The sequence below is a fragment of the Ursus americanus genome, chromosome 11, assembly GCF_024610735.1.
Source record: "Ursus americanus isolate L20-20 chromosome 11, mUrsAme1.1.p, whole genome shotgun sequence".
NCBI classification, from domain to species: Eukaryota; Metazoa; Chordata; class Mammalia; order Carnivora; family Ursidae; genus Ursus; species Ursus americanus.
In genome coordinates, this window is record NC_142137.1 from 73,998,754 (window position 1) to 74,069,980 (window position 71,227).

Below are 71,227 nucleotides of genomic sequence, written 5' to 3' on the forward strand. Positions count from 1 at the left end.
GAAGCAGGATAAGCAGACTGTTGGGCAGGGGCGGGTGGGGGGCAGCGCTGGGCAAAGGAAATGACCTGCTGTGGTCGGCCAGTCCCCAAGAGAAGTGACAAGGGGACAGGCCCCACGTTTCATGCTCGCTCAGGCGTGGGGACAAGCAGGGTTCGGGGGTCTACAGGAAGGCGAGAGGGCTGACTAGCGTCTGTGCAGGCAACGGAGGGTGAGCCCTGAGCGGCCGTGAGCGCCCAGTGAGCTCAGGGAGGAGGCAGAGACCCTCCGAGGGCCTGGCCATGCCAGCTGGTCCGGTCCTGGCTTGTAGGAAACTCTGGGTCCCTTTGCTGTAAAACCTTTGGTATTTTCCGAGACTCGATTCACAGCAGCATACTACAGGATGACCAGTACCTTTCTGACTCCAGAACTCTTTTTTCCTTTTTTTCCCTGTTTTTTTAATCACTTGCACCTAAAAATGAGTTCCCAAGCGAATCGTTTGCTACGTCTAAGGACAGGGCACTCAGATCTGTCCTCTGCCGGCTCATAAAGATCCCGTGTCCAACTTTAGGGATTTTACGGCCCCAAATCACACCCCAGCAGCTCCTCTTTGTCGAGAGCCTGCCCTCCACGAGCGCCTTTCTCCTCGCTTCACAGAGCCCGACCCCGTATTTCTCGGGACACGCTGAGGCAAGAGCCACACGGCCGTGATCTGACAGAGGAAGGACCTGTGGCGTCCCCACAGGGTCAGGAACCTATCTCTGTGTGCACAGATTTTGGGGGAAATCCAGGCATGGGGGCTCCAGGGGCTGCCCTAACCGCAGGCTCAGGTTCCCGTTCCCAAACCCGTCTACGCCTTCCCAGGCAGTTTGCAAAGTGTCCTTGCTCACAGGAAATAATCAGGCAAAGGAGTGAGAAGGTGTGAGCACAAGCCATTACCACAAGTGGAGAAGCATCTCGAAGGTGCTGTGAGCAGCACCGGGGCCCAGGTCTCCGGCCTCGCCTTAGCCCCACCTCGGGGGTGACTCCGCTTCCAAGGAGCCGTGGGATTATTTTACGCCCGCAGGATATGCACGGTTAACCTTCTGCATTTGGGCAAATAGGCGTTACTTTTAAGTAGGAAGTGGCAGTTCAGCAATTTGCTTTTGGCCAATTCTGGTCTCTCACTGCTTTTTTCTTAACGACTCTTAGCAATTGCACCTTGTTAGAAGAATCGCAGTGGTGACGTGAAACATCACTGGGAGGGGCGTAGCGGGACAACTGCCGTCGGATCACAGCATTTCTAAGGTGAGCGCGGCCAAGCCCCTCGCTTCTTTCACAAGCATCTTCATTTCTTTGTTACCCTCGCCTGAAGGGCATCAGGAATTCCACAACACTGGCCTGGTGAGTGTGTTGCACTTGATACAACCATCCTGCTTTTGCAAAGACACTGTCCTTCTGGCTTTAGGAACCAGACCGTGCTTTCAAAAATCTCACTTTTCCTCCAACTGTGCAGTGAGAGAATTTATCCTAATTGCCTTGCACTAGAGGGTGGGGGATGGTTTGGGCATGGCTTCTTCACACAGTTAAGTATCTGCAGGACAGTGGTCTTGAGCGAAGTGCAGTCATTTATTTAACTAAGTACACGAAAAGTTTGAAGAGCTAAGAAATGTTTTGAAACCAATGCAAAATGTGATCTGTGCAATGGGAGAGAGTGAGTGGGCATTTTGGGTAGCTGGGGATTGAGTGGGAAGGAGCTTGTAAGGTGTTGTTTAAGAGAAATTGATGGGGTGGAAATTTTTATGAGACTCAGGGCAACACAGAGAAAGCTCTGATAATGGCTGCAAATGCCGGAATGATCAGGAAGTCAGTGTCTCATGACCACAGAAGAATACGTAATGATCTTTAAAAGAGTCTGCCGTAGATTCCCCTGAAGCTTATGCTGTAGCAGAAACAGAGATTGTGGAGGTCAGCACTGCAAAGAGATAAATGCAAGGTCTGCATTAAAACTATTCTTGAAATGATTAAAAGTATGATTTCTGCAAACAAAAAAGAAAATATAAAAGTGAGCTTCCAAATAAGCGAAAAAAACAAAAGAAAAAAAAAAACTACAAACCTATATACAAATCACTGGAAAAAACCTTCTGGCTTCTTTCTTAACCACTCTTATTCGAAAGCAGAAGGAAGCCAGCCTAGAGTTTCGGCTTGGCCGATGTTTCTCTAAAAAAGGATAAAACATTGTGTGCCCATGATTCAAATGAACTGAGAAAGCATACATTATTGAATACCTACGGTTGCAGCATGAGAGATCCTGATATCAATCAAAAGGTTTTAAAATATTTATTATCTAAGATCTTGTGAGAATTTACAGTCCTTCAGGAAGACCCTGTGGAGACAAAGTGAATTAGAATGCTAAGAGTGAACAGTCCTCTAGTGTTCCATCTGAAAAATGGGTGTAGTGTCTACCTCAAAGGGTTTTTGTCAGAAGAGATAATAGATGTAAAGTAGTGATCCTGGTGTCCAGTATGCAATTATACCTTTATTCATAGCACACCCCCACAGTGCTGTCACACGTGCATGCATATATACACATATGTGCACACACAAACACACAAACATGCATGCGAACAACACACACACAACATGCATACTCACAACATGTAAACATACGCATGCACATGCATGCACACATACACATGCATACACACAACACGTACATACATGCCTGTACAAACGTCACCTGTTTACACTCATACACTTGCACACACGTGTACACACACACACACACTCTTTTTTTTTTAAAGATTTTATTTATTTATTTGACAGAGACAGAGACAGCCAGCGAGAGAGGGAACACAAGCAGGGGGAGTGGGAGAGGAAGAAGCAGGCTCATAGCGGAGGAGCCTGATGTGGGACTCGATCCCAGAACGCCGGGATCACGCCCTGAGCCGAAGGCAGACGCTTAACCACTGTGCCACCCAGGCACCCCCCCACTCTTATTTAGTTCTTGTTCTGTATCCTGTGGGCCGTCATTATTTATGAAAGTAAGCACAGATTTAAAATCCGCTTTCATTTAATTTTTAACTGTTAAACTTGTTATAAACTAAGTTAAAATTTTAGTAGTTTTCCTTGCTGATAATATTTTGATGTCTTATAAATGTTTTCTCCACATTTAGTTTTCTTGGGTAGAGTCTGCCCTTGGCCGAAGGACAGGCAGCGGAGGTCAGTGTGTTGGCCGCCCCTTCTGCTTTTCCAGCACCTCGTCTCTTCTCTAGGGGCTCCTACTTCCCATTTGCGGCCCCTCTGCCTGCCGCCACCCACTCCTGGTGCTGACAGAGCGTGACCGGCCTTGAGCGCGTGTCAGTTAGCTAGTCCCACCTAGGACCCTTGCTGTTGAGACCTTGAATGTTTCCCACCTGCCCCTGGTCAGGTGACTGAAGAACATCCAAAGCCCTCAGAGTTCAAAGAACAGAGGTGCGGCGCGATTTCTGTGCCCTCGAGTGGGGGGCTGGCACCCTTTCCTTGGCTTGCTGAGCTGGCTCTGGTTTTTAGGGCATGTGTTCTCAGATTAAAAAAAAAAGATTTATTTGTTTATTTATTTGAGGGAGAGTGGGGGGAAGGGGAAGGGAGAGAGAGAGAGAGAGATTCTCAAGCAGACTCTGTGCTTGGAGCTTGACATGGGGCTCAATCCCAGGACCCTGAGATCATGACGCGAGCAAAAACCAAGAGTTGGACGCTCAGCCCGCTGAGCCCCTCGGGTGCCCCTGTTCATTTCATTTTGGAATGACTCAGCTGCTAGGTTCTGACACTCTTTTGCATGTGGCGTCTAACAAAAATTGTAGAGAAAGTCACACTATCTTATTGCAGTAAAAATGTAAGTGAACATTTTAAACACTATCTTTAAACTGTTACTCTAAGTAACAATGAATTTTTCTTAAAGTAACACTTTCTTTTTATGTGTAGTAACAGAATTTTGAAATGTTAAGACTGAAAAGCAGGGACCAAATGATCATTGACCACATGCATACATGTAATCTTGGGGCTTAGAACATTTGCTTTTCATTTAGAAGGGGAATGTATTCATATGGCTTCAAACTTCAAGTGCAAAAGTCTCATGAGATTTGACTTATTGTTATGTGCCTCCAAGGCATGAAGAGGAGCCCCACGGAGGCACATCTTTTAATGAAAGTTCACTTCTGAGCATGCCCACCACGAGAAGGAAGTCACTCAGGAGTTATTTCGAGGCTCTGATTCTGAGGGCGAGTGGGTCTGGGAAGTTGTGATTACTCAAGCAAGCAGGGCTCTGAAGAGCCATTGATAAGAAACTGCTGTGTCGGAATCCAAGCGGAGGATGTGGTTAGTGGCACTTCCCAAATTTATTTAACCACAGAGCCATCTCCGTCCCACCTCCCTCCCTTCTTTCCACCCAGAGCCTTCCCGGGAACCACTTTCAAACACTGGTCTATTCCAGTGATCTGGTCAGTTGATGCTGGAATTCCCTTGGGAGAAGTAGTTCCCACACATGAATATGTGTGAGAGTAATGTGGACAGTGTGTGGACCCCAAGAGCTGAGGGGTCAAAGCAGACATCCACAGGACCTATAATTCTGTCTGACATCAAATTTTTCTAACGATACAGAAGACACAGGCGAGCACCAGGCGTGTTCCTGGAGAAGCCCCAGACCATTAGACACAGCTCATTGCAAACAGGTTTTAGTAACGAATTAACACAAAGTGTTGTAGAGAGAGTGCGTGAAAACATTGTCACAAAGGTCCCCAGTTCATACTCACTCATCATGCAGATAAAAGATCCCTGGGTGCCTAATTCCCGACCTCCCATGGACAGTGCTCCTAGTTCATAAAATTCAGTTTATATGCAGTCAGAAATGTAGGTATACAGGTATAGTCTACTTAGAAGAATGTTTAGATGTTTGGCTAGGGACCCCCAGATTTCTGTCCCATGGCAAATACATTAGCATATTTCCAAGGAAGGCTGGTCTGGGTGCACGGTCCCTGGAGCCCCAGCTTGAAGGCGGGAGGTGCAGCCTACTGGTAAGCCTTCCTTTCCAAAGGTCTCTATCGCCAGAAATTCTGATTCAGGGGGTCCGATCCACCTCCTAGTCACCTCATTTTTGGTAAAGACTCACCCACCTGTGCTTGACTGAAGAGCATCTCCTGAGGGAGCCCGTGCCATTCTTGCCAAACGGTCTGACTACCCTTCTGATGTTAGGTCACAGTCTGTCTGTGTAAGCTCTGCTCATGGGAGTGTAAGCTGGACCCTCTTTCACCCAACATTTGAGCACTGTTTTAGATTTCTACTGCCGTCATAACAAAGTGAACAGCTTCAACCATGCAGACCGAGTACCTTATGGCCCTGTGGGGCCCAAGTCCCGGGCAGGTCTGACCAGGCTGGAATGCAGCTGTTGGCAGGGCTGCATTCCTCTCGGAGTTTCTAAAAAAGGATCTGTCTCCTTGCTCAAATTGTGGCCAGAATTCAGCTCTTTGTGGCTGTAGGACTGAGATCCCCTTCTTCATGTTGGCTGTCAGTGGGGGCCAGTCCCAGCTCGCAGAGACTACCCACATGCCTGGTCTTCAAAGCAACGATGGACTGAGTCCTTCCATGCTTCGAATCTCTTCTCTTCCCTCTTCCATCTCCGCTGGGAAGGATCCCCACTTTTAAGGACTCACAGGTACCTGGGACCCACCTGGATAATCCAGGGTCATCCCCCATCTCTAGGTTCAAACGCTTAGTCCCTCTCGGCATGGAAAGTCAGTCATGTTTCCCCAGGTTCTGTGGACTAGGGCATGGGGGTCCCTGGGGCCCTGCTTCCGCTGACTGCACGCACGGACCCTGTCTATCAGATCAGTGTGTCTGTTAGTGAGTGTGCAAGCCGTACATGACCGAGGTGGGGAAGTACGAGGTAGAGGAAGGTAGCCTTCCCTTAGACGCTGGGTTAGCCGATCGTGCACCGGCTCGACGGGTTCAATCGTCTCAGCGAAATTACCATCAAATAAAACTCTGAACATTGATCCTGCTGCCAAGCTTTCGTTTTCTATCCGTGTAACTGACTATTCAAATCCAGGCACAGAACCTCCTCTTTTCCCCACTGAATTTTACCCTATAACATTCAACCCTTGTTGGATTCTGTCTAGAGCTTTTTCACACTGAGTCTGTCACCCAATATAATAATTCTAGTTTTAGGCATCTTGTCATCTTGTCAGACCCGATGAGCTCACCTCCTCTGTTTTTGCCTCTCACATTCATAAAAATCGCGGGTAGCCCAGAGCTGAGGACAGAGCCCAGGATGGTGCCAGCAAGGGTCTTACTGGGCAGTCACCCAACTCGTAAACCACCTAATTGTCTTTCACCTTGATCATACTTCCACATCTTGCGGACTGAGAAATTTCAGCTTTAATCCTAGATGTGCAATGTCTGCACGGCCTCCCTGCTCTGCAGGCTGGTGAGATGACAAGCAGGCTTGGAGCGTTGGCCCGCCCACCCCGGCGGAGCGCTCAGCGCCTCCATCCCGGCTCCCCCGTGCCCTTCCTAACTCACATCAGCGTCCCGCCTGGCATCCGCACCCGGGCGTTGACCTCTCTGCAAACGAGCTTTGAGCGTTCTTACGCAGCCTGTCCTCCGGTGGGACTCCACGGGCATCAGTCACTGGATCTGGGCCTCCTGCTTCCCACGTCTCGCTCGGTGCCACGCCAGAGGGCCGGACGTGAGACCCCAGGGGCCGAGGCGGGGAGAGCCTGTGAGGTGCTGGTGATCGTGGGTCCCTGAGGCAGCAACAGTCGGCACTTTGCCCCAGGCAGCTGCGTACCAGGCCAGAAGGCTCTTCACTGCAAAGCCAGGTTGAACAGAGTAGTCTTTCTAAGCGTGTCATCATGATTTCCCCTCAGAGGCCTCGAAACTTCCTGTCAAGGACAATTCAGAACAGTTTGTCCCACAGATTCTCTTCATACTAACTGGTTTTGGAGAAGTGTTCGTATTCCCAGCTGTGGAGAGACAGTGACAGGAAATACTCGAATTGCAAAGATGCACAAATTACATTTTAAGAATCAGTTGAGCCCAGTGCCTTTGTATGTGATCTAATGACTTCAAACTAAGACCTGGCAAGAATGGTGGTGATAACGAGGATACGCTAGACAGAGAGAGAGAGAGAGAGAGAGAGAGAGAGAGAGGGAGAGGGAGAGGAGAAATGGGCTTTAAAAATAAGGTGGGGCAAGCCTTCCGTGTCCAGAAGCTTCGAGACTGTGGGTTTGTTGGCTCAGCGAAGAACGGACGCATCCCCCGCGGCTCCCGCCAACCCCTGTAGATAAGTACATCCCCCCTCCGTTCAGTGAGGAAGGTCTTCAAAAATGTCTTCATGACTTTACCATCTCAATGTTTGTAACAAAGAAGTTCAGAACTTGTTGTTTCTCCAAAAAGGCAACATTTGCTGCCCAAGATCCGAGGTGACATACTTGCACAGAACATGCGTAGGCTTCCTTCTGGGCTGTGGTGGCCCAGATGCCAATCTGTCACCAATACAATTTCCGTAACACAATTCGCTTGATTTTTGTGGTGACAATGGTGGTCTGGGGCAGGCTGAATCATTTCCAATCACGGTGAGTGACTGGAATCCATGTAAACTTGACAACAGTATTTTTTATTGAGAACCGATTCTTAACCACAACAGCACTGAATTCACCGCTGTCCAGATTTGTAGATTGTTCTTACCGAGCAGGTGCAAACACCATGTGCCCCCAACCTGGCCTGAGCACCCTGTCCCCCCCGGGGCCGCCCACCCAGCTCCTCCGGCGGACACCTGCTCCTAAGCCTCTCTGGATGCTGGCCTTCTCTTCGCCAAGAGCTGGTCCCTTGTCCTGCCAGGGTCCCTCCAGGTCCCTGGGCCTCCCAGGGTTGCTGCTAGTGTTGCAGGGTTTTACAATGATCGGTTTACTTGACGGCTGCCCGGAGCTGGAGCGGACGTGACTCATCTTTGTATCCCCAGTGTCATCCTCCACAGATAGTTCATACACGTTTGTTGAACAGAATTAAATTAGAATTCAGAAGACATTATAGGTCATGGTGTGGTTAAAGAAACCATTTTTCTGAAGCGGGGTTCCAGCTGGGGTTCCAGCTGGGCACTGAGTCCACAGTGCATGGGGACATCCCCTTTTCACAGCTGCTCTGCCACCAGCTCCCTCATTAGCCACCAGCCTCCACGTGATCTGAATGTTGACGTGTCCCACCGCACCAACCCCACCTCACCTGGAAGCCCATATGGCCCCTCTTGGCTTGGTATGCGGTCCGTCCCCTCAGTAATTCACACAGCCAGGCCACAGCTCCTCCGAGCACTCTTTGCCAGTCTCTGCAGCAGCCCTGTGGCCCTCATGCGTGTCTGTCCCTCTCCCCTCACCTGCCCTCCTTTGCCCCATCAGTGCTTTCCCTCCTTCAGGGGCTGTCTCAAGTCCTGCCCTCCTCACAGACCGGCCACAACCCCCTCCGTCCTCGGGGAGGACTCCGACCGATGGCACTTCTTGTCTTAACCACGGGACCTGTGTGCAGTATTTTATTAGCTCTCTCGGGGTATCATTTACATATGACGAATGTCGCCAACTCGAAGTATCTTATTCAGTGGGTGTTGACACATGACACCATTATCACAATCCTGATAGGGAACGTTTCTGTCACCACGGAAAGGTCCCTATGCCCCTTTAGCCAATCTCCTGTCGTCCCTGACCTACGACAATCACGGACTTGATGTGCACCTCTCTTGTTTTGCCTTTTCTAGAATTGCATGTAAATGGAATAATGCCATGCCTAGTCCTACATGTCTGGATTCTTCACCCAGCGAGATGCCTGGGCGATCCGCCCCCACCCCCCTGCCCGCCCGGGGCACACATCAGGACTTTGTTCCTTTTGGTTGCTGGGCAGTGTTCTGTGATACAGAGATGGCATAATTTACTTATCTGTTCACCTGCTGATGGAAGCTTAGGTTCTTTCCCATCCAGGGCTGTTACATATAAGTCTGCCGTGAACATTCAAGAACTCGTCTTTCATTTTCATTTCTCTTGGCTAAATATGTAAGAGTTAGTTGCCGGTTCATATGCTAAGTGCATGTTTAATGTCTGTGACACTGCCTGTGGTCTTCTCCAAGTGGCCACGTGACTTTGCATTCCCCCGGCCAGGGTGCGAGCGCTTGGCCAGCTCCCACGTTTCCGTCCACGCCTCCTGTCCTGTCTGCCTCCAACTTTCAGCCATGGAGTGGGTGAGAAACGGTATCTCATTGCACTTTTAATTTGCATTTCCCTAATGACTAATCACTCGAACAAGTTTTCTGTGTGTAATTGCCACCCATGTATTTCCTTTGGTGAACTCGCTTCACATTTTTTGCCTGTTTCCTATCGAGTTGTGTCTTCCTGATGTTCAGTTGTAAGAGTTCCTCGTATATTCTGCCTACGATCCATGATCAGATACAAGTTTACAAAATTTTTTTCCCATTCCATGGTCTGTTTTTACTTTTCTTAAGTGTCTTTCAAAAAGCAGAAGTTTTGAATTCTGATCAATTACAAAATTGTTTTTAATGATTTTATTTATTTATTTGACACAGAGAAAGAGAGCATGAGCACAAGCAGGTGGAGAGGCAGAGGGAGGGGGAGAAGCAGGCTCCCTGCTGAGCAGGGAGCCCGACGAGGGACTTGATTCCAGGACCCTGAGATCAGGACCTGAGCCGAAGGCAGACACTTAACCGACTGAGCCACCCAGGTGCACCCAGGCGCCCCTAAATTCTGATCAATTACAATTTATCAATTGTTTATTTAATTTTTTTACAGTTCATGCCTTTTGCAATTTAGATAAGAAATCTCTACCATTCCCAAGGGCACAAAGATTTTCTCTTCTGTTTTCCTCGGATGTTTTATGATTTTGGCTCTCACATTTAGATCTATAATTTATTTTGAGTTATTTTTTTTTTGTTTGTAGTGTGAGGTAAAAGAAACAATCAACTTCTTATCCATGAAATTCCAGTTGTCCCAGAACCATTTATTGAAAAGACTGTTTTTTTTTTCCCCCTTGAATTACCTTGGCACCTTTGTTAAGAATCAGCTGGCTATTGATGTGTGGGTCTGTTCCTAGACTCTACTCTGGTCCGTTGATTTCTGTATCTCTCCCGTTACCAATACCATCTGGTCATGAATCCTGTGGCTTCATAGCGAATCAGGTAGCATGAATCTTACAATTCTGTTTTCTTTTCCAGAGTGGTTTTGGCTCTTCTAAATCCCTTGAATTTCTATATAAATTTCAGGATCAGCCTGTTTCTTCCAAAAACGCTGCCACCATTTTGATTTGGGTCGTGTTGTAACGATAGGTCAGTTTGGAGAGAATGAGCATCTTAATATTGGATCGTTTAATCCCGAACCTGGCACACCTGTCCTTTAACTTCGATCTGAATTTCTCTCAGCAATGTTTTATAGTTTTCAACATGGAAATCTTGTATCGATTTTTAAGATGTAGTCGTAAGTATTTTATTTCATGTTCTTTGATGCTATTATAATTTTTTTCCAGTGTCCATTGCCAAATGTTCCAAATATTGCTCGGGCGTAGAACCCCGACCGATTTGTCTCTGTTAATCCTCATCGGTGCAGTTTGCATTTTATGTGTTCTGTATGTCATCTCTAGAACATTCGTTGGGGTCTCGTTTATGTTTTCTGTCATTTTCTTCCCTGTATGTAGCTTACTTCTGCCTTCCCGAGTGTCTGGCACGTCCTGATACTTGTAACCAGGGCATCTTTTGCTGTCATCCCTGTCATTCTTGTTTCTCCGTGTCGATTATGGGTCATACTTTCCTGTTTCTTCCAACGTCTGTGTCATGGCAGTGTGGCTGTAGCAGATTTCCACAGACAGGGGAGCTTGAACGGGACACATGTGTTTCTCACAGTTCTGGGGCCTGGGAGTCCAAGATCCAAGTGCCAGCCGAGACAGTGTCCGGTGAGGACCGCCTGGTTCGCCGTCTCTTGTCCTCAGGAGGCAGGGAGCGGACAGAGAGGAAGCTAGCTCTCCGGGTCTCTTCTTGTGAGAACACTGATGCCGTTCACCAGGGGAGGCACCACCTTTAAATGCCCCCACCTTGAGGATTAGGCTTCAGCATATGAATTTTGGGGAGACTCAAGCATTCAGCCTCCAGTAGTCTAGAAATTTTTGTTTTGATGCCTGACATGAATTTTACGTGGCTGAAAGTTCGATTTCGTTGAATGCCTCTAAATGATTTGGGGCTTTGTTCTGGAATGTAGTTATGTTATTGGAATCTGATGGGTCATCTGAGATGTTCTTTCAAGCTTTGCTGTGGCAGGCCCGGAGTAGACGTAATGTAGGATTGTTGGTGGTGTTGTTCTGAGGATGCCGTCCAATGCCCTTGACTTAGAAGGAGCTGCTACGCCTTCTGAGGGAAGGACTGTTTCCAGCCTGTGAGGGCTCTGAGGATTTCCCTGTCTCTCCTTTCTCACACTGTTTTTGCATTGCTTCCTGTCAAGGACACCCCTCTGTAGCTCTCCTTTCTCTGGGTGGAGTTCCCTCCTCTCCCGTACCTCATCTTGCCCTGACCTCCGAGAACCCCGATCCTATGTCCTCAGCGAGGTCTGCATTCCCTGCTCAGGTTGTCCCCATGCTCTGCTCTTGGAAACTGCTTCCGTGTAAGCTGGGGGTTTCCCCAGGATCAGGTCATAGCTCATTTCACCTGTTCTCTTCTGGTCAGGGACCATAATCTTGTGACAGCTGTTGCCCAACATATGAAAACTGCTATTCACTGTATTACACAGGTTTTCTTGCTGGTTTAATGCACTAGGACACTCTGGGTTTCTGTGACTCATCACTGCTGGAACCATGGAGCTGGTAGTCCTGTTTTGCTTGATGTGTTTCATCTGATAATCTGATTGATAAGTGTATCTCCCCGTATATGCTTTTGCAACACCAAGGCTTTATGTTGTGGTGTTTCTGCACGCCCTCAAGCCCTCCCTCAGTGAGGAGGCACAGCTGCACGTCCCTGCAAAAGCACACAGGTGACCACCCCACCCCTACCCCCATCGTGTCCAGAGCAGGGGCTGAGAGGTGGCATCAACTTGCTCTCCGAATGATGGCGCCAGGCATGAGGGAGGGCACGGGGCTGGGGCCACCCGACCCATGACTGTGTTAGTAACACAATAAGAGTCAAGTGCTGAGAAGTAGGTTCAAAAAATCCTCAGGGGGAGCTTTGTGTTATATTGACTTCCTCCCCAAAATGCTGGGTATCAATATCGCCCGCGTAGGTGAGGACTTACGTGGCACAGCAAGATCGAGTCTCTGTCTGTGCACCTGAAGCTTGTGATTCTGTTGCTCCTCCCTCTTCTGGACCTTGCCAGGTCCTGTGGGAGGGGGTAGGGTGGAGGAGGAGAAAGAATGCACATGGAACATGATTGTCAGAATTCTAGGCCACGGATTTTTTTGTGGGAGGGGAGGGACAGATGATCGAGCAGGATGAGAACACCAAATAACAAGGAATGAATGAATATGAGAATAAGAGAACTCTCCTTCCTTCCCTGTGTGGGTTTGTTCCCAATGCCAGCTTTCAGAGTCCTTCCCTCTGAGACCCCAGCTCCGTCCTGACTCATCTCCCGGCGAACTTCTTGAGCCTGGCCCCATGCGTCATCCCCCTGGGCATTCCCGGCACATCACCCGCTCCAGGCATCTTGGTTGGTAACAGTCACCCTGAACCGGCAGCACTGCTGCCGTGCACTCAGTATTCGCTGTTGCTTTCCACCTGCTCACCTTCTCTGCCATCCCTTTGCTGCCCCACACCCGTTCTCCAAGGACCAAGGGGGTCTGTCCACGGAGACATCCTGAACCACGCCAGCCTTGACTTTTCTTCCCGCAGTCTGGTTTCTGAGTATTACGATGTGTCTGTCCCCGCAGATTGGTGCTTGTTAACTCAAGTGCACGCTGGTGATATCTGTGTCTTGTAAGAAATACTTATATACGTTCCTACTGCCTTTCAAGCCAGAGAATATTATTCAGCCGATCTTGAGAGTGACGCTCACATTCAAACGTTAAAAAATTCTACAAGAGATTCTCACATGCCCAGCTGGGTGAAAAACACTGAATCATACTGTAAACTATCTATAGACGAGGACTGTAAATTATAAGTATTCTTGACACAACCTACCTTCCTTGGATTTTTTTTCAATGGAATCTTGTTGAGTGTTATTAAATTGAAATTTGCACTAAGATTTCGGTGCACATCAGAATCTGTGGTTTTGTTGGTATCTCCCCTCTTTATACCGTAGATCAGGGATTGACAAATTATAGCCATGGCAACCAAGTCTGGCCAAGCCCACTCACGTGTGAAGTTGTCCACGGTTGCCCTCAAGCCACTAGGGCAGAGTCTAGTCGTGGGGTCAGAGACTATAGGACCTGCAGAGCATAAAATATTTACTGTCTGGTCCTTTGCAGAAAGAGGCTGCTGACCCTTGTTCTAAATGAATATTTTCCTGTAAAATAGCATGCCATGCACTCAGTGTCCAAGTAAAATGGAACGCTAGTAATGTAATTCTCGGGCTCCCTGGGAATATTTGTTTCAATCACGGTGTATCTTGCTTTCTTTCCTTCTTAGACTCACTTCACTCTATTATCTCTGCTGGTGAGCCAGAGGGGTTGAATGCCCATCCCCTTCTGTATCAGACCCGCCTTTTCTGCTGAGAACAAGCACCACGATGAGTGGGGTGAGTGTCTATTTTATTTTGGCTGGGAGTGTAATTTTGGTCAGTGGTGGGTACCTGCCAATTACACTACAACTGACTCTACCTTTGTTCACTTTCCAGGAAGCAATGAATTTCAGCACTGTCTTCAACTTCAATGAGGATTATTTTGGGTCGGGTAATACTTCGGATTATTCATTTGATGATGACACCTTACTGTGTTCCTTGCAAGAGGTCAGAAAATTTTCTGGGCTATTCGTGCCCATGGCTTACTCCCTGATATGTGTCTTTGGCCTTCTGGGCAACATTTTGGTGGTGGTCACCTTTGCTTTTTATAAGAAAGCCAAGTCCATGACGGACGTTTATCTCTTGAATATGGCCATCGCAGACATCCTGTTCGTCCTCACCCTCCCGTTCTGGGCCGTTAGCCACGCTACCGGCAAGTGGATCTTCAGCAATGCCATGTGCAAGCTGATGAAGGGCATCTACGCCATCAACTTCAACTGCGGGATGCTGCTCCTGGCCTGCATCAGCATGGACCGCTACATCGCCATCGTGCAGGCCACCAAGTCGTTCCGGCTGCGCTCCAGAACGCTGGCGCACCGCAGGGTCATCTGCGTGGTGGTGTGGGCGGCGTCGGTGCTCATCTCCGGCTGGACCTTTGTGTTCAACCAGAAGTACAGGGTGCAGGGCAGCGACGTGTGCGAGCCCCGCTACCACGAGGGCTCCGACCCCATCAAGTGGAAGCTGCTGATGTTGGGTCTCCAGCTCCTCTTTGGCTTCTTCATCCCACTGGTGTTTATGGTCTTCTGCTACATGTTCATCGTCAAAACCCTCGTGCAGGCTCAGAACTCCAAGCGGCACAAGGCCATCCGCGTGGTTGTCGCGGTGGTGCTGGTGTTCCTGGCGTGCCAGGTGCCCCACAACATGGTGCTTCTGGTGACAGCCGCACAGATGGGTAGGATGAACCGCTCCTGCCATGGCCAGAAGGTGCTGGGCTACAGCACGAGCGTCACCGAGGTCCTGGCTTTCCTGCACTGCTGCCTCAACCCCGTGCTCTACGCCTTCATCGGGCAGAAGTTCAGGAGCTACTTTCTGAAGATTGTGAAGGACCTGTGGTGCGTGCGACGGAGGCAGAAGGCTCCGGGCTTCTCCTGCTCCCGGCTGCACTCGGAGACCTTCATCTCCAGGCAGAACAGCGAGACTGTGGACAACGAGAACGCGTCGTCCTTCACCATGTGACTGGCCCGGAGTGGGCGGTGCCCGAGGGTGGGGGAGTGTGGACGTGGACTCCGGAGCCCTGTCCTCCTGCAGCCCTGAGCCCCCGGGGTACCCTACCGCTGGCCCTCCCCAAAGCGGGCCCCGGGGAATGCGGACTCGCAGCCAACCGTGGACACACGTGGACATTTTCTGGAATATTCCTGAAGCGGCTCTAGAGGCACCATCTCTTCTGATCACAGCAAAACGCACAGGGTTCGGAAAACCAAGATGGGAAAAAATCACGTAAGAGCCCTCGGACAACTCATTTTAGGCAGAAGGTGAAACATTTCACCCAAACTGGAAAAGAGGCGTGGGTAGAGAGACAGTGGCTGGGCGCACACCGGTGTCGACTGTGACCACGGAGAAGGCAGATCAGTGGTGACAGGCCATCAGGACAGTGTATGTTTGCTTTTCTTCCTTGAGAAAATGTTCTCTGTAGTCAGTAATTCTCCAAAAATCTGGTAAACAGAGTTCCATGAAGACGCATACAGACGGCATACATTCAGCATGCAGAGGGACTTAGAAACTATTTGCTAGACAAACCACAGTGAAATCGGGGGTTATAGCGCAGTTTAGAGTGTAAAGCCTTTAAATTATCTTCTTTTAGAAAGCACAAGGACGCCTCCCCGAGACAATGCAGAAAGAGCTTTTGTCCCACGTCCACAGTGGAGCAGAAGCAGCTCAGAGAGGACCCTGGTGCCAAGGGCTCGGGGGGCGGCAAGGAGCTGGGATCCTCTGCTTCTGCTGCTGACTTTAAAGTGGTTTTACGCAAAGTCTGAGGTTGATCACGGAATTAGATTTTAACAACTCTCTTCAGCTTCTAGAAAGTTCCTAGAACTCAAGCTTTGAGAGTGCTTTGTAAACAAAGAACACAAGTAGGAAAAAAGCCACATTACAAACATGCATTAGAAGGTCCTGACGTGAATTACAAAGACGCTGACGTGTAATCCTGAGAAACCTGTTCTTGAAACTTTCTACTGTTCTCGTAAGATTTACCTGCATCTCTATATGAAATTCAAAGTGATAGCTTAGGATCCAAAGTCTGTATGTTTCAAACATCGTTTTGGCTTTGCAAATTAAAGCTGTTTTGCGTGTGAAGTAGGGACGGTCAGAATCAGGGTTCTGACTCGGGAGACTGAGGTGGTCAGAGGGCGCGCCTCCTTCGAGCCTGTGAGCGTGGACTCCAGCCCTCAAAGCCCGGGCGCCGTTACTCGGATGCTCCTAGCGGGATTGCCGATGCGCTGCGAGGATCTGCGGAGATAAGTTTTGTTTCTAAGCAGGCACGGAAATAGCTCGTTTTACTGTCGCACAGCTGGAATTCGGCTCTTCTGTATGATCCGAATTTTCAGATACGTGAAGCTTGCTTCTTTATGCAATAACCCATTTAATTTCAGCCATAATGAATAAAAGTGTTTCCAAAATACGATACATAACTTTATTTCATTCCATATTGTCATTGTTTCTTGCTGCCTTGGGCATCAGAACATCCATACCCGTAACTGTTTGGCGAGCGACGCACGGACGCCCTCGGGAGACTCAGGGCCGCGTGGGTTTTGACCCCTTATTAAGGGGCTCCGATTGTTCTTGAACAGTTCTGGTACCTTTTTTAAATTGGTTTCCCCAAATCTCCTCCCACTGTCAGACTCTGTCTGGACCTTGCATGTCTCTGCCGTTAACCCGTCCTCTGCCCCTTTGCAAACACCATTCTACTACGGGGGGTTGGGGGGCTGGGGGATCAGCTATCTGCTCTGGTCAGAGCTGTCTTCCTAGGGGCCGTGACTTAGGACTCACCGGTCTGTTAGTAACAAATTAATTGTATACATGTGCTTACATTTATTAAATACAGACACGTGTGTTTATATATGATCCCAAGTATTTGTGCTGAGCAGAAGACAATTTCTCCTGGTTCCTGTTACAAAGTAGTTGGTCAGTTATTTCTGGGACAACCTGAAATTTGTGGGAATCACTTCTTGCAACTTATTGGCCTTTGCTTAGCCGTGGGGTTACAAGCGGGTGGAAGAAAGCTGGGGAAAGTCCTCCACAGGCTGTGCGCATGTCCACCTCCCTGTAAAGACAGTGAACACACAGTAATTCTGTCCTATGTGAGAGGGGAGCAAGGATGCCGGGAAGAGGAACTTCAGGGGGAGCAAGGACAGCTGGACGGCTCACTTGAAAAAGGAAGGAACAGAGGCTTAGGACACTTTTTAGGGTATTATAAAGTAATAAGTATAGGGCTTTTTTTTTTTTTTTTTTTTTTTTTTTAACAGAGCCTTTGTAAGGAAGGCTTTGAGGAAACAGGTGAACCACAGCAGGAGTCAGAGGACAGGGAGAAGCAGGGTCTCAGCTGAGGCCCCAGTGGAGGCGAGAGGCTGGCTGGGGAGACAGGCCCAGTCAGCAGCTTCCCTCCCTGCATCCCATGGAGGAACCCCCGGGCATTGGTGCTGCTTAGTCTGCAGTTTGAGAGCACTGGATTTGGAAAGAGGGTTACCATTTTAACAAGGAATTCTCATTCCTCTGCTTCCTTTTGAGAGATTAACCGGGTTCTTGAGTTCAACGTGACCCTTGGGGATCCTTTCCCTGAGACTGGCCTATAGGCGGGTGAGCCTGCGCTCCTCAAAGGCACCCGGGAAAGCCAGGGCTGTGGCTGGCTCCTCTGCGGGGCGCTGCTGTCCCCTGGTGGCCGCATGCGGCGCCTGCAGGCCGGCCCGGGCTTGGGAACCTTCAGTAGGATTTCAGGCAGGTGCCGGGAGCCTTTCAAGTTTATGCTCAAAAACAAATATACAAAGTGAAAAAAAGTAACGGCCCCCAAACCTGTAATCTGTTGACACTGAGATGCTTTTGATTTCAGCGTGGTGTTTTTTATTTGTACTCTATGTTACATATCACTATAATAATCCAATGTTTGATTAATACTGTGTATATATGTGCACACATATAATAGCTGAATGATTGTTTTGTCTTGTATTTTGATGGGATGATGTTGGAAACAAGGTGGACACTGAAGGACATTCTCCTTTGAAAGCTCCTGACTCTGTAAGGTGTGTGCTTTGGAAGGCACCCCTCCCCCGCCCTGCTTGTCCCCAAAGTAACAAAGTAACTTTGAGATATGTGAGAGGATGTAAAGCTTTAACAAAACACAGGGATGTACTTTCTAGTTTACAGAATAAATACAAGGAAAAAAACCAAAATGGGCATTTTAACTCATAGAGTTAAAGGAAAGAGGCATGCAATAAAAAAGGAGATTCTAGATAACCTAATGCCACTTTGCCAATGGAGATACACAAAAATAAACGAAGTGCCTTCAGATTTTATATTTTTAATAGGAGAACGTTTATTTGCAGTGAATAAATCTATTTTACAGAAAAAAACAAATATACAGAATGAATAGAATCTTTTACTATATCCTCTACAATTGGTAGAAAACCCTTGTAATAATTACTAAGTTTCAATCTGATTGCAGTATTGTTGCAATTAATTTTTAAAATTGCCTTTAATACTCACGCAATAGTAGATTGGCTATTTATTTACTTGTTTTTGCTACGTGACTACCTATGTTTTGGTTTTCCGGTGTCTGCTTTTTTGTTTTGATCACAGTGTATGCATATGTGTTTACAAATGTGTGTATGTTTTATAAATGATTTGGAAAATATAGTATCTACATATACCTTAAAGTATATATTGTAGGACACTCTTTAGGGTATTCTTTTTTTTTTTTTTTAAAGATTTTATTTATTTATTTGACAATGAGAGAGACAGCCAGCAAGAGAGGGAACACAAGCAGGGGGAGTGGGAGAGGAAGAAGCAGGCTCCCAGCGGAGGAGCCTGATGTGGGGCTCAATCCCAGGACCCTGGGATCACGCCCTGAGCCAAAGACAGACGCTTAACAACTGAGCCCCCCAGGCGCCCCAACTTTAGGGTATTCTAAAATAATAAGAACAGTTTTTTTTTTAAATGAAAAGATTTAATCTCCTACTCACCAGAAATTAATTCTAAAATTCTAAAGCTAAACGCTCATTTTGTTAGCTTTCTAAATTCTGGGTATATCTGGTTTGTTTTCCCCTAATTATTAGGACAACAGATCAGTAGCGTGGCATTCGGGTGAGTCAGCATGCATGGAGAATTATATGGCTTCTGGTCTGTGCGGTGTGATGGGAAACGTATGAGAGTCCTCTCTGGAGACCCCTTGCTAAAGGTTGCCAGTGCTATGGGGGGAGTGGGGAACTCAGGAGTCTGGCCTCACCTTTGGGAAAAACCTCTCAGCGGAGCCATCCCTCAGTCATGTGGAGAGGGTTACGCAGTGGCCGCCACCGGATGCTGGAGCAGGGGCTCGGGGTCTGCGGAAATGTGCATGACCTTGATAGCTGTGTCATCAGCTGTTGGTCTCTTCCCATCGAAGTTCTCGGTTGGCTACAGGTGACCTATCACTGTGGCATGGAAACCACACACCCCACCGCCTTCAGCCAGGTGAGTGTTCGAACCAGTGACACTGGGTACCAGTGTGCGCATCATCCTGGGTGACCTGGGAGCCAGGAGAATTCCCACTGGCTCGTCCGCTCCCTGGTGTCCAGTGTGAACAAGACCTTAACTCTTTTTGTGCCAACCTGCCTTTTGTTGTTACGATACAGGGCTTCACCCGTCCAAGCAGCGCATCAGGCTCCGCTCCTCCCAGGCTCCCCTCCACGCTCTCCTCCCTCTCCCAGACTTGGTGGGCTGTGCCCCGATAGGGTTGCCATCAGAGATAGCCCTGCCGTCTTCCGCAAAGGTGGCAAAGGTGTCTGCAGTGGGTTGATTATTCATCTGAGAACTTCTCCCTGTATCCCATAGCCTGTATCCCCTAGCTGCCCCTGGCCACGGCCGCTCATGGGTCTAGCACACTCCTGACCCCCTGGTTTTTAAGCCATGGTTAATAGTAATAAGCTGAGCACAGATGTGGGAAATCTGTTTTTGAAAACCACATTCCACAGAGAAGCAAACTCAGAACGCTCTTCGTAGGTTTGGAGTGTGTGGGTCCTACTGGGAAGTCATAGCTGCGGCTTCCTGCTCCTCCCTGGGGGTGCCCACAGCCTGTGCACCCACCCTTGGGTGTTAAGGAATCGGTCCGTATCTGCCAACTGAAGGAGACACTCAGGCCAGCCACGCACCAGGCAGCTCCAGCACCCAAGGCTTCTCCAGGCTGTTGATGGTTACCATGGTTACCAGGGCAGCCTGCAGCTCTCCAAGGGGTCTGGAGAAGAGTGGGCGGGACCAGGAGGGGAGAATCCCCCCATGGGCAGGACCTTCAGTGCCTGGGAAGCCCCTTGCCTCCAGGAGATGCTAAGCTGCAGTCTGCATGGGATGGGGGTGGTGGTCACGTCTCCCTCTCTGCTCATGACTGTTTGTTTTCATCACCTGTCCCCCAAACCCTTAAAGGTCAGGTGGGGAATTTAATTTTCACGTAATGTGATTATTAAGTCACCATGGCTTCCAGTGAATCTTACTACACCATTTTTATAGTTTCCTTCATTTTCAGAGTGTTTACTTTTGTATTGATAGAAGAAATAGGCAGTGTGTTTTTCTAGGCAGCTAGCTCTTACATTGTCTTATGCTGGTGTTGGAAGTCAAAGAAACACCATGTTTTAGAATAAAATAAAAGCTCTAATTGCTTTTAATGTGTTGCGGGTAAAATAATATCATCACAGGAGTGTTATTTTTATTAATTATAGTTGGATTATTAATTATACTAACGAGGTTGTTACTCTACTGATTGGAGTCTTCAGCCTCAGAGGTGTGATCGCACCCGAGTTCTAGGAAGAATGAGAACGATGATTCATGAAAGGGTTGGGGAGTTTCCTCCACCTGAGAGCAGCACGCATGCTAGAAACCAGAGCCCCACATCTCACGTGGTCCACCTGAGCCACGCTCTCGGCAGCCTCGAGGAATCATTTCTCAGAAACGTATTTATTTTCTCTAGAATGTGCACTGCGTTTGCACCCCAGCTTCCTGCTCAGGCTTAGAGATGGTTTCTTTTGCCTTGTGTTTTTTAAGTTTAGAAGTATTTCTAGGGGTGCCTCGGTGGCTCAGTTGTTAAGCGTCTGCCTTCTACTCTGGTCATGATCCCAGGTTCTTGGGATCGAGCCCACATTGGGCTCCCTGCTGAGCAGGACGCCTGGTTCTCCCCTCCCTCTGCCTGCCACTCCTCCTGCTTGTGCTCTCTCTCTCTCTCTGTCAAATAAATAAATAAAATCTAAAAAAAAGAGAAATATTTCTAATTATTAAATATGCCTTTGGTATGTTTTCACTGAAAAAAAACCCCACTTAGCTCAGAATTGGTGATTCTATTGCATGCAGGTGTGAAATGCGGGTAGGTGTGTGGGGAGGCGTGGCTTTTTTTTTTTCTGGCCAAATCTAAGAAGTGTCATACAAACGTGTCAATCACAGAGCAGCGTGAGCTTTGGTCCAGAGCCTGAAAACAAACCTGCGTCTGTGCTGAATTTCCGTGCTAAGCAGTGCGGGACGAGCAGTGGCCTGACCCAGTGTGGTTTGACCGTGGCACGAGGACCACTAGCCTGATGATGAGCAGAAACCAGATGACGGGCTTTGGGGACTTGGGACTGCCCTCAAGCTGGTACAGAAATACTGATGTCAGTGGGGAGCTGGAGGTGACTGCAGTGGGAACAAAGGGACAGAGTGAACCCAAAACTCTGCGCTGACAGGTGTCATTGAAATTGCTGCTCTGCTCCGTGGGAGCGTGGGCAGCAGGGCACAGAGTCCGTCTTCCTTCTGTCCCTCAGGGCTACAGAGAAAGTGCCTGGGATGAGCACGCAGATACAGGGATTTACTTAAAGGACATGGCTCGTGTGTGGCTGTGGGAAGGCAAGGCTGAAGCTCAGAGGACAGGCTGCAACCTCAGGCAGGATTTCCAGTCCCAGTCTGGAGGCACCTTCAGAGTTTGGGCTCTTAAGGCCCTCACCTGATTGGACGAGGCCCACCACATTAGTAAGGACCATCTTCGTTGCTCCTGGACAACTGACTGTAGATGTTAACCACATCCATTAAACACCGTCACCCAACACCTGGACTAGCATCTCATGAACCACTGACCACCGTGGGGTGGCCAAGTGGACACAGAAAGTCAATCATCACATTTACCAAGGAAAGGACACTGGGAAACTGCGCTTGAAACATGGTGAGGTATAGAAGGGGAGCCACAAGGTAAGCTCCCTCAGGGCCCGGAAGGACACACATTGGTGGACATGGGAGGGGTGTGCACACTCCACCTCACGGGGCAGGCCTGCACCCCTGCCAGTGCAGGGAGAATCAGCATCCAGGGCTGGTAAATCTCCGGTTCTCAAGAAGAGCTGGAAATCTAGACTTCTAAAAATGTGTGTGTGTGTGTGTGTGTGTGTGTGTGTGTGTGTGTGTGTTTAAACTACACATAATATGAAAACTTAAAAATACCTTGTGGGCCAATCAAAATCTGTCTGTGGGCTGAAATATGGCTTTTGGGCAGCTGGTATAGATAGTCATTTACCAGTCTACACAGCAGGCACACCGGGACACCCCCAGCCTCCTGCTGCCAGATCGTGGGGGACGCCTGTGCAGGGCCCCGAGGTCTGTGTCTGCTGCTCCTCCCTTCCTCTCCCTGCCGCGGCTGCACACCGCACACGATGCCCCCCTCCCCGAGTCTGTCTGCAGGGGCTGCGGGCCTTGAGGGACACCAGGCTGTCCCCTGGACTGTCCCCTGCGCACACGTGTCCCCTGAGGACACGCGCTTGTCCTCAGAGGCTGCTGGAGATGCCAAGGGGGGACGGCAGCAGGAACGTCATGGCTCCTTTCCCCGGACTCCAAGTCGCCCATCAGGCCCACTGTCCTTTGTGAGTGAAAATGCAGAAAGCATTCTGTGCTCCCTCCCTGGACAGACTGAGGGACTGACAGAGGGAAGATTCCCGGGTGTTTCCTGTGGCCGCAGTCTGGGGCCGGGAGCACTCCTGGAGAGGGGGTCCTGCGGGGCAGCTTGGAAATGCTGCCCCTCGGTCTCCCCAGCAGGTGGGAGAGGGCCAGAACACCAGGGGTGTGGGAGGGAAGCAAGGACGGACAGACAGACAGAAGGAAGGGAGGAAATTGGTAACCGTGGTGCTCGTGACATCGTGACCCCAGCCTCGTTCCCCAATTCCTTCTGTGCCGTATGTAGTTGTTTTAACTTAGAAAGTAAGAATACAGTTTGGGCCAATATTCCTGCTGCTATCCTCGACGAGGACATTAAAATACTGTTCCATGTTATGGTGTACTTTTTGAATAAAATACATACGAGGGAAGCTGTGTAGCAGTTTTTGGTTAATATCTCTGGCATTCGTAAGTTCTCTTTTCACTTCATATTCTTAGTACTTTTTAATTCTAGGTCATCTGAATTCCCTCCTGTAGACGTGCTGTGGTCTCCGTCAGTCCTCACGGGAAGGTGGAAGGAGCTGGCCGGCTGGCCGTGGGCGCAGACTCCAGGCTTCCCAGGTTTGAGCAGGGAGCCCGGAGCGTGTGGCGGAGGAAGGAGCTGCTTCGCTGGGTGCCCAGGAGGCTGTCCTCCCCTTGGTCAGCACGGGGGTGCCGGCCATGCGGCTCGCTCCTGGCTCTAAGTGCCGAGCCGCAAGGGGAGGAGCTGGGGTTTTACCCCGAGTGTCGGGCTCCCTCGGGCACTGTGGGCTGGAGCGGGTCCCTTCTCGTTCCTTAGAAATCCAGGGGCTTGCCTCCCCTCGTCCTCTAGTTACCGAAGCGCATCCCTCAAAGCGTCTCCCTAAGTTTCTCCTGGGCCCCTGGATCTGGCCGGCCTTATGGGAGCCTTTACCAAACTTTCATTGCTGACGTTTCCCCGGGTTCCCACGGGTGCCCACGAAGCTTTGTCGAGGACCAGCGGGTGTGCGGGCTCACGCGGATGCAGGACCACAGCATAGCCCCACCCAGCTGCGTCTCCTCTGTCTGCTTTCTCCACCCGCACCTGCGGGAGCTCTGTGTTCGCCTTAGTTCACCTGGACCCTGCCTGCGGGGGGGAGGGGGGGGCACCAGGGACGGCAGCGGACCGCGGTTCTCAGGGACCGACGCCAACTCAAGGGGACAAAGGGGGTACAGCGGTGCCACGCTGCTGACTCAGCTGTGGAATGTTCTGGACTCAGCGACCCTGCCACGGTGAGCATGGACCCTGCGGTGCTTAGCAAACTCCGTGTCTTTTCTCCCAGAGGCCCAGTTACTGGGATGCAACTGGAATTGTGGAAAATCAAAATATAAGTAAGTAATGAAAGCCCAAGAGCATGAGGCCGAGAACATCCCAGAGAGACCCCTGTCTGGTGCCCGGACGCCCAGGCTCACAGCCTGGTCTTGCCCACTGGTGACCTGCGGTCCCCGCCACACTCCTGACCCTGCAGAGTGCCAGTCTGCTCACCTGCAAACGGGGAAATAGTGCTTTCCTTGCTTACCCCACAGGTTTTGCAAACGAAAAGCGTATGGTGCATTTACTGTTTTTGGCCACAGTGTGTTATGAAGTACAGTGCACCTTGTGTGGGGTGTAGACGGTCTACACCGTCACACCTGCTGTGTGAAGGAGCAGCTGGGGTTGTGCAGGAGGGGCTGCAGCCTCCAGGAGAGGGGCATGGCTGGGCCTGGTCTGGGAGGGCAGGAGACGGACACCCCATGTGGAGGGGGACAGGTGCCAGGGCATCTGCACGGAGCCGGGGCAGCGGGGCAGGTGCTGGGGGAGGCTGCGCGCTGAAGTCCTGGCCCCGCCAGCCAGGTAACAGCTGCTCGGACAGAATTCACAGGTAGGCTTGTCCTCTGGCCGAGGCTTCAGGCGGAAAGGATATTGTGTGAGATCTGGGGCCACACAGCAAACGCCCCGGCCTGGCTGTCTTGTCCGGCACCCCGGGGCAGGGCTCCCTCTGCTCGGTCTCCAGGGTTCAGGGCGCACCCTTCTTTTCAAGGACATATTCACCCGCTTCACACCCGTTAGGAAGCCGGTGCTGGGGTGGAGGTGGGGGCGCTGGGACCCCTGAGCTATGCTGGTGGGAGTGTGAAGTGGGGAACCCATATGTAGGAAACAGCCTGGCAAATCCTCAGGGAGTGGAAGCTAGAGTTCCAGGCGATCCAGCAATCCCTCTGGTACCTGCAGACTCAACAGGATGGAGAGCGGGGTCTGGAAGAGACCACTGCGCTCCCCTGTCCACGGCAGCGGCTCAGGTGCCGCCCACAAATAAATGGATCAACAGAACGTGGTCTGTCCACGCAGGGCATATTATTCAGCCTGGAAGAAGGGAATTCTGACCCTCCTGCAGCCTGGAAGCTCGGGGCCGGGGGGAGCGGAATAAGCCAGGGACATAAAGACAGACACCCTGCGACCCACCCTCATGAGGTCCCTGCGGCAGCCCCATCCCGGAGACACAAAGGAGCCAGGTGGGCAGCAGGGGCGGGGCAGGGGGAGCAGGGGTTGGGTTTGCTAAATGGGTCAGAGCTTCAGCTGGGGAAGATGGAAAGTTCTAGAGATGGACGGTGGTGATGGCGGCACTAGTGTGAATATACTTACTGCCACTGGACTGGGCACCAAAGATGGTTAAGGCGGCGAATCTTACGTGATGTGTCTTTTACCACAATGTAAAAAGGGAGATATTCCAAGGACGGCAGCGCTTGGGGAGCCCGTGAGCACTAGTGGTGTGGTCCAGAAGCGTCTGAAAGTCGCTGACGCACTTCACAGCCCCTGACCCAGCCCACGGGCAGTTACACAGTCAGTTCATTACCCTGACCCCTAAATAAATCAAAATCGTTGACTCCATTAGTGGCAGAAGTAACTGTGAAAATAGAGGAAACGTTTTCTCCAATAAATATGAAAAATTATCTTATTTTTATTTGTGTTAGTGTCTTCCTAGAAAATCCTTTAAGGATATTTTAAGTTTGCCTCTGGATCCGAATTTCAAAGTATATTAAAAAAAAAAAACTGTATGGTGACTAACATAACATAATAAAAAATTAAAAAAAACCTGTTAAGTAATCAATAAAGTTCATTTGTTAACTTTAAATCAGGTCGATTTGTCCATGTATTTATTATTTATTCCACAAATATAGTCCGTGTCTGCTATGTGCCAGGCCCTGTGCACAGTGCTGGGGACGTAAAGATACATGGACGCTTTCCAAGATTCTGGGCAGGGACGCAGAGGGGAGAGCAGGTGTGAGCGCCAGAGGGCGGCCTGCAGGGTGGGGGGAATGTGCTGGGGTGCAGGCGGGGTGTTGCCAGGGGGCTTTAGGAAGGGGCCAGTCTCAGGGGCTGGACCAGAAAGGGTGGGCAGGAAGTCATAAGACAGAGATCCGAATGTTCTGTGCACACCTGGAAGACTTACATTTAGCCAAGGAGGAATCAGTGTCCTGGAGTTGGAATAAGAAATGACAACATTAACAGGATTTAAAACACTGACAGTCTCCTCTGAATAGTGAAAGAAATCATCACTCAGATTGAAATTCAGGCTCTTGGCCGTCCTTCCAGACAACGCTGAGATTTGCAAGACTCACAGACAAGGCTGTGCACCTGCTGAATTATGAGAAATGAGGCAAAGGAGAAAAGAAAGTAAAACTTGCGACTGACAGCAAAATCGCTGTGGTTCTGAGGCCCGTCGTTTGCTGCCTGCCCGCACTTTCCTTCTGACTCATTTCCTTACTCAGAGAAAATACTTTGGAGAAGGGCAAGAACCCTTCCTCCAGAGTACGTCTTCAGAGAAGACAGCGTCTGGTGCAGAACTTGCGGGGCTTCTGCAATGGGAGTGACAGGACGCGATGCCAGAGAAATGGCCTCAGAGGCGGGTGTCGGCTGGAGCCGGAACCTGCCAACGTGCAGAGACGGTGTCCCTTTCCACAGACGTGCAGAACGAAACTTGCAGACGACAGAAGCTCAGAGAAGATCTGGAAACGATTTCCCAGAAAGAAAGAAACCTGACAAACCTTCGAGTTGGCAGAATGTTGCGACCTGCAGCTCACGGGCCGCCCGTCCCGCTCTAGGCCCTGTGTTGGGGATGCACGGATAGCACGCGGTGTCCCCCCAGGGCGCAGTCCGCTCGCGGGTGTAAACAAAGTTGGAGGAATAAACCGAGCCCCGGGAGCAGCAGAGTCATGCCTGCCGGACGCCAATGCTGTGCCCGGCTCCGTGCTCAACGTTTCATGCATCGTTTTCCTTCAGCCGTGCAATAATCCCACGGCTCGGGTTTTCTTACCCCCATTTCACAGGCGAGGGAAGCTCAGAGCGGTTGGGCAGTTTGTCCCAGGTCACAAAGCTAGGAAGTGACAGAGCAGGATGCTGACCAAGGGCCCTGACCGTGGCCACTCATCCAGTGCTCAGAGCTCTGGGCTGCACATTCACAGAATTAACGAGGGTGCTTCAAAAACCGTGGGGCCCCAGGGCTCCCCAGACTGACCGAGTTAGAACGTTGGGCTTGGCCAAGGCATCAGGGTGTTTCTAAAGATCCTGGGTCCCCCACCTGTTGTGCGGGCAGGAGCAGAGATGAGGGCCAGGGCTCTGCTGCGATGAGACCCCCAGTTGCCGGGTGAACGAGCAGGGATCAGCGGGAAGTGCAGCCGGCTGCTGAGCTCCTGGGCAAGGCTGGCTGGCCCAGCAAGGAGCCCGGAGACCGCTGTGCCGGGAAGCTTCACGCAGAGCCTGCGCAGGGCCGCGAGCCTGTTCAGGCGGCCCGTGGGCAAGGCTGCAGTGAGTTCTGTTGGGGGGCTCTGACTTCACAGCCCGATTTACCTGTGCAGAGGGCCGCAGACCTCAATGTCCAGCCTCAGGGAAATGGTTAAGAAACATCTGGACAGATTATGGGGGGATCAAGTAAAGAATGCCTATGGAGAGTTTATCATGACGTGGAAAAGGTTATGTTTAATTGAATGTATGTTTAAGGTTAGATTTTTAAAAAGCAGCATCGTGCGGAATGGCACGTGCAGTGAGCCCACGGCAAGAAGACAGTCACAGTGTAGACTGTGTCCAGAGCAGAGAATTTTATTCTAACCTCCCACATTATTGCCTGGCCACAGCTCTCTGCCAGTCACTTGAAATTCCACTCACTCGGGAGGACATAAAACGGGCAACAGTAGCACAGGCTCGCTGAGCGCAGTTGCCATCCTCCGGGGACCGTGTCAGGCAGAGCACAGGAAAGGAACACATGCACATTTTAAACTTGGTTCCGAGAAGGAGCCTACCTGGTAGGCGAGCGATACAGGAGGTCGGATTGCCATTTCCTCTGGCCTAAGGTCACCACTTAGCCCTGAGTATTACCAAGATCATGGGGCGGTTGGGGAAGAGCAGGGCTCTGTCCACGTGGACAAGGCAGGTGTGGCTCCAGGGAAGCCCCAGGTGTGGGCCTCATCACAAACTAGGCCCTGTGCCTCCTCTCGGCATTTTGGGCTGTCCCTTTTGGGGACCACAGCACCAGGTTTGAACAGAGAATGAGACAAGGCGGTCAGGAAGGAGACTTCCAAACTCTCTTGTCACCGTCATGAGCTCCAGGTGTGGGGCATAATCTAAGAGCATGACGTAGGACCTGCGGCCTCCCGGGCCGGGGCAGGTCCCCGGGGGCCCCTCTGCACAAGGTAAGCCCCGGGGTTGGGTGGAAACCGCACATTTCTCCACGAGGTGTAAACTACAGGGACTCCTCAGAGCAGGGAAGCAAAGCGAGTTTCAGAAGCATTTAGACTGTCAAACTTGAGAGAGAAGTTCTGGCGGCAATTTTGAGAAATTTAGTAGGAATGTATTTCTTATAATAAACTAGGGAACTGTGTTGTCTTTGCCATCACGTACCGTCTATGCAAACCAAAACTTTACAAACTGGAAAGCACTATGTACCAGGCAGAGCCGAGCGTGGAACACGATAAGGTACGCACCCCAAATGTGGCCTACAGTCCTGCGTGCCACTTTCCTGGGTCGGTCATCACAAGTCTGTGCAGCAGGTGGGGAGAGAGACTCTCTGCAGAGTGAAAGCAGATGACCCCCAAGACCAGACAGAGGGAGAGCAGCGCCCCTCTCTGCCTTCATCCTTTCATGACAGACCCACGAGAACGCGTTCCTCCTGGGGGAAGGTGGCGGGGGTCGCAGCAGCTGTCTGCTTCCAGGTCAGCAGCTCAGTCTGCATCGTCGTGGGTGGGAAGGAGGCTCTGGCTTGCTACTGCGCTCTGTGGTCCGATGGTGCAGAGTAGCTGAAGGAAATCCCACAGACCGCGTGTGTAAGAGCGCTGGCCGCAGGTGTGCCGGCGTGTGGGTCCCGGTCCTTGTGGCGCAGCCCCGATGTTTCCTCTCCCTGCAACCCTCAGTACTGGTTGTTAGCGCTCAGACCGCCGCCCTTCCTGTGCCCCGGGGCCGGCGGCCTGGCTGGCCTCAGGAGTAGGAGTCTTTGATGTCCCCCGGGGCCTCGGTTTCCCTCCCACGGCCCCTGAGGGTGTTGAAGACCTTGCGGTAGGAGGCTCTGAACGCGGGGTTCGAGAAGCAGTACACCACCGGGTTCAGCACGCTCTGCAGGTAGGTGAGGCCGTTGGCCACGTCGGACACGTGCACCATCACTCCCAGGACCCTGCAGCCGCCCGCCCCGCCGACGACGGCCACCAGGACCCGGGCCAGGAAGCTGGGCAGAAAGCACACGGCGAACAGGACCACGACCACGGTCACCAGCGCCTGGGCCCGCTGCAGCCTGGGCTGTCTGTCCGGGTCTCGGAGTCGCCTCTGGAGGGTCCTGACGATCCTGGCGTTGCAGAACAGGATGAAGCCAAAGGGAAGGATGAACTGCAGGAAGAACAGTGCTTCCTGCCAGATGAGGCTGAAGGAGATTGTTCCCTGGGCTCCAGACTGGGGCATGCGGCCTCCGAGATGAACAGGCTCTGGTGCATGAGGCCGAGCAGCAGCAGCCACACGAAGCCAGACACCCCCCAGGCCGCCCGGGGGGACAGGAGGTTGACCTTCAGCCAAGGGTGGACCACCCGGAAGTACCGGTCCATGGCCACGGCCGTGAGGAAGGCGATGCCCACCCCGCGGCCGAGGACCTGCAGGAAGAGCAGGGTTTGGCAGGACGCGTGTACAGAGCGCCACGCCTTGCGTCTCAGGTAGAAGGCGGCGTGGAAGGGCAGGCAGAAGGTCAGCAGGAGGTCGGCCACGACCAGGTTGAGCAGGTAGACGGCGTAGGGCTTCCACACCTTGAGGCGGAAGAAGAAGGTCCACAGCGCCACAGCGTTGCCCAGAAGGCCCAGCCCGCACTCCAGCAGGAGCAGCGTGGCCACGGACACCTCCACCGCGACGCTGGGCGCCGAGCAGTTGGCGGGGGGCATGTCGCCCATCCTGCCGCCGGACTCCGCTCTACGGTGGCAGAGCACAGAGCCGGGCTTCGGGAGACGCTCCCTCCCACAAAACGAAAGAAACTGGCTTTTTCCTGCCACAGGATAGAGGAGTTCTGCATTTTCTCAGTAAGAAAAGTACTGAACCAGCATCAGGATAAAGTCAAAAGCAAACTAAAATTTGTTTGGGGAAAAAACCCTTGCAGTTTTATTCTGTTTCGTTTTGCCCTAAAAAGGGGAACTCGTGTTTCACTTCACATCATCTGGCATTTCGCTGGAGCGACGACGTCCCGAATGTCTGGCTGAGCACAGGTACGCGTCCGTGGCTGCTGCCCACGGGGCCGGAGAGGCTTCACCTCGCCAGTACGTCTCGTCTTTGCACAGTTAAAATGATGATGGGAACCAAAGCTTGAGCATGCTTCGTGGGGAAGGGCTCCTCCCCCAGAGGAAGGACGCTGACTGAGACTTTCCTGCATGGGGCACCATCACACACGGGCACCCAGATCTGGTCCTGACATCACAGACGACACTCTGGGGGCCCACGGTTGGCCATTTTCGTTGTCCTCTTACTCCGTCAATTTCATTTTCTGCCGGGAGCTTTCCCCTCCCTCCTGCATGGCCTGGATTGGAATCTAGACCCGTGGGCCTCCGTGGGCCCTGAGAGCAGAGCAGAACTGAGGGCTGGTCAAGATGCATAGATTCCACCAGAAGGTCAGGATCATGAGAGAGTAAACGAATCCAGTCACCCCTTCCCGTTGAGGACCACGTTGACCTTGGTTCTGGCCCATTCTCGACCCCGACTCACCTGGGTCCTGACGCCCTGTTGACACTCAATTATCTTGGTTCTGTTTCATGTGGTTTGAGCCCTGGAGTCAAACACGTTTTCATTCTAAATCTGGTTTCTGCACTTAGCAGGGGTGTGATTGGGGGAAGCGAAGGGATGTCTGTGTCCCGGCCTCTTGAGTGATCCTCGCAGGGTCACGATGAGTGTCTGAGGTTGCACTGCACACGCCTGGGGCACCGTGGGCGCCGGGTCCATTTGCAGTTGTTGTCGTGAACTCAGACGTTCAACAGAACTCCCTTCGCTCCCGGCATAGTGCTGCGCTTTTGTGCCGATCACCGGTTCTTGGGCGCCCTGATGTCTTTCCTCCTGGGACCTGACGTTAGACCTAGAAACATCCCAGCAATAATAGGTACGAAGGCTGACTGTGTGTTTGTCTGGTGTCCAGCACCGCTACGCGCTCACCCACGTTATCGCGGTGAACCACACAACGGAGTGAGGTAGGTATAACTTTAAGCTCTGTGTTATGGCTGAAGACGTGGAGGCCCAGAGAGGTTGGGTTATTTGCTCAAGCTCACAGGCTGGTAAATGCAGGAGCAGGACCCTCCCAGCCCAGATTCCAACCAGCGCCCGGGGTCTTGACCACGCTCTTCTGCCACCTCTGATTGGCCACAGTTCACTCCTATGTCATGAAAAGCCCACGTCTCTAGAAGCCCACCAGGGCCATTGATTAACCTGATATTTCAGGTGATTTGACTCCTATTCCTCTTGCTTTAACTTTATCAGAGTTCTCCTTTCCAGCTGGACCATCTGCCCACACATTACCCATCTCTGCACCAGGCAGGTTCACCTGTCTCTTTGTTTCCTCAGAAGGTAGCTTGGGAGAGCCCTCCGAGCACCCAGACTGTGGGGCTGTCCCAAAGGGCACCTCCAGACTGTTGCCTTCTAAGGACGAGGGCTCGCCAGCGGCACCCTCACTGTGGGCGGCTCCGCGAGACGATGCAATACAGCCAGCTCCAGGTGAGGAGTGCTCGGCGGCCACCCGCCTCGTCTCTGCCAAGGCTGTGGGCGCACGAGGACACCCAGAAAAGCTGGCGACTAGCTCTTCAGAGATGCAAGCTACTCACACGTGCTTCTCACAACACATTGAAGACCGACAGACTTTCAAAGCTACCCCATAACTGCAGATTTCAGCTTATACGGGAAACCTTCTAAATCATAGATATCCTAGCTCAATAGGTAACACAAACATTTCCCCTTTTAAATATAGGAAATAAAAACAACAGAATTAAAATTCTGCTTCTTTTTCTCAATACACATTTACCTTCCTTATTTCTTAAAGATTGCATTGTTCTTTACTTCCTGTCTTTTAAAGTTATAATATTTGAGCGTCTCCATTAGGGATCTTGTCTTATTAAATCTTATTATCCCCAGAAACTCTATTTTCAATCACTATTACTATTTCTTCAGTGCTCTTCCCATTAAGGAAACTTCTACAGAGAAGTTTTTATGGCGTACGCTTTATTTACACGCCTGTTCCTAAATTTAAATGAAAACTGAATCATTGCTTCAAACCAACACACAAATTTAATTCTACTTTTCCTTTCAGCTTTTCTTTTATGTCTGAGGATAACCAGATGGAAGACTTTGTAAAGACTGAATAATTACTCTGAATTAGATTGTCCCGTCACTTGCTTTGAGGTTAGCTGATGGTGGTGTTTGGAGCAACGGTCCCCACAAGACCACTTCTTCTCAGTCGCCAGCTGTAAGTCTGGGGTCTCCAAGACCACCCCCAGTTTTGATAATTCTCTAGAAGATCCCAAGAACTCGCTGGACATTGTTTTGTTCATAGTTTCATTCTATTACAGAAAAAGGACACACAGATCCACCGAGGGAGGGAGCAGGTGCGTGGGACAGAGTCCAGGGAAGTAACAAGGGTGGACCTTCTTTTGTCCTCCGCATGGAGCTGGGTCGGGGTGGCTTTCCCAGTATCCAACACACCTCAAGCATTGTCAACCAGGGGACCCCCCCAGCCTTGATGTCCAGAGGCCTCACTGAGATCCATCATGTAAGGGTGGCTGACCTTCCGTGTGGCCCATCTCAGGCTCCTTCCCCTCTGGAGGGACAGCTGATGTGTGTGGCTCAAAGCCCCTGCCCCTCATCACAGTATTACCATCTGGCTATCCCAAAGCCTCCGGGGAAAAGATGTCTCTATCAGGCATGACCTTCCAAGGGCTCAGAGATGACCTCCTGGCAGCTGAGGCCAAAGGTCAACTCCTCTTTTTGGTCAAAGTTAAATACTACACACTTATTTATTAAAAAAAAAAAAAAAAGAACATATTAAGTGTTGTTCCTTTTGTGCCATGGATACAAATACTTAAAATGTTCATAGTATTTCCTAATTTTAAGGACTGATATTCCAGCAGGGAAGGCCAAGGAATACACACAGATTTGTAAGGAACGCATGATAAAATCCAATAATAGTAAGAGCTGAAATGGGATGGGGATGGAGTCAGGGAAGGAGAAGGAAAACTATAGTCAGGGATGCCAGGGTAAGGCCTGGGGCAGGGACAGTGTAGCGGGGGGACGGGCCCTCAGCTGGGGTTGCCAGTCCCAACAGATTGACTACACGTTGTTTTCTCAACCTTGGCTAGTGGCTGTCTTAGAGACTCTCAAAAGTTCACTACATCTTTCTCTTCTTGCTGCCATATACCCCATTCCGTTCCCGCAACCCTGCTTCTCCTCCTCCTAAGGAATTCCTACTCTATCCCAGGGAGGCACTACTCCCCGTCTAAGAGCTGTGACTCTTCACTTCTCTTATTTTCACCTCCAACTCCGAGGGAGGGTGAGCCTTGGGGGGAAGGAGCAACGGTCATTTCCAAGAAAAGTGGCAATGTTTTAGAAAAAGGAGCTGGCAGTGCAGCTTCAGGGGGTGGAAGTCCCACGAACGTGGCCAAGTCCTGTGATGACTGGAGCGTGCATCTGAGTTTAGGGTTCGGGTGAAAGAATTCCAACAGCTCAGAACACCCCTACAATGCGAATACCACCAAAGGAGTGAATGACGAATGTAATAGTGCTTCATGCATGAGAGATCACTGTGAACCTAAGTTATTGTTGTAGAAAAATGGTGACCCTACAAAAATAAAATTGTGAATGATTGTATGCAAACTCCAACACAGGCCAAGTGTAGAAAGGTGCTTCCTACTGGGGGAAGAAAGAACCCAAAACAAAACAAAACAAAAACCAAAACAACTTTCTTTTTCATCATTTTTTTGGGCACGTGTTAAGATTAAACAGAGTTTCAAGTTCAGAATGATGGAAAACCCCTAACTCTTCCGAACTGGACGTACGAGAGGAAGGTGTGGACGGAAGCAAAACTGACTGTACTCTCAGTGAATGGGACCAGGTTTTCAGAGGTGTCGTCTCACTGCTGCTGGAGAAATGGATTGAACGTAGCCAGAAATGGCATTTTTAGATAGATTTTCGTGAAGCTGGTCATTTTAAGTATGCTATTCATTAGTTTGTTTGTTCATCCAATAACCCTGTGGCACACGGACCACGGTCCAGTCTCACTGATGACCCTTGAAGCATCTTTACAGAATAATCTTGAATGTTACCTGATTGTACATCTGATATATTCTCAATGCATAAAAATGGAAAACACGGACATGTACAATGAAAAGGGAAAAGACAGGAGCTGTGATACCCCCAGCAGAGGCACGTGTGTAGTTTTAAACATATGGTGTCGGGATGCCTGGGTGGCTCCGTCGGTTAATTGTCTGACTCCTGGTTTTAGCTCAGGTCATGATCTCTGAGTTGTGAGATCAAGCCCTGAATGGGGCTCCAAGCTCAACATGGAGTCTGCTTGGGATTCTCTCTCTCTCTCCCTCTGCCCCTTCCCTGCTCACACGTGCTCTCTCTCAAATAAATAAATCTTAAAAAAGTAAATGGTGTCAAACATAGCTATTGTTTGTGCTGGCTCCCCATCCCCAACCCTCACCCTTCCCAAATCAGGGTATGGACCTCAGGGGGGTTGATGCCCCCCCCCCAGCTGGCCCTTCCTCTCCTTTCTGTTCTTCTTTCCCCTATTGTTCAAGTGGGCCAAAGTCCGCTGTTTCTGTAGCTGAAAGACCTGTCGGAAGGGATCTTTAAATTCTCATTCTCATGAGGCCAGTGGCAAAACTCTAATCACACAAACGTCCCCTCTCTCTCCTCCCAGGGGAGCGTGAAGCCTGAGGGGGCGTAGTCAGCACCTTCACCACAGGCCTTGACCTTCATCTGGGACTGGTTCTCCCCAGCACAATGCAAACTCACAACCTAATAATTTAATTCTTAATTTTGTAATTATTTTCTCATTACGGAAGTGATCCCTTCCGTATAGAAAATATAGGCAGCTATAGGGTCAAATAGGAAAAACAGCATTTATAAAGCAGAGAATTTTCCAGAACGTCATGCAAATGAGCGAGATTCAGTGCTGCTGGACGCAGCTTACAATGTGGCTTTAGCTTCCATTCTGTCTGCAATTTTTACCTAGTTATTTGCTTACTGACTTATTCATTTGTATTTTAGAGAGCGATCAGACGGCTCCCCTGGCGGACTTGCGAGGGCGTCTGATGTCCCCTCAGGGACGGGTTATCCAACCACATGCCTGGGCCTCGTGCTTTGTCAGCAAGCCGAGGGGCTGACACAGGAATGGGAGGGTTTTTTATTCTGATTAAAATGCACTTCTCAAGGGCGCCCGGGGGGGCTCAGCGGGTGAAGCATCTGCCTTCGGCTCAGGTCATGATCCTGGGGTCCTGGGATCGAGCCCCATGTCAGGGTCCCTGCTCAGCAGAAGGTCTGGTTCTCCCTCTGCCTTTACCCCCACTTGTGCTCACTCTCTCTCTCGCAAAAATAAATAAATAAAATATTTAAAACAATAAATAAAGTGCACTTCTCAGAGCCTGGTCCTCGCCAAGCATCTCCCCCTTTCTCTTCTCTGTGTCCTCGTGCTCTGGCTACTGAGGTACGAGTTTCGGGGAGAAGACCTCATTTTCCTGTTTTTCGGGCTGGAGGTCACGACAAGCCTGACAGTTCCCAGCCGAGCTGCTAGGCGAGCCGTCCTCCTGTGGGCGAGTGCTGACCCCCACGGGCTTGGAGGCGAGGGGATCCTTAGAGAATCACATTTTATCAACCAAGTACCTTTCTCCCTTTATTGCAATCAAACGAAAACTGAAACTACATTCACATTGGAGTCCTCACAGTTTTGGGGAACCTAGGGAGCAAGAGGCCTTTTGACCCGATACTTAGAAGGCAGAGAAGGGACTTCCAGGGGATGGGGGATCTGCCCACACAGGCAGAGAAGAGGAGCTGATGTTCACAGTGGACCCCATTCAGGACCGGCTGGGCTTCTCAACCTGAGGCGATGGGAGGAATGGGGCAGTTATGCACCAAACGAAGACGTCTTGGCTACAGTTAGCTAGACATTTTCCAGTGTTTGAAGACATTATGATCTGGTCAGTCTAACTGTTCTTACTCGGGGATTACCGTAACCATAGTTACCAGTACGTTTTTGAACTGTTTTCTCAGTTGGCGTCATCAGCTACAAACGACCTTTCTGTTAAATCATAGAATCACAGTATTTTTTAGAGCAAGTAAGCTCTTAGAAATTAACCCCAATTTCTCGTTTTGCAGATGAGGAAACGGAACTCTCCGGAGATTTATCTCCTTGACCTGGACCAAGTTCCCACAATTAATGTCTTTGTCCTTCCTGCACGTGCCCAGAATTCCCAGCCATAGCCGACACTGTTGACAACATGCTTCCCATGATGCTTCCGCCCTGGGAATCTGCGTCTCCATTTCTCTTGTCCTCACGCTGTTTCCTTGGCCAGATCTTCTCTCTCCTCCTGTCCCTCATCTGTAGTCCTGGGGGGCAGAGCCTGCCCCGGCCTTGCCTCTTCTCTCCTCGAGCCTCCAACAGCCTGATCCAGTTTCTTCTACTCCTGGTCCGTGGGTGCAGTGACCCTCTGGGGTTCAGCTGGGGGCCCACAGTCCTCCAGGCCTTCTGCATTTGAGCATCTGGTCGACCCACTGCAGCGTGCCACATCTGAGACTCTGTACCTTCTGGCAGCGTCTGCCCTGCTCGTGCCCCAGTGTCCGCAGGAAAGCACTATTGCTCTCTCCTCCGGCTGGAAATCAGAGCATCGCCGACCCAGCCGCTCCTCCCTTATCAGAACCTCATTCTCTCTGTCACCCGTGTTCTCTTCTTCATGGAGCTGGAGTGTTCTTCATTTCAATTACTCTCCAGCTTCTGTGGGTAAGGCCTACACATGCACAGTTTACACAGCGTCCTCTCGCTTTTTCCCTCCTCTGTCTTCAAAGGGGAGCGTCTTTTCCTCAAGCCTCTCCCTCTCCCTCCTGCTCTGGTGCCGACGTTCTCTCCCAGACTCTGACCTTGAAGGACAGGGGTGATGATGCGAGGCCCACCCAGATGGTCCAGGATAATCTCCCATCTCAAGAGCCCTGACCTAATCAATTTAAAGTCACTCTTCCAGGGGAGGTGACATATTCGTGGACTTCGAGGCTCGGTCTGTGGGTGTCCCTGGGGACCATTACTCTGCTGACAACAGTTTTTATGCACAGCGAAGATTGTAAAAACAGTGCTGTAGGCTTTGCTGTGTGGGGCTGGGTTGCTAATGCTTTCTTAAATGGGCTCCCCTCTCCCTGTGTATTTATATGCCTCTGCCACAATCAGCTTCCACAATCCATGAGTTCTGTCGCGGTAAAAGCGGACAGTTCCTCTTGTTTTTCACACCAAGTCCAGCCAAGCCTGAGTGTCTGAGCCCACCCCATGCATTCAGCCTCATCCCACACACTCCAGGAGACACGGGCTGTCCTGCAGCTTGCCCTCCACACACCTCCCTTGCTTGGCGGTTCTGTTCGACGATGCCCTCTGTCTCTCACTCCGCAGGAGCGCATCTCAGCTCACAGCCTCCGCGGGTGTCTCCTCCCCAAGGAAGTACCATGGCCAGCACAGTGCTGTCCGCATGCTGACGGTCCCTTTGTCACTGAGACTCTATGGCTCAGGTGTGCCTGGGTTCCTAGAGACCGGGGACCGCGTTTTCCATCTGTCTTCGGCCCTCAGTGACCTGCTCAGTACCAGCCCATGAGAATGCTGATCTGTTCATATGCAAGGAGTTAGAAAATTGGTTTTCATCCATTTGAAAATTTCAAGACCAACATTCATTCTTATTTGTTTGCAACTATTTAGAAAGTTCTGGTTGGCAGAGCTCTGATTCGATAATGACCAGGTGATGAAATGTGTACTATGGCTTCACATAATTCAATAAATGTCTGTGTCTTACATGAAGATTTTTAGGTGAAGCAAAAATTAGGTTTTGCTGGGAAGTATCTGTAAGAAGCATCGTTAGCTGCTTGTCATCCGTGATAGGACGGTTCGATGTTGGATGTTACCTGGTGGGCCCCTGTTGCCAGCAAGCAGGCGAGTCCGAGACCATTGCTGGCGGATTCATGAAAGCGTAGGGGGTGTTCAACTGTGTCTCACCACGGCCTCTACCACTGTGTCACAGACTGGTACCCTCTCTGAGAACTTAGACCTAAAAGGGGGAATAAAAACTGAGTTCAAATCCTATATAGTGTGACCTTCCCCAGATCAAATACTTCTGTGAAGGAGGCCAGCTCCGAGAGAGATTCCTTCTTCTGTGCTGCTCTCTCGATGGTGGCTGAGTCCAGGCTGCACACCAAGGGGGAATTCATCAGAGCACATGAATGCGATCACAAGATCCCTGTCTGGTATCCAGAAAAGTGCGATGCGTTCGTTGCACTATTTTTGAATGCATTTATTGGTCTTGCGTATAAACAGCAGGTGAAGTAATCACATTTTATTTTAAAATGTTGTGGTTTAAAATCTCATAGGAAAAAGCTTAAATTTAATAAGCACCATGGGGTCCAAGTAAACGTACAGATGCCCCTTATTGACATTTTTCTCATTCTTCATTTCATAGGTATGCTTTCAAAACTGATTTGAAAAATACTTTTTTATTTCTTTTTATTATCATGATAAAGAAATTTAAAGTCTGATCTACTATAATTATTTAAAGTTTTCTTTTTATCAAATTATAAGTGCACAGAACTTACAGAAGCAAGAGGTTCTGTGAAATTCATAATAAAAATTAGCTGCCCTACTCCCCCCACACCACCCCGCTTTTCCCTCCCTACAAGAAATCCTTTTACTTTTTTTTTTTTTTAATCTTAGCTGCTGCTGTTTTGGTATTTACGAAGCTGGTGTTGATGCTTTTTTCCTCCCACCTTTTATTTTGAAACATTTCAAACCCATGGAGAAGATCAAGAGTGAAAATCATCCCGTGCCCGTGGAGCTTCACCTCGTTCCACCCCTGCTCGCGGCTGGGCTGCGTGCTCTCTCCTCACTCATGCGTGTGTGTGTGCGGGTCCGTGGGGCACGTGTGAATCACTGTGGACGCCCTTGTGCCCCTCAGGACAAGGACCTTCTCCGACATCACCCTCGGGAGCTTGAGATGCTGCCCACGTTCACCCCCCGGGGTTTGCTTTCTCCTTCTTGGCCTTCCTGTGCGACTCGGCTCCAGGATCCTTCGGACCCCGCACACCACACACGGGTCGCAGGCGTCCTTTCCTTTTACCTTAGGGCTGCCCACCACGACAGCTCCTCTCCCCTTTCCTGTCTTCCCCACTGCCCCGTGTCCCTGGGGTTCAGGGCGTTGTTCTGCAGAAAGGTCCTCTGTGTAGATTTGTCTTATCGTTTCCTCATAAGAAAACATTTTGGGACCCGTTTTCTACTAAGTTGGGAAATCCAAAGATACTTTCCTCACATCAGCTACTCCTTCCTTAAAAATAGGCGTTCTCTGTGTTTGTGTAGTATTTTTAATTTAATGTTTAATAATACAGATAAAAATCTAAATAATCTTTATGATCATAAAATATTTTGACACCAAATAGGTACGATATCAAAAATACAGTTCAGTTCCTCTTTCAACAGGACACGGCTGTGTTCAGCTAGAGACTTCGCACGTGGCGGCGTAAGAAACAGCTCATCAAGGGCAGGCAGGTCAGTAAGCCTTGTCTCACATAAACGTAGACCTCCATTTGTGTGTATCTTTGGTGTTCATCATTAGAGAAAGGGACTACATTTGCAAGGCGCTCGAGGGGTTCAGTTAGCGTCGCATGAGGACTTTTCTGTAGCTGCTTTCTGGTCAACAGTAGCTCGAAATCCCAGCCAGACCCCTAAGTCTCTGCAGACAAATACTACCTACGACAAGGAGCTCCCACTGGGGACACACAGCTCTACAACCACGAGGAGGGCTCCCAGGTGCACCTGCTTCCGTGGCCGGATGGGCGGGTCTGAGCGCAGCACACAGCCACAGGATGAGAATAAAATCCCTGGGAGACGAGACCCGTGACGCGGGTCCTTTCAGCACCCCAGGCTGGTGCAGACAATGGAGAAAGACCCCCAAAGATCCGTAAAGTACAGAAAGACTGCAAGATGCTCCAACTTCGTAGGGTGAGGTGAGGCCTCCCTGGACACTCAGGGGATGGTCCTGGGTCTCTGGCGGGGTCAGGTGGACAGAAGCGGCCTTCCCCACGTAGGGAGCAGGGAGGTCAGCTTGTGCTCACCTCCCAAACACCATGCCCCTCCCAAGAACCCCTCCGGGAGCACTCAGCATCTCACACAGCACCTATGGTTACGTAGGGAACACACGGGAAGGAGGTTCCAGCATGAGAAAGTTAACAACAAAATACTGACAACCACTCATTGTTTGGCCCAGAACTCGTGCCCTGAGCGGGTAAATAGACTCTGGCTGCCAAAGACAGCCACCGAAGAGGAACAAGGCAACCCCGGGAGGACTGGCCCCCTTTCTGGGTGGGGCATGTGGCTTCCTGGCCCCAGGTCTTGGGGCGTTCCTGGACAAAGAGGCTGGCTTCTCTGGAAGTGGTCAAGGCTGAGTCTGGCAGGGCCAAGGAGGGGTCATGAGGAGGCCCGGAGGCCCTTGGGAGCAGTGGAGGTCTGCAGAGCCACTGGCCAGCAGCATCACCCCCACACAGGCAGCAGTGGGGCAGGAGTGACAGAGCACATCCTCCCTGCCAATTTGGAACCCTGATCTCCATAAATAACACCAAGCAGGCCTGGAAGAGACATGGGATGTTAATGAAAAGCCCTTCAGTATCAACCCACCACCAACCTGGGGCCTCACGTGGGTCAGGTCCTGATGGAGGCTGAGAAAACCCTTCCGAGCAGGAAAAAGAAACTTCTAGAATGTTCCATGAAGTTTCAGTAGGTGACATTTGATCTTAGAGATGCCCTTTTGCTGGGGTTAGAGTGGGAGGTCAGAGGGCAGTTGGTGACTTAGAATGGAATAGTTTTTATAAATGTTCCCTCAAGAAAATAAGCGTTGTCCTTTATTTTAAAAAAATCCATATTTTTAAAAATTATTGTATTTTATTTTATTTTCAACATGATACGTGTACTCTGAATCCCTATCACCTATTTCCCCCGTCCCCCCACAGGCCTCCCTTCTGGTGACCATCCGTGTGTTCTCTACAGTTAAGAGTCTGCTTCTTGGTTTGTCTTCCTTTCCCTTTGCTTGTTTGTTTTGTTTGTTAAATTCCACGTGGGTGAGATCATACGCTACTTGTCTTTCTCTCACTGACTTCATTCAGCATAATACTCTCTAGCTGCATCCATGTTGCTGCAAATGGCAAGATTTCATTCTTTTTTATGGCTAATATTCCATTGTATATAAACACTACATCTTTATCCATTCATCAGTCCACGAACATTTGGGCTCTTTCCATAATTCGGCTGTTGTAGATAATGCCGCTATAAACATCGGGGTGCATGCATCCCTTTGAATTAGTGTTTTTGTATCCTTTGTGTAAATACCCAGTAGGGCAATTGCTGGGTCGTGGGGTAGCTCTGTTTTTAACCTTTTGAGGGACCTTCATACTGTTCTCCTGAGAGACCGCATCAGTTTGCATTCCCACCAACAGTGCACGAGGGTTCCCCTTTCTCCACATCCTCGCCAACCCTTGTTGTTTCTTGTGATGTTAATTTTAGCCATTCTGACTGGTGCAAGTGGTATTTCATTGTAGTTTTGATTTGTTTTTCCCTGCTGATGAGTGATGGCAATAAATACATGTCTATCAATGTAACTGGGGGACGGGCAGTAAGGGGGGCACTTGGTGTGATGAGCACTGGGTGTTACATGCAACTGATGAGCGAATGATCTGAAACTAATGACACATATGTGTTAACTAACTGAATTTAAATAACATAAAAAAAAGCGAGGGGATAGAGAAACATCTGTCATGCCCAGGATGCCAAAAGAAAGCCAAGGTAGCAATACTTACATTGGGCAAAATAGACTTAAAAACAAACAAACAAAAATCCATACCCTTAATCAGTTCTCAGAAGAATGTTTTGTACTTTTTGGGCTTTTTCAGACAAAGTGATTATGAAAGTGTTTACAGCACAGTCTTGGTGATCTGACTGTGTAGGAATTGAAACGGTTTTGTTTTAAAATTTAACTATGGAAAACCAAATACACATAGAAGTAGAGAGAGTACCCGGCATCAGCAGACACCAGCGCGAGCCAGGCTTAAATACAGAGCTAGCGTCTGGAACTTTCGGCTCTCAAACAGATTCAAAGAAGGACAAAATCATAGGAGGTAAGAGTTATGTTTATTTACAGCATCGCTTTGGGGGTGTTTCTCCATCGCACTCTGGTTTTCGGAATTGATGTGTGTGCGTGTGTGTGTGCGTGTGTGTGCACGTGTGTGACATCATGCTTAGATGGTCCTCAGACTGTTACGTCGAATGTTCGGTCAGCACGCCGTGCCCTGTGCTTGGTGGTGACGGTTGGGAAAGGCAGTTCAGCGTGTCCGCACCACAGCCCCCGGGGCAGAGCCCACAGCACAGACCTGAGTGTGGCGGGACACGCTCCTGGGCGGGGGCCAAAGGGCGGGTGGCTGTGTTTGGTTCCACTTGTCGATGAAGCAGCACTGCTCTGAAGATAACCACCGGGCTTTGGCTGCAAGCCCCAGCTCCCAACACGTCCCCAAATATTGGCACAAATCCCTTCTCTATTAGTGTGTGTTATTTCTTTTTTTTACTTCAAAGTTTGCTTGGAAATACAAGAAATCAGACGATGCTTGCGCATTCGGGGCTGGGGTTGTTGGGACGGACAATGAGGGGCTGGTTCTCTACTCTGTCCCGTGGTGTCACAGCTCTCCCTATGGTAACTCCAGGGGTTTGGGGCAAGTCCCACTTGGGTTTTCCCAGTCCCAGGGTCAAGGGCAAATTATATAGTTATCTCTATTTAATTTCGATTCTGTAGCTTTTTTTTTTTACCATAAACTCTAATATTGCTTTTCGTTAATGTATTTTTTGATAGAAGAAACTTATAGAAGAAAGATTTTCAGCTGTAATGTCTGTGGACCTGCCCCTGGGCTCCCAGTGGAGATGTCCCCTAACTTTTCCAGAGTCAGAACGACTTGACCATACTTCAAACATTTGCTGTGTTCCTGCCCCAAGCACACATTATACATCTGTTTAGTTGACAAATAATCTTTTTTTTTTAAAGATTTTATTTATTTATTTGACAGAGATAGAGACAGCCAGTGAGAGAGGGAACACAGGCAGGGGGAGTTGGAGAGGAAGAAGCAGGCTCATAGCGGAGGAGCCTGATGTGGGGCTCGATCCCATAACGCCGGGATCACGCCCTGAGCCGAAGGCAGCCGCTTAACCGCTGTGCCACCCAGGCGCCCCAGTTGACAAATAATCTTTTAAAAAAAAACCCATTTCAGTCATAAAGATAAGAGTAAAACCTCTTTAAGTTCCCATGAGACCAGAGCCAGGCAGCCTACACATACTAAATGCATGAGATAAATCTGTAACTTTCTGGAATGTTCTTCGTCATGATGATTTGTAACTCTTCGGGCGGAATAAACACATATAACCCTGTAGTAAGTGTTCTTTCGCTGGAGCTCTCTGCTCTTCGTGAAGGTGGTGTACCCTGGGCAGCTGTTCTCACTTGGGCTCAAATAAAACTCCATTCCTTTCTTCTAGAAATTTTAATAAGCTTGTTTGATTTGCGTCGACAAAACTCAAATGATACTGAGAAACTTTAGGAATTTGAAGGACACTATGATGTGACCCATGAAGAAGGCTTTCCACTCTCCCAGGGGAAAAACAGGGGCGGTCAGACAACACACACAGAAGGTTCACTCATTAGGCCCAGACAAGAGAAAGCCGCATAGCCTTGTGTCAGGAATCGGCTCTCTTCCAGGGACGTACGCCTGTGTCTGGCAGCCCCCCACCTCCACTGTCCGGGCCCCCACCTGAATCCTGCACGCACACTGGGGCCTCTCGGGAAGATGCCTCACGTGTGAAGGCACAGGACGAGATCACTTGTGACCTTCGCGGACTACTGTACTGAAGAGCACGCACACATAGGGTCGACTGCTGTTCCCGTTATTCGGGATTGATCATACTCCTCGCTCAGGTACCGACAACTCTTACTTCAAAACCATGTATCCTTAAGCTAAGATCAGAAAATAAGGAGTAACGGCTCTCAGGTGTCTGCCTTTGACTTGGGGAAGAGTTTTGGGGATAGCATAGCCTGCAGGACGTCACCGAGTCAGGTGTGGTGCGGGCAGGGGCCTTACACCATCTTGCATTAGAGTAACGTGGGACCCCTGCAAGCTTTGCCCCATTCATTCAAGACGTCAATGCTTATTGCCTCCTGCGCGCATGTCACTGGCAGAGCTAGTCAACTGACCTATGTCACAGCAGGGTCAGACAGACCGAAACCTGACCAGGCAGCTTGGAGGGCACCGCAGATGCCTCTGTGACTCTGAAGCCTGAGGCGGGTGGGGCGGGAGTCCGCGTGGACGGCACGTTGCAGAGCTAGGGGCTCCCCCCGCGCCATGGGCTTCCCGGCCTCCCCAGCGAGCACAGGGCAGCAAGTGCGTCAGGAACCAGGCATGTCAGGCCTCCAGGAGCTCCTCTGCACATCCTGCTTCATGTGGCTGGAGCTGTTCTGCAGGGGTCTCTGCTCCCGGGCCGGGGGTCCCAGGGCTATACCACGGACAGCCAGAATATCAGACAGCACCGGGCACTGGGCCACCCCGGCCGACAAAGGCCGGTCCAGGAGAGCAAGGGCTGGTTAGCAGACAAGCGGGGAGCAGCACCGGAGCCCCCACTGAGCTGGAGCCCCGGCCCGCAGCACGGCTGCCCCAGGGTCTTACACGGTGAGAAGTGTGTATGGGCAGACTTCCTAAATGTGTGATTACGACGTCCACAGGACCATCGCTGAGAAAGGACAGCTAACGTGTAGCACTGACATTGATTCTCCCTTGTCCTCATCATCTTCATTGTCTCGAGACCGTGCAATTAATTTTACAGTTGATATTTCTTCAAGAATATGCATTAAGAGAAACGAGTTCTTACTATATATTATCTATTGAAAACTTGCTATCAGGCACTTTTTCTGGTCAGTTGGGAGGGAGGTTTTGCCATTTCCAATTGCCGACGTGGGTAGATAATTTCCACGGACGATGAGCTTACTGTGTTCAGATCACATATTAATAGGTGTGTAATTATACCCTAAGCTTCTGAAGTTGTCGGGCCTCCTGGTGAACTGGGGAGAGTGGACAGCACGCCCCTTTAAGGCAGGGAGTCCGTTAGAACCAGATGGGGTGGGGGGCACACTGGAGGGACAGGACAGCAGCTCGGGGACTGCCGCGCACTGGAGGGGTGAAGAGCGTGGAATTGAGGAACTGGTATGACGCCCCCGTGTCAGAGAAACGGGGGAGAAGGGCCTCCTCCTTCAGGGCCGCGGGAGTGATGGAGTGAAGCCGACTTCCCAGTGAGACCTCAGGAAGACCCCCTTGAGGACGGAATGGCGGAAGTACCAGGTTGTTCACTAGTCTTCTCCGTCGGTGCCTCTGACTGCCTTCCGTCAAGAGGTACTGGCTTTCAGCCAGCCCGTGTCCCGTCACTGCGGTTACGTCGCTCGCCCTCGTGTCTGCGGACTCCACAGCTTGCGAGCACGAGCATTCCCGCTCACGCGCGGGTGACGGGTTGTTATAATCCCAGTTGTCCTCGTAAGTGCACCCACCTCCCCAGACTCGTCCATGTGCCAGACCGTCTTTGATCTGCTTCTGGGTCAGACCTCAACCTCTTCTTGATAAAGATCCCGTTCCCGTCATGCGGAGAGAAGAGGAAGGCCGCAAGCCTCCTGGCACCCATGGCGAAGCTGTCCTCTGAGAGCCGCTCCCCGGCCCGTGTCTCCCGGTTCAAAGCCCCAAGAGGGCGCAAGAGCAGGAAAAGTGGCGCTTCTATGGATGTTCGGGAAGGTGTCAGGAGCGCAGTGGGGGCAGCGCCGGCCTCTCTGGGAGCCAGGCCTGCAGGGGGGGCTCCCCAGTGGCCCCACTCCACCCCCGGAGCTGTTAGGAAAGCCGTAGTTTCAGCACAGGACATGGGATTTTTGGGGGAGAAGGCTGGGGACTGCTCAGCGGGGCCGGTGAAGGAGCTGGGCCCCCAGGTTTCCCTGTGAGACAACCCTGATCATGTGCGCCTTGGCACTGGGGGCCCATTTTCTCTCGGTTGCCAAGGAGAGGCTGTGTGTGGTCTCTTTGGGCCCCTCTGTCTGTGGCTCCTGACACGGAGCTGGCCTTTTCCTGGGGTCAGTTTGGTCACTGTAGGGACAGACGGCCGTGACAAAGACCTGTCTCTCAGGCTCACCTCACAGTGGAGGGTGGGGGGGCCCAGGCTGCTGCTGACCGCCTCCTCCTTCCCCAGCAGGATGCTGACCACCGAGGAGCCCACGGAGCCCACCGAGACTGGCCGCCTGGAGGAGGTTGGCGGGCCTGGGGCTCATCCTGAGGACACAGCCGTGCTCTCCGGGGAGGACAGCCAGGCCGAGCAGATGCTGGTGAGTGGCCCTGCTGGGGACGGAACGGGGCTTTTCCTTAGTCTCCCCTGCAGCTGTCCCCATCCTGTGCCTGAGAACAGCATTGAGATTGCCCTGGCTTCCTGCTCTCGGACATCGATATTTATCTCCCCTGTAGGAGGGCCATCTGCTGCTTCTCCTTCTGCAGCTCTGTGTCTTGGTAGATGAGAGACAGGATGGGGAGTGTGAGGAGATTTGAGTGTCTCGGCCAGCTTCCCTAATCCAAGGGAAGGCACAAGACTGGATGAACTTGGTTAGAAGAACATTAGACAGTGTGCGTGACCTCAATTGTGCAGCCAGAGTTCCGGAGTGCCCTCAGCCTCCTTGACTGTCCCTGGAGAGGGGGACCACTTCTTTCCACCCGGCTTCCATGAAAACCCCCATGTGTCCCCCTCCCTTGGTGCCACGTGTCCAGTGGCCGTGGCCGCACGGTGTAAGGCCCTACCTCCCATCACAACCCCAATTATCCTGGAAAGACAGTGTCAAATGAAGGATCCCATGGGCAAGTGGGTCTGCTGGGTTTAGAATGCTGTGGCTTCGGCTACTTTCTCAACAGTTGACAAAATGTCCATTTCAATATAACACAGGTTTCTCTTGTGTTTCTGGGAATTCAGAGGTATTCGCTGAAGGAGCACTGGTAGTAACTGGATTTTCTGGGTGCCAGAGCGTGTGAGCGTGTGAGGTGCCCTGAGCGTGTGAGGGGCCCACCGCCTTGGAGTCTTAGGAATCCGCGAGAGCAGTTATGATTCCACATTAATAATAAAGAGAAGGGTGTCTTGCTTATGGTCCCAAAGCAGCACAGGATGGATGCAACCCCAAGTCTCAGGGTTTTTGACTCCTGAGGGCAGTTGCTCAGAGGCTTATGGGGACACAGACACGTGGATGAGTGAACAGACCCTCAACACAGCAGGGGTGGAGGGGGAGTGCCCTGTGTGACCCCATGACAGAGGACAGTTTCGATACAGCTGGGAACCCTGGCTCGGAGGGTTAGGTGGCATTTCTGAGGTTCTCCTCAAATAGGATCCAGATTCAGGCCGTGGACAGTGTAAAGCTCTTTCTAAGTCACGGACCACGACTGCCTGGAAAGTGTGGGGCAGGGGTCCTGGGACGACAGTGAGCAACACGATCTCAGCTAGAGCTGGAAACCCTTCCCAGGGGGTGCTGTTTGGTCCTTGAGCCCCGAGCCAGGGTCACCTCTGTCCCTGACGCCTCTGTCCCCGACACCTCACCAACGGTGGGCCTCCAGCTCCTCTGTGACCTCTGAGCCGAGATTGCTGTCTGTCCCTTCCCCTGTTTCCTCCTGCCCCTCGTCCAAGGTCAGCTTCATCTGACCTTGGGAGGCGTCAGTGGGCAGCACGCCAACCCCTGCCTTGGGGGACCCTACATGGTCCTGTCGATGGCAGACAGGATGTGAATGAACACAGTAAACCATGATTCACAGACCACATCCGAGAGTGACAAACGCTTTCCAAAGAACGGGGAGAAACGCCACTCTGGAGTCGACCTCTGTGGGAATTTAGAGTCTCCAGCCTGTGAGTCTGTGACCTCGGGCTGGTGACTGACCTGTAGGGCCTCCGTTTGCGATGCTAGCTGGGAGATCACTTCCCTCAAAGATGGTTTTAGGATGACACAAGAGAACTTGGGAAGCAGGTGCCAGTGTTCATCACACAGCCGCGGCTGAGCAAATGGTGTTTCCATGCGGCTGATGCAGACACTCTCGCGTCCTCCCCGCAGCATCAGAGCGGAGCTCTGGGCCTGAAGCCCTGCTGCCGCGTGTGTCCAGGGCCGGGGGTCCGTCCCCCGCGCCCAGGCTGCACCAGACGGCAGGGGAGCCCCCTACAGACGGCCTGGTCGGGCCACTTTGTGCTGGAGACGGCTCACCGCCCTCCCCCCGCGCTGACCTCTCCCTTGCGCCTCTGCCCCAAACCCCAAGCCGCAGACTCCCGGTGGGAAAGTGCCTGACAATGGTCCCAGGTCCCTGGGGCCATGCCAGTCTTCACAAATTTGGCATTATTAGGATAATTCCTGGGGGACGATATGAATTTAATTTAAAATGAAAATGCAGTTTCTTTACCACTGTTTCCAGAATAAACAGAATAATGCAGTCACTAATTTCTTCTCAAATTGCATTATTTTCATTTTTAATCATAAATTTGCAGTGTGATTCTAATTATTTTTCAGAGATAATGTCTGTGAGAGGAAAATACTTTTTTTGATTTTTTTTTTAAATATTTTATTTGTTAAGGGAGAAAGCGAGAGAACACAGGCAGGAGGAAGGGCAGAGGGAGAAGCAGGCTCCCCACTGAGCAAGGAGCCCGTTGCGGGACTAGATCCCAGGACTCTAGCCTTGTGACCTGAGCCGAAGGCAGATGCTTCACGGACTGAGCCCCCCAGGTGTCCTGGGTTATTTTTGGTTTTTGTTTTTTAGTTTTATTTACTCATTTTCTTTGTTCTATGGTTCTCTGCTAAGCTGCTTCTCACACAGGCAGGTTGAACTTTCCTTCCCGAACACAACCTGGGTTCTTACATACAAAGATGTCTCTTGTTTCGCCCAGTAGCCAGTTTCTCTTGTATCCGCACGTCTGTTCCGTGTGCTAACGTGAAACCTGTGAGACATTGCAATGGACGCAGGAAATACAGAAACAACAGCCCGAGCTCAATCTGCATCTTCCGTCCTCTGCTCTGGGTGCCCCCCTTCGGCCCAGGCCCCACCTCTCAAAATAACGGCCTGAGTCATTCTGGCATCATTTTGGAGAAGAAACGGAAGCCCAGAGAGGTGAGGTGCCTTACCTGAGGTCACACAGCGAGGAAGTGGTGAAACCAGGATTATAACCCCATCCGAATCATCTCAAACGCCTGCTCTGTACTCCCTTGCCTGCTGCCCTGTCAGGGTAAGATTAAGGAAGAAACGAGAGTTCTCAGCCTCCTTTTGCAAACAAAGTAATTCGCTAACCATCTTTACTGGTCGTGTTATGTGGGCTAGCTGCTCAGGCACCGCTCAATACAAGTGGGTCAGGGTGCCACAGCCCTGTTTCTCTCCTCAGCGGTCGGACGCCCCGAACTCTCCCAGAAACATCCTGTCTCCCGTGGGAACGGGCTGGAGGGAGTTGCGGGAGATCTCGGGAGCCGGCCAGAGCAGCGCCGTCTGAGAGCTTGTCTGCCCTTCTCCTCCCTCCCCCCGCTTGCCCTCTGTGCCCCTGCTCTCCGGGACCAGCGGCTGCAGCGGCAGGTGGCCCGGCTGCACGAGGCGTTCAGGAGCCAGGAGTCCCGGTGGGCCGCGGCTCAGCGCCAGCTCCAGAGCCAGATGGACGCTCTCACGCGACAGAACCTGCAGCTTTGGGTCGGACTGAAGGCCTCGGGGCCACCGCGGCCGGGAGCCGGGGAGGCCGTCGCAGCCGCCCTAGGCACCAGAAGGAAGGCAGGCACTCTGGTATGGAAGGCTTTCTTGTTTTACGTACAGGTGGCGTCCCAGTAACGGTGGACGCGGGGTCCGTGGCGCGGGCGGCGATGCTCGCCCTCCAGAGGCGAGAGGGCTTGCTGTGCACAACCCCACTTCCGTCCCATAAGTGGTGGCCAAGGAGCAGTGGCCCCCAGCTCGGGCCTGCTCTCTGCGTGCACCTGATAACCCTCGAGGGCAGCCGCCAGTGCTCCCTCGGGACCGGCTGCGGGCCAGGCAGGCGCCGTGCATCCCTGTTTGCCCACGGCAGTGACCCCGGTGCTAACCCCCGACGGTCACGCGGCTGGTGACCCGGAGTGCCTGGATTTGGGGCCCAGCTCTCTGATGCCAGAGCCCATGCCCAGAACCCCAGGGCTGCTCTGTTCATGCACCGGGACAGCTGGCGGGGGGCGAGATCTGGACCGCCCTGCCCACCTCAGAGAGCCTGTGTTTAGGAACCAAGCAGCAGGATGACTGGCTTCAGGACAACAGGTCCAGGCTGTGGGAACGTGCTGGAGAGGAGGTGGCCAGGGCTCCGCTGCCTTGTCTGTCCTTTAGTTCCTGAGTGTGCGTCTGAGCAATTCAGATCATCGCAGGTGTGAGCACAGGTGTCGACAGGAAACCATGTAAATCCCGGCAAAATAGAAGTGGGCTATTTTCCAGTGGACTCCGGAAAGTCCTAATATTTCTTATCTGTACTTGTTGTGTGAACTTTTAAGTCTGTGGTTCAAGGAGTTAGGATATTCCAGCTGTAACACAATGATTCTCACACACTCATACTCACCCACACCCACACACACTCATTTTGAGCTCAGGTGCTTATGAATCTCCAAACACCCGTTGACACTGGGCACCGCTGGTCCCAGGGTGGTGGGGTTGTTTATAAGGACGCACGGATCTGACGAGGACAGCGTGGCTACGCGACCCTCCCGTCAGGTACGCACAGGCACCTTGGCGTGCAGACACAATTGTAGGGACAGTGTATCAAACGGCCAGTGACACACGAGAGCAAGACTGGGGATTAGCGGCTCTGGAAATGGGACGAAAGGCAGCTCCAGGCCTCTCCCCTTGCCGCGTCCTGTCGTCCCATCGCGGGCTGAGCGGTGAATAACACAATCCCGCATCCCGCCACAAGCGTCATGCTATTTCCAGGCTTTGCTTCAGAGCAGGGAAGCTTGAGATTCTGCATTTCAAATCTTTGATAAATCGTGAGACAATGCAAAAAGTAAGGTCACATTTACTTCTTTCTTCAATACTTTCCCAGTTGAAGACACATAATCCATGGAAATAAATGTGGGTGCTGTTTATTTTGTTGCCTTTGGGAACCTGGGGTATTTTGAAATAGTGAACAACCATGAGAAACAACGCACATTTGGGATGTGCTGTGTTCTGTGAGCACCTTCAACGGGTTGGGGGGGAGGGGAACCAGCCCGAAACCCCTCCCCTTCCATCCCTATTTGTTCCTAGCACATTGCAGTTGTTGCCTGGTTCTTGTCGTCACCATACCTATGAAGATGTGACATTTCCTCTGAATATTCTTTGTGATAAATTGCTTTTTAGGGATCACAATCTGCTTTTGGGAAAATGTTACCTCTGTCAACTGATGAAGAAATACTACTGAAACATGCAGACCGCAGAAGTCATAGTGCTACTGTCATAGGACAAAGACAGTCATCTAAACATGGCCCTTCTTCCCAGGTGACCCTCAGTGCTTATGATCTTTAAAAGGAAGCAGAGGTCCAGCACCCAAACTCATGTGTCCCACTAGCATCTCACTGAAAAATCCTGCTTCCCTGAATGAGCAACCCTTACTATCCTGTCCTTGTGAAAGCAGGGATCCAGTCCTTGCAAACTCAGGGATCCAGTCCTTGCAAACTCAGGGATCCAGACCTTGCAAACTCAGGGATCCAGTCCTTGCAAACTCAGGGATCCAGTCCTTGCAAACTCAGGGATCCAGACCTTGCAAACTCAGGGATCCAGTCTGGCAGGTGATCTCTTCAGCACACTCACCACAGAGAGTCTGGCTGGGAGCTGAGCACCGGTGAGGGCTGGCACCCAGGGCTGTGTGCTTTCTTACCATTGATGTAGCCTAAGGCAGGGATTTTTAAAATTAGTTTCAGAGGTAAAATTTAGTGATTCATCAGTTGCATATAACACCCAGGGCTCATTACATCACGTGCCCTCCTTAATGCCCACCACCCAGTTACCCCATCCCCCCACCCACCTCTCCTCCAGCAGCCCTCAATTTGTTCCCTAGAGTAAGAGTCTCTTATGGTTTGCCTCCTTCTCTATTTTTATCTTATTTTATTTTTCCTTCCCTTCCCCTATGTTCATCTGTTTTGTTTCTTAAATTCCACGTATGAGTGAGATCATATGGTATTTGTCTTTCTCTGACTGACTTATTTCACTTAGCATAATACCCTCTAGTTCCATCCACATCGTTGCAAATGGCAAGATTTCATTCTTTTTGATGGCTGAGTAATATTCCATTGTATGTATATAAACCACATCTTCTTTATCTATTCATCTGTTGATGGACACCTGGGCTCTTTCCACAGTGTGGCTATTGTGGACAATGCTGCTATGAACACTGGGGTGCAGGTGCCCCTTCTTTTCACTACATCTGTATCTTTGGGATAAATACCTAGTCGTGCAATTGCTGGGTCATAGGGTAGCTCTATTTTTAACTTTTTGAATAATGTCCACACTGTTTTCCAGAGGCTGCACCAGCTTATGTTCCCACCGACAGTGCAGGACGGTTCCCCTTTCTCCACACCCTTGCCAACATTTGTCATTTCCTGTTTTGTTAATTTTAGCCATCTGACTGGTGTGAGGTGGTATCTCATTGTGGTTTTGATTTGTGTTTCCCTGATGCTGAGTGATGTTGAGCACTTTTTCATGTGTCTGTTGGCCATTTGTGTGTCTTCTTTGGAGAAGTGTCTGTTCATGTCTTCTGCCTATTTCTTAACTGGATTATTTGCTTTTTGGGTGTTGAATTTGATAAGGCAGGGACTTTAAGTAGCACATCTTTTTATGTCCTTTGGCTCCTGTGTCCCTTGGCTTTGAAGCCGTGGTATTTCCTGGGGTCACTGCTGTGGCTTGTCCTGCTGTTTCCACATGGGCTTTGTTTCGGGGCCTCGCTGTAGGATGTTGTTTGATCTCGACGGCACTTTTCTTGCTCAGGTGAGCTGCTCTTTAACATATATCGGCAGCCAGCATGTCAGTGACCGTCCCAGGTTTGCATCTTCCTTATACTTGGGAAGCCCCTCTCTGTCCTCAGCCAGCATTGGGTGACAGGGTTAATGTGGACCGAGAAGACCCCCAACTCATCAAGATGACCTAATGTCCTGACATTCTTTCCCACCCCGACTGCTGAGTAGACGGTGTTTCACTCCTGGAAGGAGAGTCTGGAATCTGCTCTAAGCCAAGCATTTATTGCTAGTGGGAAAAGCTACTTTTCGGATCATGCAAGCAGAGATTCTGAAGTCCCAGGATGAGCTGTGTGGCTCTGGTGTCCTCCGAGATGCAGCCTGGTCCTCTGTTCCCACACTGAGCTGAATTAGTGACATGCACGCAGTATAATTGCTTCAGAAATGAATGCATGAGTGAATGCATCCCTGGCTTAGCCGTACCTCAAAAACCATCAATTTTTGAATCCTGCAAAGGGTAGAAAAACTCTTATTATACATTTTCAAATTTGGTTTTGAGCTATTTATTTTGCTGTGATGGCCAGCCTTTTCTACGGGATCAGCCACAACTTTCCTGAACCCCACAAGAGCGCCGTGTTCTGCTTTGTGGAATGTCGAAACAGAACCGTACTGGTCTGGCTTCCGTCACAGCCAGCACTGTGTGTTTGCGGATACTTTTGGGTAAAGTGACCATTATTAACGTGAAAACACCCCCACATTTGTTTCCAGCCGGTGAGGATGAAGACAGAAGGAACCGAGTCAGGGGAGACAAGGTCCTGTGAAGCTGGAGATGAAACTCTTTCCGGAAGTCTTCAGGACAGACGTGCCGTGCCTCCCTCCCGGGCGGTGCCCTCTGCGGAGAGCCCAGCCACGCTCGTGGATGGACAGGTGACACTTAGACAGACGTGCTGTCTTTACAATGTCCACTTCGGTAGCATTCCACTCAGATTGGACAGGAACACTCCATTTATGACTCAGAATGGTTTCGTTTATTTGCAGTAATTGTATGCCCATAGATTAGAAGACGGGGGCTCTTCAGATAGGCGTTCATCTAAAGAAGCAAACTGACTGAGTTGATGGTCACTTGCTCTGCCCTGCTCTGCGTATCCCTGCATTTGATACACCGGCTTACCTGGTGGCGCTGAGCGCGGTGCTTTTGCTCGAGTCCTGGGACGTTGCTGGGAAACCTTGACACTTGCAAATGGCTTTCTGCAGCTCACAGCTTTTGATTTGAAGTCACAGGCTCAGGTACCGTGGCTGCTGCTGCTCCAGGCCACACGCCGGTCCTCCCGAAGTCTGCAAGAACCGAGTGGCCATCACTCGCCGCAGCCAGCCGTGGATGTCGTCCGGCTCAAGGACGGAAGCCCAGCCCCTGATGAAAACAGTGAGGACCTCACGGGGGGTTTCCTTCCTATTTGCTGCTGGTTTGAAGGTGTGAGCTTTTATTACACGTGCCCACTCAAAATCTTAACCATGGCCAATGCATGCAAGGTCCTTTCTGAGCATCTTTTCTGATACCCTTGCTGGGCCCTGGTCTGTGTGTCGCCAACACTCCCCAAAGCCCAGGGAACGCACACCCGGACCTGGGTCCCAGAGGGCTGGCGTCAGCCTTTGCCCTTTTCTTGGGCAGGCTCTCCTTTCTGCACCTTCTTGGTGCTGTTTTCCCAAACTTCTGGAGGCAGGGGCTCCCCCCCCAAGCCTCCGCTCCCCAGCAAACCCATTATCGTGGCGATAAGGTCTCCCCTTCCTCTCTGGGCCAGAAGCAGCTTAAAGGCAGAGACAGCATCTTCCCATCTTCATCTCCCAAACTTAACACTTGCAATAAAGTGACATCCAGTAAATACTTATTGAATATATTCAGCGAACAGTTCATGTTTCTTACAAGATCAAATGTCACTTGTTGCTAATTGACCCTATATTTGTGTGACTGACCCTCTATTTTTAAAGTAATCGCTTGAACAAAGAGAAGGTGTTCACTGTTGGTTTAAATTGGACCTAGAAATTGCATTAGGATAATAGAATTTTTAAGATGTGTGTGCACTGTCCTTTAAAACTCAGTTTCTCTGCTTTTTCAGGCACGCGTTCACTGCCTTGCAAGGGTCCTGAGGGTGGGCTCCTCACCCCAGAGAAGACTGATGGGTCCGCCCGCTCCTTGCCGGGCACTGCTGAGCCACAGGTGGGTGGGGTTGAGGCTGGCACCAGCCCCCCAGGACTGAGACCGTTGTGCCCACCCATCTCCTGGGGAAGAACAGAGTACTGACCTGCTTCCAAATGCCCCTACTCTCTGGGGATGCTCAGCCTTCCCAATAAGAAGCAACATTTTTTTCCCCTAGATTTTGAAGTTGCATTGAGCACCTAGTCAAAACAAGATTGATATTTTTACATCACTGAAGAGATCCCAAATCAAACTTTTATATCATTTTTATTTATAATTTTTCATTAAAATTAATAGAATCAAAAGCAAATATAGCAAAAATACATTTAAGCCCCAGCTAGCGCTCCATTTATTGTGTGTTATATTTAATAACGAATGTCAAAGAAATGAAATAATTTTCTCCATGGCAGGAAATTTGAGATGTAAACATATTTATGATATAAAAGTGGGAAAATATGAAAGTACAGGTCCCATTTACCTCCTATCTGCTCAAGAAAAGCCCGCATCTGTTTTGCCCTTCCAACACCATCCGTGGGGTGCTGAGGGGTGCCATTTGCCTCCGGCCTTTGTTTTATTTTGAATCGGGCTGCTGTGGATCCTGAACACACCCCTCGCCCCAGCTTCAGCAAGCTGTCGGGGGGCGTCCCCATCCCTGTGTGACTTGGTGAGGCGCGCTGCTGTCCCCACGAGCGTCCTGGCCCAGGAGGCCGGGGACTTAAACCGTCACGGGACACACAGCGTGGCCCACCGTGCACCCCCCCTCCCCATGCGTATCAGTAGGCAGGGCTGGGGGATGTCGGGGTGACGAGCTTCCTCCTGCTCAGAGGCGTGGATTTCGCGGAGACCTCGCGGCACCAGGATTGTTCTCTTCCTGCAGCACCCTCCTGGAGAGCCAGGACCTTCCTGCGTGGGAGCCGAGATCAAACAGGGGCACAAAGAGGAAGAAAGGCGGCCCCCAGCCGGCGAGGTAGGCAGACGCTGTTGCCGAGGCTGAGCGCCTGTGTGATGCACTTGTGCTCCGTGCAGGCGCCCACGGGCTCGGACCAGGGGCCAGGTCAGCAGCCCTTGGAGGGGACACATGCAGCGTCGTTGGCTGCCAGCTTATTTGCAGTAAATAAAGCCACACACGTTCTAACAGGAAAAACTTGTTTTAAACCCGATTTGCCTCTTACTGCCTTATGTCTGGCTCGGCCTCCACATTTTAGCTCTTGAGGAGGCCTCCTGGTCCTGAAGGGCGTGGCCACGGGGCAGTCATCATCTCAGGAAGCCACGCAGAAAGTGCCCACTGCAGCCATAGCACCTGGTGTCTCCCATGTACCCCGGGGACACAGCGGCAGCACTCGCCAGAGGCGGGCCAGCACCTTGCTCTGCAGCCATCATTTTAAAGATTTATTGATTTATTGACTTGAGGGGGAGGGGCAGAAGGAGACTCTTAAGCAGGCTCCATGCTCAGCATGGAGTCCGATGTGGGGCTTGATCTCATGACCCTGAGATCATGACCTGAGCCGAAATCTAGAGTTGGGCATTAACCGACTAAGCCTCCCAGGTGCCCCTCACCAGCCATCATTCTGAGCCCGTTCCGCGGGCCTGTGGAGTCCTCCTCATTCCTGTGTGTTAACTCTGGCTGACAAAGAGGTGAACCTGTGCTCTTACAAGCAGAGAAAACGTTTGCGTAAACGAACACCAGGGAATGCTCCTTGCAGGATGACTAGAATTCATTTAAATGCTTTTTCTTTTTCTTTTTTTTTTTTTTAAGATTTTATTTATTTATTTGACAGAGATAGAGACAGCCAGTGAGAGAGGGAACACAAGCAGGGGGAGTGGGAGAGGAAGAAGCAGGCTCATAGCAGAGGAGCCTGATGTGGGGCTCGATCCCATAACGCCGGGATCACGCCCTGAGCCGAAGGCAGACGCCCAACCACTGTGCCACCCAGACGCCCCTAAATGCTTTTTCTTAGTGTAGTTGTTGTACAGGTTTCTCAGGGGGAAGAGCCATGTAATTTAAAAACCTTATCTCACCGTCTCAGCAGGCAGCTCTGCGAGAAGGAAGTAATATTCCTTAAATATTTCTTGAATAAGTATGTGAATGAATCAATCACTCAATCTTAGGATACCTCAAAGGCTGTGGGTTCAAGAATAGGCAGCTCACTTTCTCCACCTTGAAGCATCACGCACCTGTTGGCCCCCATGAGCCACCACCTCCTCATCTCTCTGGCCTTGGGTCTATCTCTTGTGTGTCTTGCCCCGGATGTGCTGAAATTCTTTGCTTGCTTATTTGCTATATCTTCCTTTTTATGAGGTAAACAAAAAATTATAGCTGATTTTATTATTTTTCTTATGTGAAACATTTAAAACATTGCTTGTGCTTTTTCATTTCTGAGAAGCAATTATGTCTTCAAACCTCATCAGAGTTTTTATTGGGGGTTAAGCAATTAATCTTCTAAGATTGAATTGAACACAACCTTGCTTCACTTATCTGGTTGGTTTGGGACCGGGGCAAACGAGATCTTGGTTCAGACCCCAAACCGATGGCCGTAGCATCGCGAACAGGGAGTGTACATCTTTGACTTTTGCTTGAAGGATCGCCGCAGCGGCTTTGGGAAGCCGAGCTTGAGCTATTAGCTCCCTGCAACTTTCCTCAATTGAATGAACTCCTGTATTCCTAGGCTGTGGTCGAGAGTAACAGGTCACAATGTAATTAATAACAGCACATTCTACCATTTGGATTTTTCATTGGTACAGATATTAACCCCGCAGATCTTGAGATCCCTTCTTCAGTTTTTTCCCCTTCTGTTAATAGTTACGTGAATAATATTTTCATAAAGCCGACTTCAGCATTATGCCTCTGATGTTACACACTGCTTTGCTGACTGTTAACGGAAATCAGTGAATCTTCAGGTCAGGGGAGAGAAGCATAGGGATCAAAACAAAGGGATGGAAAGGAAAGAAAAATGTACAAATAGTCATTTTTACATGGTAACGACCGCAGTTAACATTGTCCAGGATTCCCAAATTCACCAAATTCAATGACTGTGGGTTATCTAGACTTACAACTAATAACTTGGTAAGATAGGCAAGTTTGCATAACACGAGCTTAAGAGCAACGGAGGTTTGAGGCCAAATCCTAACATCGGTTATTCACAGCGAGATTCAGGGATGAGGTGAGGTTTGGGGCTGACTGACTCGGCGAGTATTTGTGGGGATGCAACACTTGCTGTCGACAGTGCATGCACACTATAGACACAAGGATTCTGAATGGGCGAAGAAGAATGAAAGCATGACAATCACGCTCTAAGTAATCTTTCATGTCGGAACTTTTGTGTTTCCGTGAAGGTGGCTCAGGCACTTGGGGACAGCCGTGAAGCCATCACCTTCTCAAAGGGCGCCGGCAAGGACCAGGGGGCCCGCAAGAAGACCACCGTCCTGCGGTTTTTAAATGGGGACGTGAAGAAGATCCTGCCAGACCAGAGAGTGGTGGGTACAGCCTCCATACTTGCGTTTTCTTTTTTAAATCAAGAGCAACCCAATTATTAGGAAAATGTTTGCCCTCTGCACCCTTTTCCCCTGGGGGCTCATGGATGAGGGCCTCTGGCCAGTTGGGCAGTTTTGGTTACTAGGTGCCCTCGGGCAGTGAGATGCTTAATCGAGGGAGCCCCCGATGTCCACGTTACAGTGAGAACAAGAGCCAGCACCCTGCTGGCTGTGGATTCCTGCTCCACCGTTCAGAGACGGTAAGCCTCTGCCACGCGAGACCAGGATCGGGACCTCGCTCAAAGACGGTGCAAAGCCTACGGACACAGTAACGCGCCGCCTCTGCGTTCTCTAGGGACACACAGTAAACGCTCAGTGACTGTGCATTCACTATAGACGAGCGTGAGCGAGGAAACCCAGTCAGTCAGGAGCTCGTTCCTAGTGCAAGCTGGGGGTCGGATGGGTCAGATGGAAGGAGACGCGGTCTTCTTTGTCGCGCGGCTTTTACGGCCCAGTGGGAGGAGGGCCTGTCTCCCTGCAGCCCACCAGTGCTGGGGAAGCAGGAAGCATGGGCTGCAGGGATCTGGGACTTAGTCGACACTCAGTGACCACGTGTACGAACAGGAACAAATTAACTAAGCTCATCGAGCTTTAGTTTCTGCATCAGAAGAACCAGGAGAGAGCTATTTTGTACGTTAGTGATTCTCAGCTGGGGGCAATTTTGCCCCCTGGAACATTTCCCATGTCTGGAGAGCTTCGGATGCTCACAACTGGCTGTGGAAGGGGAGCTGCTGCCATCGAGTGGGTGGAGGCCAGGGGTGCGTTGGATGTCCCCACAACAAAGAACAATGGGGTCCAAATTGTCAGTGATGTTGAGGTGGGGAAAAGCTGTCATAGGTTATGGCAAGGACTAATTCAGAGCACTCAGATATTGCTCGGCACGTACTAAGTACTCAATAACATAGCGACCAGGTCTCCGGCCGTAACTGGTAATGGCAGATGACACGGGTGTGAAGGTGGGCCGCAGATTGCGGGAGACAGAGGCCCCCTTGATGCTGGGGAGTCCTGATGTGTTTGTGACCCCGGGAGACATGCAAGTCCACGTGACATGAAGCTATTGTATGGGGACAAGAGACTCTGCAAAATTTGGGGGTTTAAATTCTGAACCTGGAGGCTCCTGAAGTTGTTTCTTAGCCAGAACCCCGCTGCCATCCTTGGAAGGAAAGGCTTCCCATCGTGGTCCTTGGCATGATCCCAGGGCAGCCATGGCAGCTAGGGGAAGCCTGCCATCGTGGGGCACCCGCTGAGTGAGTGGGCCGTGTTCTTCTCCACCGCCGGCCCTCTGCTCTCGAGGGAAAACTGAGCCCCGGGCTTGGGGTTGCACCTAAAATCTCTCTAATGATAGAGAAACAGACACTCTCCACTGTGTGTCACTTTTGGACAAATTATGCACACAGGAAGAAAGCCTCCAGAACAAGAGGGCAGGCCAGTCCCTCGGCTCTCAGTAGCACGGTGCGTGCAATAGCTTATCAGACATGTCCCCCACATGTTCACTGTGCCTCCTTTCCAGACAGGCAGGTGGTGGTGTCCTTGTAGGTGACCCACATGAGGTGACTGGGGCCAGGTACCCCAAACTAGGAGTCGAGTGAGATGTCTGCCTTCCAAGTTCTCACTTTGAAAACATGAAATGATTTTTGTTTCCTTGCTCTTCTTCAGTTTAAAGTCTCCTCCCGCCAGTACGGTTCAGGGCCACTCAGCTGAGCCAAGAGGAACACTTTCTCCTTCCCCATAACTGTCCTCATCCACAACTGTTTTTTCCCACAGTCCCTCTCCACTGGGCTGGAAACCAAAAGAGTCGCCGTGATTTGACACTTTGCGATCCGGTGACCAGTTGCAGAGGCAGGGCTCCGTGGGTGTCTGAACACGTGGGGGCTTGTCTGTGTTATCTCGAGCTGCTGACAGACGCTGGTCTGAGCTGGGAAGTTCGTGGTCATGGGGCTCACGGCTCAAGCTCACCATGCCCGTCATGAAATCACAGGGCCTGGGTTGGCTGCAGGTCCCCCAGGGCTGTGAGGCCAGGCGGGCTTTGGGTTTCAGAGCCTGCCCAGATGAAGGACAGGGCCACTCCACGTAAGTAACCTCTCAGACTACTGGCAAGCTCCAGGATCTTCCCGTGGACAGGGCAGGCCTCTCCCAACTGCAGGATGCACTTCACTATGTTAAACCCAGGTTCAAAATGATAACACAGACAGCATCCCAACGTGGGTGTTTCTGGTCCTTACAGGTTTACTATTACGCAGACGCTCAGATAACGCGCACAACCTATCCCAACGGTTTGGCCGTTGTGCGGTTTCCTAACAAGCAGACAGGTGAGTGACGCGTGCTGACATGCCTGCTGAGCGCATGCGAGGAGTGGGCGCTTTATGTCGGAACATTAGGTTTGCCAGACATTGGAGGCTTTTATGCAAATTCTCCATGGCAACGGTTGTCCAGATAATTCGGGGCTTAAATTACTTAGTGAAAACCCAAGTATGCATTTGTTTTTGATTCTTATCAAGGAGCTCTGAACCCACTGCTGGGGTGTGGGGGTCTAAATGCACCGAAGTTGCATCAGAACTCGGCCTCTAGGTTTGTGCGTTCACTGTCTGCGCCGGGTGCGTGAACGCGACGGGCAAAACGCCAGACGAACGGCATGCCACTTAGCTTTACAGCCGCTTTCTCGCCAAAGCTGTCCAATCTTTCTCAAGTTCTAAGAACCCAGTGCTCTGGTTAAAAGCTGAGGTTTTTGGTTTTCTGAATTTGCTTCATCTTATAACAGTTTTATTTTATCTCTCATTGTGCTCTTTTTCCGTATGAATGATTTCGATGGCCTGCTCTCTGAACGGGCACGCTAGCTGGCAGCTCTCCCAATTAGAGGACGCTCTGTCATAGCATCCTCCTCAGTGTTACCACTGTCCCCTGTCCCCCACCAGCATCGGAATGTGAATTTTGCCTCCGCAGTCAATTTTAAGAGAGTGCGCTACTAAAGTGGGTCGTGTTCCCGGTGTCTTCCTTGTCCGCTGTGGTCACCACCACGGTGTGTGTGAAATAGGAGGCATTCCCTCTTCCCAGATCACTGCCCTCTTGGTTGAAACCGACAGAGCCCTGACCCTGGGCTGAGCTTCGTAGTTCTCCAGAAGCCTGTGTACTGGGGCGGGCCTACTGCAGTGAGCGGGCCGCCTCCTGATGACGGGGCTGAGTGCCTCCCAGAGCTGCCGTGTGCAGGAGGGCCCGGCTGGTGGTCTCCTTCTCGCCAAGCTGGCCTTTGCTAGGGCTGCCCCCCTGCAAGGCTTCTAGGCTGTGGGCTCTGCACACAAAGGGTAGAGGTTAGATCAGAAAATTGGGCCTTTTCACAGACATCATCCTGAGACGGGGCTACGGGACGCTCACTGACATTGCACAGCCACTGCCTTTGAGAACCCACTCGTTGGCAGATCTCTGTGGGTGAAATTAGCACCAAGGATGCTTGCAATGCAGAAGGCCATAAGGTTTTATGTTTTTTTTTAATTTATTTTTTATTTTTTTAACATGTCGTGATCAGTAAATGGAGTCATTTAGTTTAACTACACAGTGGTTATAGTTTTTATACAAGTCTTATTTATAAAGTAGGTTGAAAGAAAGTTCTAGAAAATGAGTATTTGAATCTGGATTTCATTCTTTGGTTTTCTTCTTCTACTTTAAGAAGCCTAACCATAATTGCAAAACAAAACAAAAAACCGTAATGCCGGAATTTACCTATAAGGGTGTCGCTGCTCTCTTCACCGGAGAGATGTTGGTGGAGGGCGTCTAGTCAACCCAACAGAGGCACCATTGGTAGGAGACCATTTCAAGGGTGCTGATCTGGGGACCACAGTCAGCCCGCTTTTGACTGCTCACTGAGTGACCCCAGGCTGGCTGACATCTTTGTCTGAGTTTTATCATCGATATCACGTGGAAAGCACCAACCCATGGACTGGTCAGGGACCCCCGGGCCAGTAGATGGTGAGTGCTGGAACGGGGGCTGACAGCCATGCTGGCTCTGGGTGTCCAGGGCCTTGTTAGAGTGGCCGGTGTGGCGGGTGCTGCGTCTGTGTTTCCCTCCCCCGTCCCCCAAGTCTCGGCCGTAGCAGCTGGGTGGGGCGCTCCGACTCTGGAAGCTGAGATTTCCCAAACTATTCTCAGAACGCTTGCCAGCACCAACAGCAACAACTCAAGTGTTCTGAGGCCCAGCAACAGATTTGGAAAATGCTGGATTATGCGACGCTAATCCTTTTCCTCTCTGTATTTCTTCATCTTTAGTATTGTGTTGTACACGGGGCTCCTGGGGAAGCAACAGGAGGCAAGAGCGTTCAATGTTTCACAAATGTAGGTCACCACAGAATGCTTTTTTCATGGACTATTAATATGGGCCTTACACTTCTTTTTGGGAAAATCATAGTATCTCAATAACTGTGAGGTTTTGTTGCTGATTTTTTTTTTAAGATTTTATTTATTTATTTGACAGAGAGAGACAGCCAGCAAGAGAGGGAACACAGGCAGGGGGAGTGGGAGAGGAAGAAGCAGGCTCCTAGTGGAGGAGCCTGATGTGGGACTCGATCCCAGGGCTCTGGGATCACACCCTGAGCCGAAGGAAGACGCTTAACGACAGCGCCACCCAGGCGCCCCGTTGCTGATTTTTTTACTTGGGTCCTTAAAAACTCAGCAAAGGGATTATGTGGACCTGGATGGAGTCTCGCCGAGGGATGTGATGTACATATCACGTTGCAGTTGGGTATGGACACCAGCTAGGGCATTCGTGTCTGATATTAATTTCTAGGTCCTCCTCACTGAGGTGAGGGTGACAATGGTTGGTTGTGGCCAGGACCGGAACGCTTTGTGTCACTCTTGTCCCTGTCCAAGCTCATCCTGAGCTGTTTCCGGGCCCCCTGCTGCTCCCATCCGGGCTCTGCTCCTCCCAGAGCCCCTTCCTTGCTGCTAGGCCTGCACTCCAAGTGCTAACCTTCTCTTCCAGCCTCTGTGTGGCTGAGGGTTACATTTTAAGTGAGTTAGCACATTAATCAGAATGCCAAGGAGACCTGCCAACTCCAGTACGTCGTGTGACAATTCCTTGCGGCTAATTTCCGGTGAACTTCGGGTTGGCCTCTGTCTTTATGGCTCTGCAGCTTTGTCTCTGCTCCCAGCCTCCGACGTTCTCTGCCCGGCCGTGTGCATTTGTGAAGAGCGTTCTGCCCTTTGGGTTTTGTATTTTTGTGTTGTTCCCTACCTGGCCTCCAGCAGCCGGAATGGTTAAATCTGGCTTCTTTGCGTAGGAAAAAAATGTCACTTCCTGATCTGGGGCCAGTTTGAAAATGGATCCCATGCTGGGCTGCACACTTCCTATGCAGCATGGCTAGATATCCTCCCTGACCCCTGCAAATAGTTTTGAAATGGCCTTTGGCCCTGTTGGCCAGTCTGGAGAGAGGGCGAAATTCCGGACGTGCCCCCAGCAGCGGCCAGGACAAGGGTCGCGTTAGCGAACAGCCACCAGCTGTGCGTTCCAAGAGCAGCTTCCTTGTCTAATGCACAGGAGATGGGCTCTTCCTGTCATTCCAAAGGCTCATCGCTTTAATCCCACGTCTTTCAACCACAAACACGTTTCCTACGGGTGCTACACAGGGGTGTTGTTCTTTATGGATTCGTTTGGGAGGGGTCACTACTGTCCTCTGCTTTTCAAACCAAACAAACTGAAGTTTTACCAAACCAAGAGACTTCCCCACGTGAGGCGTGGGGTCCATTTCTCCGAGTCTGTCACCCACAGAGTCAGAGCCACCTTCCACAACTGCCATCCTGCTAACCAGCTAGCATGCAAATGACCTCCATTCACACCCGAGTCTCCTTTTCTCATAACAGGTTGTTGCCCTTTCTCTCTGAAGGAAGCCGGATTAACCCCCCAGGTCGGGTGTGTCAAATACAGTGCGTGCTGCCTGTGACCCCCAACGGCAGGTGGGGCCGCCTCCGGGGCCAAAGGAGCATCCGGTGTCCGGTTTCGTAGGCGTGTATGGGAGTGGGTCGCCAGGCGCCACGGACACAACAACCCAGTTCTGTCCTGCTGGTGTGATACTGGAAGTCAAGCCACCCTTTCCCCTTCTGTTTTAAGTTTGTTGATATAACTTCTATCAGTGACAGATGTGTGTACCGCATTCGGAAAACACGGTCCATTTCTCTTCAATTTCAGCGTATTCGGTGCCCTGCTCCGGCGTGAGCTGGAGAGAAAGACGCACTCTCTAACGGCCGGGCATTGCTTTCTGCTTCTGTCCTTTAGTGCAGACTTGAACTGTGCTGTTTTGTTCCTTCATTTTTTGTTTGCTCTAAATTAAAAAAGATGATAGTTTATTTTAATGTCATTTCAAACTCCCAGGATGCACAGAGAACTCCTGTATGCCCTATACCCAGACTCTTTTTTTTTTTTAAGATTATTTATTTATTTATTTGACAGAGAGAGAGAGAGCCAGCGAGAGAGGGAACACAAGCAGGGGGAGTGGGAGAGGAAGAAGCAGGCTCCCAGCGGAGGAGCCTGATATGGGGTTCAATCCCAGGACCCTGGGATCATGACCTGAGCCGAAGGCAGACGCTTAACGGCTAAGCCACCCAGGCGCTCGCCCCCCCCCCCGACTCAATTCTTAACTTTTTGCCATATTTGCTTTATCATTCTCTCTCTGTGTTCATATGTATACATGTACATACATATAGAATCATTTGCTGGCCCCCTAGAGAGTAAGCCGCATATATCAATATCCCTTTCACTATTCATACGTCTCTGCATTTACCAGTCATACAAGATCAGGGCCCACCCCTACTCTGGTATGACCTCATCCTAACTTACTACTTCTGCAAAGACCCTATTTCCAGATGAGGTCGCATTCTGAGGCACTGAGGGTTAGGACGTCAATATAGGAACTTTGTAGGAATGTAGTTCCACCCATAACATATCCCTGGGATTTCTTTTTATTTATTCTGCTTGGAATATGTGGTGCTTCCTCCGCCTATGGGTTTACACCTTTTCATCTGCTCTAGGAGGTCCATAGCCATGACCTTTGGTGATATCACCATTCGTCTGCATTCTCCTTTCTTCTTCTGGAACTCCCAGCCCATGTCTTTCTATATCAACTTCTCTGTCTCCTTGGCCATTCCCACCTGCGGAAGTCAGGGCTTCCCCCTGGCCCCTCCCCACCCTCCACTGCCTCTCCAGTCTCGCCGTCATCTGCTCATTTCTCCTATTGTTTATTTTGGGAGGGGTCACCAGATCTTTGGTACATGTTCCACTGTGCCTCATATCTGAGGTCTGGTTGTTAGGGAGTGAGCGCAGTCCCTGGAAGTCTCTAGCAAATGCAAGCTATGTCCCTAATGATTTCACAGTAAGGATCGTAAGAACAGCGCTGAGTTACACGGTGGTCACTATGAGGCTGGTGTTCTGCTAGGTGCTTTCCATCTGCATACTTAACCTTCAAAGAATCCAGTGGAACAGGAGCCCTCGCTGTCCTCATCTTAGAGGTGAGGGAGCTGAGAGCAGCAAGCTCAAGGTGTGTCCACACTCCCATACTGGCTTCCTGCACGGTCTGGCTTCGGAGCCCAGGACAGAATTGCGGTCCCTCTGGATCCCAGAAGTCATGCACGATCTGCTTCTGCCTGCGGAGTGTTCCGTGCGTGCTCTTAGGTCTCTGCTTCGTCTGGGACTGTAGCTCCTCCCTCCTTCCTAAATCTTCTTCCTTGACCAATTTTACAGAAGCCTTTGTGGTCATTATTTATTTTGAATTACTGATTTTTGGCTTTGTTGATGCTTTGTACTATAGCTTTGTTTTTTCTCTCTCACAAATTAAGGCTTTATATTTATAATGTTTAGGTTTGACTTTATTTTCTTTTTAAATTCTTAAGGTAGAGGGACACCTCGGCGGTGCAGTTGAATAAGTGTCTGACTCTTGGTTTTGGCTCAGGTCGTGATCTCAGGCTGTGAGATCGAGCCCCACGTGGGGCTCTGCGCTCAGTACCAAGTCTGCTTGAGATTCTCTCTCCCTGTCCCTCCGCCTCTCCCACTTATGCTCTCTCTCTCTCTTAAAATATGTATCTTAAAAAAGATTCTTGAGGGAGAGATAAGTGCTTATTAATTTTCAGTTTTTATTCCCTAATATAAACATTCAAAGCTATAAATTCCCTTTAAGCACCTTTTTTATTATACTCCTCAAATTTTATTAACATTTATTTGTCTAATGCAGATCTAAGTGTCTCTTATTTTTTGCTCTGGTTTGATTTTGTTTTTTGCTCATGAGTTATGTTTGAAAGTGTTTTGAAATAATTTCCAAATGTATGGTGTGTTTTAGTTTTCCTTTTGCTTTTCATTTTAATTTAGCTAAGTTGTGTCAAACCATAGCTTGTATTATTACCTTTTCTTTGATATCTTTTGTCTTCCTTTATGGCCTTGAATGTAGTCCTTCTCCCCTAAATATTCCATATGTGTTTGAGAGCATGTGCAGGAATCTACAAATGCCTTCAGATTAAGACTTTTAGAAGTTGTGTTTTCAAGAATAAAAAACCTAGAAATGAACCCACAACTCTCTGGTCAATCAATCTTCAACAAAGCAGGAAAGAATAACCAATGGGAAAAGACAGTCTCTTCAACAAATGGTGTTGGGAAAACTGGACAGCCACATGCAGAAGATGAAACTGGACCACTTTCTTACACTATACACAAAAATAAATTCAAAATAGATAAAAGACCTAAATATGAGGTAGGAAACCATCAAAATCCTAGAGGAGAACACAGGAAATAGCCTCTTTGACATTGGCCATAACAATTGCTTACTAGATATGTTTCTTGAGGCAAAGGAAACAGAAACAAAAAGAAACTACTGGGACTTCATCAAAATAAAAAGCTTCTGCACAGGCAAGGAAACAATCAACAAAACTAAGTCAACCTACAGAATGGGAGACGATATTTGCAAATGACATAACTGATAAGGGTTATATCCAAAATATACAAAGAACTTAAAAAACTCAACATTCAAAAAACAAAGAATGTAGTTAAAGAATGGGCAGAAGACATGAACAGACATTTTTCCAAAGAAGACATACAAATGGTCAACAGACACAAGCAAAGATGCTCAACATCACTTATCATCAGAGGGATGAAATCAAAACCACTATGAGCTACCACCTCATACCTGTCAGAATGGCTAAAGTAAAAAACACAAGAAACAACAGGTGTTGGTGAGGATGTGGAGAAAGGGGAACCCTTGTGCACTGTTGGTGGGAGTGCAAACTAGTGTAGACACTCTGGAAAATAGTATGCTGTTTCCTCAAAAAGTTAAAAATAGAATTGCCCTATGACCCAGCAATGCACTGCTGGGTATTTATCCAGGGAACACAAAACACTAATTCAAAGGGATACATGCACCCGGATGTTTATAGCGGCATTATCAACAATAGCCAAGATATGAAAGCAGCCCAAGTGTGTCCATCGACAGATGAATGGATAAAAAGGATGTGGTATATATACAATGGAATATTACTCAGCCATAGAAAAGAATGAGACCTTGCAATTTGCAATGACATGGATGGAGCTAGAGAGTATAGTCAGAGAAAGACAGATACCATATGATTTCACTCACGTGGAATTTAAGAAACAAAACAAACAAGGAAAGGGAAAGAAACAGACTCTGAACTATAGAGAACACACTGATGGTTACAGAAGGGAGGGGGTGGGGGGATGGGGGAAACAGGTGGGAGGGATGAAGGAGGGCACTTGTGATGAGCGCTGGGTGATGTATGGAAGTGATGAATCACTATATTGTACACCTGACACTAATATAACGCTGTGTATTAACTAACTGGAATTAAATAAACAAAAAATGTGTTTTAAAATATTCTGTGCTCTATTACTAATGTTAAAATCAGCATGAGCTATTAAATAGTGAGAGTGTGGTGACAATCTGTCATGCTGACTATGGATTTATCACGATCTGTTTGTAATGTTTCTCTTTCTGGTGAGCTGGCTTCTGTCTTGATCGTTGGGCAGTGACGCCCACACTTAGGTCTGGTAACGCGGTAGTCGCACGTGGAGCCCTCTGGCAGTTAGCGCTTGCCTGGTCTGTCTCTCCCCATTCTTTTTCTTTTGCTGTTTCTAAATCCGGTGTTAAGGTGTGTTCTTAACAGTAACATATGAATGAAAACTACACAATCTGAAGGTAATTTTATCTAACCAGAGGGTTTACTTCACAAGTCAAGGAGAAGGTGGGCTTGTCATCCTCCCAGAGAAGCCAGGATCCGCTCTCCACCTCTCACGCCCTTCTGCACACTCCTGCCAGTATTTTAATTCTCCCTGTTTTTTTTTTCTTTACCCTCAAAATTCGTTATGATTATCACTGTTTATAGAGCAGAGGTTTACTTTAGATTTTTTCACATTTACGTAGATTTGATGGCTCACTATTCTTTCATGTGCCTTTTGGTTCGGCTCCCTTCCAGTGCGTTCTTCAGATGGGGCAAATGGCTCGTTTTGCTTGATCTGCTCTTGATCTCACGTTTGCTCGTGAATCATCACTTACCGTGATGTGCAATTCTGCACCATTTATTCCATAGACCGTTATCATGTGCCTACGCCAGGCTAGTGCTGTTTTTGGGCTGGATGCATGACAGCGAACAAAACTGGGATGTCCCCATCTCATGAAGTTTTATTGGAGGGAGACAACAAAGAGATAAAAATAAATAAATAAATAAAAGTGAACACATATTAAAAGCTATAGAGAAGAGTAAGAAGGTAGACAATGGAGAAGAGGGTATTGTGATTTGACACCTGGCTGTTATATCCGTACTCTACCTGTAGGGTGATGTGGGAGGCCCTCCCTGAGGAGGTGATACTTAAGGAGAGGCATGATTGACGTGAGAGAGAGAGAGCTATGTGGGTACCAGGGGAAGAGCATTCTAGAGAGAGCAGAGCAAGAGAAATGTCAGGAAAATCACGGAGGCCAGCGTGGCAGGGGAGAAGTTAGAGCCCATGTAGAGCAGGTGAGGTCAAAGTGTGAGGAGCCTGAGTGTGTAGGACGTAGACTTTTATGATGAGAGCAATCACTGGAGAAATTTGAGCAAAAGGATAACAAGCAACTTTTCTCAGCATGTGGGGGATTTAACGCTGCCCGCTGTCGCATCTGTTGGAAGGTCTGACATCTACCTAATTTCTTCCTTAGAAGGTGAAGGGGAATTGTTTTCTTTCCTGCTGCTTTTAGGAAACGTTGTGTCTCCTGGTGCGTTACGACAGGGGTCGGTGCCCATGTGACTGCATCCGCTGCGTGGGGCGGGGTGCCCCTCGGGTTCAATGACTCATGTGTTCTGAAAGGTAGGGCGCCAGACGTAGCAGGAGGCCTGGGGAAATGTGAATTTCAGGAAAACAGCGAATGATGGTCCAGTACAAGTATGTTCCATGCGATACACACGTGCGCATACTTTCTAAAAGTCCTTAGTAGTGTAATGTAACGGGGTGCCCTCGGCCTTCTCCGGCACTCCTGTTCAGCTGTCGTCCTGACCAGCGTGACCTTCCTGCACTGTCTCCCTCCGTCCCTCCAGTCACGGGGCTGGGACCCCACCTGCTCCCCACTCCTCGTCGCTCATCACACTGCATTTTTCTTGTCTTCGTTGCATCCTGGTTTAGCTCTTCACACTTTCCTCCTGGTTCATCAGTTGTCGCTTTAGCTGAATATTACATGCTCCCCATACACCTTTTAGCTTTGATTTTAGTGATCTTATTTTCACTTCCATTTTGCTCTTTTTCAAATGTAGCTAGTCTTTTTTTTTTTTTTTTGCTTGTATCACTTCTTTTTTTTTTTCAGTTTCTTCCTTCAATTCTTAAAATACACGCATTCACTGTATAGTCGGTTTCTGGTAACGTCATACTCGTGGCGGGGATGGTGGGCCGTGTGTGGGCTCCTCC

General features: G+C 50.2%; 2 protein-coding genes across 3 annotated transcripts; one reads left to right on the forward strand and one right to left on the reverse strand.

The window, feature by feature from the left end:
• The first annotated feature begins 1,134 nt into the window (after window positions 1–1,134).
• Window positions 1,135–16,350, forward strand: CCR6 (C-C motif chemokine receptor 6). 2 transcript variants are annotated; one of them, XM_087865653.1, is made up of 3 exons: window positions 1,135–1,263; window positions 13,583–13,691; window positions 13,791–16,350. In XM_087865653.1, exons 2-3 carry the CDS (start codon window positions 13,683–13,685, stop codon window positions 14,907–14,909), a joined length of 1,128 nt encoding a protein of 375 aa, XP_087721779.1. In that variant the 5' UTR covers window positions 1,135–1,263; window positions 13,583–13,682; the 3' UTR covers window positions 14,910–16,350. The 2 variants fall into 2 exon arrangements, with proteins under 2 accessions (XP_087721779.1, XP_045632175.1); XM_045776219.2 differs by having other exon boundaries at window positions 1,162–1,359.
• Window positions 16,351–27,907: 11,557 nt separating this feature from the next.
• On the reverse strand, window positions 27,908–30,353 carry GPR31 (G protein-coupled receptor 31). Its single transcript, XM_045776220.2, is given in 2 exon segments — window positions 27,908–29,738; window positions 29,741–30,353. Coding segments are annotated over 2 exon segments (948 nt in total). The 5' UTR covers window positions 30,243–30,353; the 3' UTR covers window positions 27,908–29,292.
• Window positions 30,354–71,227: the final 40,874 nt, after the last annotated feature.